General features: G+C 47.8%; 2 protein-coding genes across 2 annotated transcripts; both read right to left on the reverse strand.

The window, feature by feature from the left end:
• Positions 1 to 27339: 27339 nt before the first annotated feature.
• Positions 27340 to 38552, reverse strand: LOC119943592 (interferon-induced transmembrane protein 3-like). The gene is made up of 2 exons (XM_038764674.1): positions 38246 to 38552; positions 27340 to 27660 (listed from the first exon to the last, which is right to left on the reverse strand). Exons 1-2 carry the CDS (start codon positions 38498 to 38500, stop codon positions 27496 to 27498), a joined length of 420 nt encoding a protein of 139 aa, XP_038620602.1. The 5' UTR covers positions 38501 to 38552; the 3' UTR covers positions 27340 to 27495.
• Positions 38553 to 61813: 23261 nt separating this feature from the next.
• On the reverse strand, positions 61814 to 69756 carry LOC119944151 (interferon-induced transmembrane protein 3-like). Its single transcript, XM_038765370.1, has 2 exons — positions 69568 to 69756; positions 61814 to 61966 (listed from the first exon to the last, which is right to left on the reverse strand). Exons 1-2 carry the CDS (start codon positions 69754 to 69756, stop codon positions 61814 to 61816), a joined length of 342 nt encoding a protein of 113 aa, XP_038621298.1.
• Between the last annotated feature and the right edge of the window lie 2333 nt (positions 69757 to 72089).

Here is a 72089-nt window from a genome sequence, read left to right on the forward strand (position 1 = left end):
TGTTGCCGACTTGTACTTCCCAAGCGCTTGGTACAGTGCTCTGCACACAGTAAGCGCTCAATAAATACGATTGAATGAAACGACTCCTGTCCCACATCCTACCTCTGATGTGGAATGCCCTCCCTCCTTACATCTGCCAAACTAGCTCCCTTCCTCCCTTCAAAGCCCTACTGAGAGCTCATCTCCTCCAGGAGGCCTTCCCAGACTGAGCCCCCCACTTTCCTCTGCTCCTCCTCCCCTCCCCATCATCCCCACTCCCTCCCTCTGCTCTACCCCCTTCCCCACCCCACAGCACTTGTGTATATTTGTACATATTTTTTATTCTATTAATTTTATTAATGATGGGTATATATCTAGAATTCTATTTATCTATTTTGATGCGATTGATGCCTGTCTGCTTGTTTTGTTTTGTTGTCTGTCTCCCCCTTCTAGACCATGAGCCCATTGTTGGGTAGGGATTGTTTCTATCTGTTGCCGAATTGTACTTTCCAAGCGCTTAGTACGGTGCTCTGCACACAGTAAGCACTCAATAAATACGATTGAATGAATGAAAGGGAGGAACTGGTCGGTAAGAGTTTATTTACTGGTCGGTTAATTTAATTTAATTTAATGATGGCATTTATTAAGCACTTACCATGTGCAAAGCGCGGTTCTAAGCGCTGGGGGGGTTACAAGGTGATCGGGTTGTCCCACGGGGGGCTCACAGTCTTCATCCCCATTTTACAGATGAGGTCACTGAGGCCCGGAGAAGTTAAGTGACTTGCCCAAAGTCACACAACTGACAGTTGGTGGAGCGGGATTTGAACCCATGACCTCTGACTCCAAAGCCCAGGCTCTTTCCACTGAGCCACGCTGGTTCCTTCAGAAGCAGGGGAGCCTTCTGGGCAGAAGCCATTTTGTCTCAGCCTACAGCTCTCAAGATTAAGCAGCGTGGTGCAGTGAGTAGAGCACGGGCCTGGGAATCAGAAGATCACAGGTTCTAATAATAATAATAATAATAATGATTAAGATATTTGTTAAGTGCTCGCTATGTGCCAGCCCCTGTAGACTGTGAGCTCCCCTCTAATAATAATAATAATGATGGTATTTGTTAAGCGCTTACTATGTGCAAAGCACTGTTCTAAGCGCCGGGAGGCTACAAGGTGATCAGGTTGTCCCACGGGGGGCTCACAACCTTAATCCCCATTTTACAGATGAGGGAACTGAGGCCCAGAGAAGTGAAGTGACTTGCCCAAGGTCACACAGCTGACAATTGGCAGAACCGGGATTTGAACCCATGACCTCTGACTCCAAAGCCCAGGCTCTTTCCACTGAGCCACACTGCTTCTCTAGACTGGGAGCTCAATGTCACTGTTAATTGTTGTATTGTACTTTCCCATGCGCTTAGTACAGTGCTCTGCACATAGTAAGCACTGAATAAATTTGATTGAATGAATGAATGAATGAACTGTGCTAAGAGCTGGGGTGGATACAAGTAAATCAGGTTGGACACAGTCCCTGTCCCACATGGGGCTCACAGTCTCAATCGCCATTTTACAGATGAGGTCACAGAGGCCCAGAGAAGAGACATAATATAATAATGGCATTTTTTAAGCGCTTACTATGTGCCAAGCGCTGTTCTATCAGGTAATCAGGTTTTCCCACTTTGGGGTTCACAGTGTTAATCCCCATTTCACAGAGGTAACTGAGGTGCAGAGTAGTGAAGTGACTTGCCCAAAATCACACATCTGGTCAGTGGCAGAGGCAGGATTAGAACCCATGACCCCTGACTCCCAAGCCTGCGTTCTTGCCACCGAGCCACGTTGCTTCATGACTTGCCCTCTGTCTGCCCATCCGCCAAGCTAGCTCTCTTCCTCCCTTCAAGGCCCTACTGAGAGCTCACCTCCTCCAGGAGGCCTTCCCAGACTGAGCCCCTTCCCTCCACTCCCCCTCATCCCCCTCTCCATCCCCCCCATCTTACCTCCTTCCCTTCCCCACAGCACCTGTATAGATGTATATATGTTTGTACAGATTTATTACTCTATTTATTTATTTATTTTACTTGTACCTATCTATTCTATTTATTTTATTTTGTTAGTATGGTTGGTTTTGTTCTCTGTCTCCCCCTTTTAGACTGTGAGCCCACTGTTGGGTAAGGACTGTCTCTATATGTTGCCAACTTGTACTTCCCAAGCGCTTAGTCCAGTGCTCTGCACACAGTAAGCGCTCAATAAATACAATTGATTGATTGATTGATTGATTACCCAAAGTCACACAGCAGACAAGTGACAGTGGCTGAATTAGAACCCGTAACCTTCTGACAGGCCCGTGCTCTATCCACTCTGCCACTCTGGCTCTGCCACTGTCTGCTGTGTGACCAGGGACTGTCCCCAACCTGATTACCTTGTATCTACCCCAGCACTTAAAACAGTGCTTGGCACATAATAATCACTTAACCAATACTGTAATTATTGTAACTTTTTTTAAAAAATGGTATTTGAGAAGCAACGTGGCTCAGTGGAAAGAGCACGGGCTTTGGAGTCAGAAGTCATGGGTTCCAATTCCTGCTCCACCAACTATCAGCTGTGTGACTTTGGGCAAGTCACTTAACTTCTCTGGGCCTCAGTGACCTCATCTGGAAAATGAGGATTAAGACTGTGAGCCCCCCTGTGGGACAACTTGATCACCTTGTAACCTCCCCAGCGCTAAGAACAGTGCTTTGCACATAGTAAGTGCTTACTAAATACTATCATTATTATTATTAAATGCTTACTACATCCCAGGCACTGTACTAAGTGCCGGGGTAGATACAAGATAATTAGATGGAACACAGTCCATGTCCCATGTGGGCTCACAGTCTTAATCCCCAATTTACAGATGAGGTAACTGAGGACCAGAGAAGTGAAGTGACTGGCCCAAGGTCCCACAGCAGACGAGGGGCGGAGCTGGGATTAGAACCCAGCTCCTCTGACTCCCAGGTCTGTGGTCTTTTCACTAGGCCATGCTGTTTCTTGAAAAACTGCGCCCAGAAAATAATAATAATAATAATTGTGGTATTTTAGACTTTAGACTGTGAGCCCACTGTTGGGTAGGGACTGTCTCTATATGTTGCCAACTTGTACTTCCCAAGCGCTTAGTACAGTGCTTTGCACACAGTAAAAGCTCAATAAATACGATTGACTGATTGGTTGATTGGTATTTGTTAAGTGATTATTCTGTGCCAGGTGCTGTATTGAAGTAGCATGGCTCAGTGGAAAGAGCCCGGGCTTTGGAGTCAGAGGTCATGGTTTCAAATCCCAGCTCCGCCAATTGTCAGCTGCGTGACTTTGGGCAAGTCACTTCACTTCTCTGGGCTTCAGTTACCTCAACTGTAAAATGGGGATAATAATAGCAATAATAATGATAGCATTTATTAAGCACTTACTATGTGCAAAGCACTGTTCTAAGCACTGGGGAGGTTACAAGGTGATGATGTTGTCCCACGGGGGGCTCACAGTCTTATTCCCCATTTTACAGATGAGGGAACTGAGGCCCAGAGAAGTGAAGTGACTTGCCCAAAGTCACACAGCTGACAAGTGGCAGAGCTGGGATTTGAACCCACGACCTCTGACTCCAAAGCCCGGGCTCTTTCCACTGAGCCACGCTGCTTCACAGGGGATGAAGACTGTGAGCGCCCCGTAGGATAACCTGATCACCTTGAAACCTCCCCAGCACTTAGAACAGTGCTTTGCACATAGTAAGCGCTTAATAAATGCCATCATTATTATTACTATTATTATTACTAAGCGCTGTGGTGGATACAAGCAAATCGGGTTGGACACAGTCCCCGTCCCACAAGAGGCCCACAGTCTCAATCTCAATTTTACAGATGAGGTCACTGAGTCGCAGAGAAGTAAAGTGACTTGCCCAGGGTCACACAACAGACACGTGGAGGAGCTGGGATTAGAACCCATGACCTTCTGACTCCCGGTTCTGAGCCCCATCCATTAGGCCATGCAAACAGGACTGGTTTTGGTGGGGGCGGGAAGGGGCAGGGGGTTACGGCTCCTGTTCTTCCCTTCCCGCTCTCCAGATCCCAATCAGTAGCTCTGTAGTGAGAGTTTGATATGAAGGAGAAGCAGCTGGGGAAGCAGCGTGGCTCAGTGGGAAGAGCCCGGGCTTTGGAGTCAGAGGTCATGGGTTCAAATTCCGGCTCCGCCACTTGGCAGCTGTGTGACTTTGGGCAAGTCACTTAATAATAATAATAATAATGGCATTTATTAAGTGCTTACTATGTGCAAAGCACTGTTCTAAGCGCTGGGGAGGTTACACAGAGGGCACACAGTCTTAATCCCCATTTTACAGATGAGGGAACTGAGGCACAGAAAAGTTAAGTGACTTGCCCAACGTCACACAGCTGACAGCTGGCAGAGGCGAAATTTGAACCCATGACCTTTGACTCCAAAGCCTGGGCTCTTTCCAGTGAGCCACGCTGCTTCCCTTCTCTGGGCCTCAGTTACCTCATCTGTAAAATGGGGATTCAGACTATGAGCCCCCTGTGGGACAACCCGATTGCCTTGTAACCTCCCCAGCGCTTAGAACAGTGCTTGCACATAGTAAGCGCTTAATGAATGCAAAAAAAAAGGAGGGTCACAACTAAATCGCATTTTGGCGATTAATGATTAAACTTTCCAGGAACCGGTTCACCGCAGGGCTAATCAGGATTGTCCTGGACCAGGGACAATACTTGGCGGGAGCAAAGAGTGTGTAATGGGGAGCAGAGGAAGAAGGGAGCGGATGGATAATTGAGTCAGTTAGTCAATTGTATTTACTGAACGCTTACTGTGTGCAGAGCACTGTATTAAGCTCTTGGAAGAGGACAGTATAATAATAATTATTATTATGGCATTTGTTAAGCACTTGCTATGTGCCAGGCAGTTTTGTATTCATTCATTCATTCATTCAATCGTATTTATTGAGCGCTTACTGTGTGCAGAGCACTGTACTAAGTGCTTGGGAAGTACAAGTTGGCAACATATAGAGATGGTCCCTACCCAACAGTGGGCTCACAGTCTAGAAGGGGGAGACAGAGAACAAAACCAAACATATTAACAAAATAAAATAAATAGAATAGATATGTACAAGTAAAATAAATAAATAAATAGAGTAATAAATACGTACAAACATATATACATCTATACAGGTGTTGTGGGGAAGGGAAGGAGGTAAGGCGGGGGGGATGGGGAGGGGGAGGAGGGGGAGAGGAAGGAGGGGGCTCAGTCTGGGAAGGCCTCCTGGAGGAGGTGAGCTCTCAGTAGGGCCTTGAAGGGAGGAAGAGAGCTAGCTTGGCGGATGTGCTTTTAGACTGTGAGCCCACTGTTGGGTAGGGACTGTCTCTATATGTTGCCAGCTTGTACTTCCCAAGCGCTTAGTACAGTGCTCTGCACACAGTAAGCACTCAATAAATACGATTGATTGACTGATTGATTGATGTGCGGAGGGAGGGCATTCCAGGCCAGGGGGATGATGTGGGCCGGGGGTCGACGGCGGGACAGGCGAGAACGAGGCGTGGTGAGGAGATTAGCAGGAGAGGAGCAGAGGGTACGGGCTGGGCTGCCCGCAGTGCCTAGTGACGCATCGTAGAAATTAATTCCATGCTTCAGTGAGCAGCAGAGATCCATGAGGAAGGTGTGGGTCATCTCTCTGACCATGGCCTTGCCACCTCCTTCGGCATCCTGGATGTCCTCGGTGCTGACGTCGTGGATCCCGTTCCAGCGGTACAGCGAAGCCAGGTGGTTCAGGACTTGCCCGGTGAAGAAACGCACCTTCTGGGTCTGGGTGATGCTCTTATTATGAACCACCTTGGATCCCAGGGTGGACAGTAGGAGGTTGATGGTGGAGATTCTTTCTTCTTTCAAGCCGGTGCTGAAAATGGCCGGGATGAAGTCTTTGAGCTCCAGCACCTCCTCGATGGTGTTGTCGTCCCCGGCGATGAGGAAGGAGAGGGCGAACTGAACGTACGCCATCCAGACGTCGGGCAGGCCCTTGGTCACCAGAGCCTGGAGGGGCTTCTTGTTGAAGTTGAAATGGCTGTAGCCGTATGTACTAAGCGCTGGGGTGGATACAAGCAAATTGGGTTGGACATAGTAATAATAATAATTATGGTACTTGATATGTATGTGCCAAGCACTGTTCTAAGCACTGGGGTGGATTCAAGGTAATCAGGTTGCCCCACGTGGGGCTCACAGTCTTAATCTCCATTTTACAGATGCGGTAACTGAGGCACAGAGAAGTGAAGTGGTTTCCCCAGGGTCACTCAGCAGACAAGTGGTGGAGACAGGATTAGAACCCACGTCCTCTGGCTCCCAAGCCCGGGCTCTTTCCACTAAGCCACGCTGCTTCTCTGAATGGACACTCATTCATTCATTCAATCATATTTATTAAGCACTTACTGTGTGCAGAGCACTGTATTAAGCTCTTAGGAAAGTACAATACATTTCCTCCCCACAACGAGCTTACAGTCTCGTAGTCAAATGGTTGGAAGTTTCTGAAGCACTCAACCTAGTGGATAGAGGCTGGGCCTAGGAGGTAGAGGAACTAGGTTCATTCATTCATTCAGTCAATCAGTCAGTCATTCAGTCATTCAGTCATTACTTGTATATATTTACTATTCTATTTATTTTGTTAATGATGTGCATCTAGCTTTATTTCTATTTATTCTGATGACTTGACACCTCTCCACATGTTTTATTCTGTTGTCTGTCTTCCCCTTCTAGGCTGTGAGCTCATTGTTGGGTAGGGACTGTCTCTATATGTTGCCAAGTTGTACTTCCCAAGCGCTTAGTACAGTGCTCTGCACACAGTAAGCACTTAATAAATATGATTGAATGAATGAATGAATGAAATTCAGTTGTATTGAGTGCTTACTGTGTGCAGAGCACTGTACTAAGTGCTTGGAAAGTACAGTAGAGCAATAAAGAAAGACAATCCCTGCCCACAACGGGCTCACACTCTAGACGAGGGGAAAGACAGGCATCAAAACAAGTAAACAGGCATCAATAGCATCAACATAAATAAATAGAATTGTAGATCTATACACATCGTTAATATAAATAAATAGAATTATAAATATGTTCGTATAAACACAAGTGCTGTCACAGGTGGGGGTAGAGCAAAGGGAGCAAGTCAGGGTGGTGGGGAAGGAGAGCAGAGGATAAGAGGGTCTTAGTCTGGGAAGTCCTCCTGGAGGAGGTGTGTGAAAGGGGGAAGTGTGATTGTTTGGCAGAGTTGAGGAGGGAGGGTATTCCAGGCCAGAGGTAGGACATGGGCCAGGGGTCGGCAGTGGGACAGGTGAGAACGTTAACACCAGAGGAGTGGAGGGTGCGGGCTGGGATGTAGAAGGAGAGGAAGGAGGTGAGGTAAGAAGGGCTCAGGTGATGGAGAGATTTGAAGTTAATAGTGAGGAGTTTTTGTTTGATACAGAGGTTGATAGGCAACCACTGGAGATTTTTGAGGAGGGGGGGCAACAAGCCCAGAGCATTTCTGTAGAAAGATAGTCCAGACAGAAGAGTGAAGTATAGACTGAAGTGGGGAGAGACAGGAGTTTGGTAGATCAGAAAGGAGGTTGATGCAATAATCCAGTTGGAATAGGATGAGTGAATGTACTAAGGTGGTGATGGTTTGGATGGAGTGGAAAGGGCGGATCTTGGAGATGTTGTGAAGGTGAGACCAGCAGGTTTTGGTGACGGATTGGTTACGTGGGGTGAATGAGAGAGCGGAGTTGAGGATGACACCAAGGTTGCGGGCTTGTGAGACGGGAAGAATGGCAGTGCTGTCCACAGTGACGGGAAAATCGGAGAGTGTACAGGGTTTAGGAGGGAAGATAAGGAGACATGTTGAGTTTTAGGTGGCGGGAGGACATCCAGGTGGAGATGTCCTGAAGGCAGGAGGAGATGCGAGCCTGGAGAGAGGGGGAGAGAGCAAGGGCAGAGATGTAGATTTGGGTGTCATCCACGTAGAGGTGATAGTTGAAGCTGTGGGAGAGAATGAGTTCACCAAGGGAGTGAGTAATAATAATACTGATGGTATTTGTTAAGGGCTTACTATGTGCCAAGCACTGTTCTAAGCACTGAGTATAGATGAAGAACAGAAGGGGACCAAAATCTGACCCTTGAGGAACCCCTACAGTTAGGAGATGGGAGGGAGAGGAGGAGCCTGTGAAGGAAACTGAGAATAATCGCAGCTCTGCCACGTGTCTGCTGTGTCACCATGAACAATTCACTTAACGTCTCTGTGCTTCAATTACCTCATCTGTTAAATGAGGATTGCCACTGTGAGCCCTATGGGGGCAGGGACTGTATGCAACCTGATTATCTTGTATCTACCCCATTGCTTAGAAAAGTGCTTAGCACTTAGTAAGCACTTAAGAAATACCACAACTATTACTACATTAGTACAATCACTCATCCTATCCCGACTGGATTATTGCATCAGCATCCTTAGTGACCACCCAAACTGCTTTCTCTCCCCACTTCAGTCTATACGTCACTCTGCTTCCTGGATTATCTTTCTAGGGAAACGGTCAGGGCACGTCGCCCGCCGCCCCCCACCCCCAAATCTCCTGTGGTTGCCTATCAACCTCCATATCAAGCAAAAACTCCTCACTATTGGCTTCTAAGCTCTCCATCCCCTCACCCCCTCCTCCCTCACCTCCCTTCTGTCCTTCTCCAGCCCAGCCCACACCCTCTGCTCCCCTGCTGCTAACCTCCTCACTGGGCCTCATTCTTGCCTGTCCCGCCATCGACCCCTGGCCCATGTCCAATCTCTGTTCTGGAATGCCCTCCCTCCTCAAATCCACCAAACAATCCCACTTCCCCCCTTCAAAGCCCTACTGAAGGATCACCTCCTCCAGGAGACCTTCCCAGACTAAGCCCCCCCGTTTCCTCTGATCCCCCTCCCCTCCCCATCACCCCTACTCCCTCCCTCTGCTCAATCCCTCTCCCCGGCCACAGCGCTTGTGTCTATTTGTACATATTTATAATTCTATTTATTAATATTAATGATGTGTATATATCTATAATTCTATTTATTTATATTGATGCTACTGATGCCTGTTTACTTGTTTTGATGCCTGTCTTCCCCCCTTCTAGACTGTCAGCCTGTTGTGGGCAGGGATCGTCTCTATTTATTGTTGAATTGTACTTTCCAAGTGCTTAGTACAGTGCTGTGTACATGGTGAGCACTCACTAAATACGATTGAATGAATGAAATTAATTATTAGGAGACAACAGGGGTTGAGTTGGTGTGTAGGCAGGTAAAAATGTAAAAATCTGGGTCGTTGTCAACTGGGGATTAGGCAGTCACACCCTAATCTGTGTTCTCCATTGAGAAATCAGGTCGGACTGCAAGGAAAGGGAGGGAAGATGAAGAAAAGGAGGCCTTCCAGGAGGCCTTCCCCCTCCTCCAGGAGGCCTTCCCAGACTGAGCCCCTTCCTTCCTCTCCACCTCGTCCCCCTCTCCATCCCCCCATCTTACCTCCTTCCCTTCCCCACAGCACCTGTATATATGTATATATGTTTGTACATATTTATTACTCTATTTATTTATTTATTTTACTTGTACATATCTATTCTATTTTATTTTGTTAGTATGTTTGGTTTTGTTCTCTGTCTCCCCCTTTTAGACTGTGAGCCCACTGTTGGGTAGGGACTGTCTCTATATGTTGCCAATTTGTACTTCCCAAGCGCTTAGTACAGTGCTCTGCCCATAGTAAGCACTCAATAAATACGATTGATGATGATGGATGATGAAAAGGAAGAAAAAGCTTCTCCGCCACAGCAGAACAGAAAGGAAATGTCCGAGAGGCCTGGTGGGCAGAAGACAGTGGTTCCGATGGCCAATGACCTGGTCTGACTGAGGCTGCTCAGCGGAGAGATCTCTGTGTCCTCGGGAAGGTCTCTGCCCCAGGTCCGCACACTTGGCTCCTTTAATGCCAAACAACTCACTGTACCTCAATCACTCCTGTCTGGATGCCAACCTCTCACCCATGACCTGCCTCTAGCCTGGAATGCCTTTCCTCTTCATAAAATAATAATAATGGTATTTGTTAAGCACTTACTATGTGCAAAACACTGTTCGAAGTGCTGGGGGGCTACAAGGAAATCGGATTGTTCCACGTGGGCTCAGAGTCACAGATGAGGGAACTTAGGCACAGAGAAGCGAAGTGACTTGCCCAAGGTCACATAGCTAACAACTGGTGGAGCCAGGATTAGAACCTATGACTTCTGACTCCCAAGCCTGGGCTCTTTCCACTGAGCCTCGCTGCTTATCTGACGGACATTGGCTCTCCCCACATCGATGAAAGCACATCTCCTCCAAGTGGCTTTCCCTGACTGAGCCTTCTTTTCCTCTTCTCCCACTCCCTTCTGCATCACCCTTGGCTCGGTTTTGCCTCCTTTATTCACCCCCTCCATCAGCCCCTCCCTCATACATTTATTTATGAAATTCTAAATAAATAGAATTACAGGTCTGTAATTTATTCATTTGTATTAATGACAGTCTCCCTATTTAGACTGTAAGCTCGATGTGGGCAGGGAACATGTCTTCTGTTACAATGTACTCTCCCAAGCACTCTGTACATAGTAAGTGCTCAATAAATACAATTGATTGATTGACGATGCTGTCGATAGTGATGGGAGTTAGGAAAAGGTAACCCTTAATGCTGGCTTCCATTGCCCACTGGCTAGCTCCTCTATGCCCTCCACATTCCCCATGTCCCTTCCCTACCTTCTGCATTGTCTCAATAATAATATTAATAATAATAATTATGGCACTTGTTATTATTATTATGGTATTTGCTAAGCACTTACTATGTTCCAGGCACTGTACTAAGCGCTGGGGTGGCTACAAGAGAAGCAGCACGGCTCAGTGGAAAGAGCATGGGCTTTGGAGTTAGAGTTCATGGGTTCACATCTCGGCTCTGCCAATTAGCTGTGTGACTTTGGGCAAGTCACTTAACTTCTCTGTGCTTCAGTTACCTCATCTGTCAAAAAAAAATGGGGATTAAGACTGTGAGCCCCCCGTGGGACAACCTGATCACCTTGTAACCTCCCCAGCGCTTTGAACAGTGCTTTGTACATAGTAAGCGCTTAATAAATGTCATCATCATTATTATTATTATTACAAGCAAATCAGGTTGGACATAGTCCCTGTCCCACAGAGAGCTCACAGTCTTAATCCCCATTTTACAGATGAGGTAACTGAGGCCCAGAGAAGTCAAATAACTTGCCCAAGGCCGCACGGCAGACACGTGGCAGAGCCACGCTGAATTTGTCTGTTCGTCGTTCTATTGTCCTCTCTCAAGCGCTAGTACAGTGCCCTGCACATGGTAAGCGCTCAATAAATAGGATTGACCGACTGGACTATGTTGAGATCTTGGAGCTGGAGCCAGTTGGGCCAGAGCCTGGAAGTTTTCTGAGGGGCAGATGGAAGGGCACTGAAGGGGACTCCCAGGGCACTAAGCCAGCCTTTCCCAGTCCTGGCGGGCAGCCGTCTGGTAGCAGAAGGGTGGGAACATCCTACTGTTTCCATGGAGTAGGCAGGAAGGAAATCGGCAGGGACATAGATGACCCCAGCCCGGGGCTGGCCCCCACCCTGCCCAGGGGCAGGGCCAAGTGAACTGTAGGGAAATCCACTTCCCAACTGCTTGACTGCTTGGAAGTTGAGGAGCCGGAAGTTGGAAGTTGAGGGGGCCAGAAGGGTGCGGCAGGTTGGCACGGTGGAATGGACAGAGCCCTGATATGAGAATCAGAAGGGCAACCGTCTCTATATGTTGCCGATTTATACTTCCAAACGCTTAGTACAGTGCTCTGCCCACGGTGAGCGCTCAATAAATAAGATTGAATGAATGAATGAGTTTCAATCCTGGCTCCGCCATTTGTCCGCTCTGTGGCCTTGGACGAGTCACGTCACTTCTGTGGGCCTCAGTTACCTCAACTGTAAAATGGAGATGAAGACTGTGAGCCCCCCCATGGGACAACCTGATCACCTTGCAACCTCCCCAGCGCTTAGAACAATACTTTGCACATAGTAAGTGCTTAATAAATGCCATTATTATTATTATTATTCTTATGTCACACATCTTCTCAGATTAGAGCACAGCCCTGGGAATCAAAAGGACCTGGCTTCCAATCCCCGCTCTACCTCGTGTCTGCTGTGTGACCTTGGGTGAGTCACTTCACTTCTCTGGGCCTCAATTCCCTCATCTGTCAAATGGGGATTAAAGACCATGAGCCTCATTTGGGACATGGACTGTGTCCAACCTATTTATCTTGGATCTACCCCTGTGCTTACTACAGTGCCTGGCACTTAGTAAGCACTTAACAAATACCATTTAAAAAATACAAAAACTCAGGAAGTCCTGCTGATCCACCCCCCCGGAAAGCCTGGATTAATTGGTTACTGCTTTCGTTTGTTGGAACTTTTACAGTAAACTGGCTGTTGCAGTTGCAACTGTAACCATGGGAATGAATCATCCTGACTCTTGTGATCTTGTAACCCAGATGTACCCTACTCCAGGTGCGAAAGTCCCCAAGCCCCTGCCCTGAAGCCATGCTGCTACAAAAATATTTCAACTTCCCCCCTCGCAGCTCCCACACACACTGTTGCAACTTGGAAACCACCCTAACAACCCGTGTTTGCCTAAAACCTTAGTATTTGGCAGGGGCATGTGACTTCAAAATGGTGGGCCTAAAAAAAAAATAATAATAATAATAATAATGGCATTTATTAAGTGCGTACTATGTGCAAAGCACTGTGGGGATAATAATAATAATAATCATTAATAACTGTGGTATTTGTTAAGCGCTTACTGTGTGCCAGGCACTGTACTAAGCACTGGGGTGGATACAAGTAAATCAGGTTGGATGCAGTCCCTGTCCCATATTCATTCATTCATTCATTCAATCGTATTTATTGAGCACTTACTGGGTGCAGAGCACTGTACTAAGCCCTTGGGAAGTACAAGTTGGCAACATCTAGAAACGGTCCCTACCCAACAACGGGCTCACAGTCTAGAAGGGGGAGACAGACAACAAAACAAAACATGTGGACAGGTGTCATCAGAATAAATAGAAGTATAGCTAGATGCACATCATTAACAAAATAAATAGAATAGTAAATATGTACAAGTAAAATAAATAGAGTAATAAATTTGTACAAACATATATACAGGTGCAGTGGGGAGGGGAAGGAGGTAGGGCATGGGGGATGAGGAGGAGAGGAAAAAGAGGGCTCAGTCTGGGGCTCAGAATGGGACTCACAGTCTCAATCTCCATTTTATAAATGAGGTAACTGAGGTTCAGAGAAGTGAAGCGATTTGCCAAAGGTCACCCAGCAGACAAGTGGCAGAGCCGGGATTAGAACCCACAACCTTCTGACTCCTAAACCTGTGCTCTACCCAGCGTGGCTTGCTGCTTCTTTAAAGAAGGAACCGAGAGTGATGAGCGAGTACCTTTGGAGACCACGGGGTGCCACAGGGCGCTCACAGTCTTAATCCCCATTTTCCAGACGAAGTAACTGAGGCGCAGAGAAGTTAGATACAAGGTCATCAGGTTGTCCCCCGTGAGGCTCATAGTCTTAATCCCCATTTTACACATGAGGTAACTGAGGCTCAGAGAAGTTAAGTGACTTGCCCAAAGTCACACAGCTGATAGGTGTGAAGCTATCAGAGAAGCAGCACAGCTCAGTGGAAAGAGCACAGGCTTGGGAGTCAGAGGTCATGGGTTCTAATTCTGACTCCGCCACTTAGCTGTGTGATTTTGGGAAAGCCACTTCACTTCTCTGTGCCTCAGTTTCCTCATCTGTAAAATGGGGATTGAGACTGTGAGCCCCACATGGGACAACCTGATTTCCTTGTAGCCACACACACCCCCAGTGCTTAGAACAGTGTTTGGCACTTAGTAAGCGCTTAACAAATACCATAATTATCATTAATTATTATTATTATAAGTGGTGGAGCCGGGATTAGAACCTACATTCATTCACTCATTCAATCGTATTTATTGAGCGCTTACTGTGTGCAGAGCACTGTACTAAGCGCTTGGGAAGTACAAGTTGGCAACATATAGAGACGGTCCTACAGACCTCTGACTCTCAAGTCCGTGCTCTATGCACTAAGCCAGTCTGTAAATCAGGTTGGACACAGTCCCCGTCCCACATGGGGCTCACACTCTAACCCCCATTTTACAGATGAGGTCCCTGAGGCACAGAAAAGTTAAATGACTTGCCCAAGGTCACATAGCAGACATGCGGTGGAGCTGGGATTAGAACCCAGGTCCTTCTTACTCCCAGGCCCGGGCACTAACCACTAATCCACGCTGTTTCTCATGAGCAGCATGGACAAATATGTCCATACCTGTAAACATTCATTTATAGTAATGTCTGTCTTCCCCTCTAGACTGTAAGCTCCTTGTGGGTAGGGAATGTGTGTTCTATTGTACTCTCCCAAGCGCTTAGTACAGTGCTCTGCACACAGTAAGCACTCAATAAGTACAATTGACCGGCTGACTGACCGACTGGAGTGGTAGCCTGTTGCCCGTTGGCTGGAATGTGTCAAAGAGTCTGAGATAATAATAAAAATAATAATAATAATGGCACTTGTTAAACATTTACTATGTGCCAAGCACTGTTTTAAGCGCTAGAGGGATACATGGTAATCGGGTTGTCCCACATTGGGCTCACAGTCTTAATCCCCATTTTACAGATGAGGTAACTGAGGTCCAGAGAAGTGAAGTGACTTGCCAAGAGTCACATTGCTCACAAGCGGCTAAACGGGGATTAGAACCCAAGGTGATCAGATTGTCCCATGGGGGGGGGCCACAGTTTACAGATGAGGGAACTGAGGCCCAGAGAAGTGAAGTGGCTTGCCCAAAGTCATTTTATTTTGTTAATATGTTTTGTTTTGTTGTCTGTCTCCCCCTTCTAGACTGTGAGCCCGCTGTTGTTGGGTAGGGACCGTCTCTACATGTTGCCAACTTGTACTTCCCAAGCACTTAGTACAGTGCTCTGCACACAGTAAGCGCTCAATAAATACGATTGAATGAATGAATACAGCTGACAGTTGGCGGAGCCGGGAATTGAACCCATGACCTTTGACTCCCAAGCCTGGGCTCTTTCCACTGAGCCACGTTGCTTCAATAAGCCACAATAAGATGGCGGGTGGGCGAGCAGACTTCCTTGAATCAATCATTCAACTGTGATTATTGAGCATTTACTGTATGTAGAGCACTGTACTAAGCGCTTGGGAGAGTACATATAGCCAAGTTGGTAGATTCATTCCCTGCCCAGAAAGAGTTGAGTGTTAGTATGTTTGGTTTTGTTCTCTGTCTCCCCCTTTTAGACTGTGAGCCCACTGTTGGGTAGGGACTGTCTCTATATGTTGCCAATTTGTACTTCCCAAGCGCTTAGTACAGTGCTCTGCACATAGTAAGCGCTCAATAAATACGATTGACGATGACGACGACGAGGACGGGCTTACAGTGGAAGCTCATTATGGGCAGGGAACGTATCCACTAATTCTGCTATACTCTCCCAAGCACTCTGCACACAGCAAGAGCAGCTTGGCTTAGTGGAAAGAGCCCGGGCTTGGGAGTCAGAAGTCGTGGGTTCTAATCCTGGTTCTGCCGCTTGTCAGCTGGGTGACTTTGGGCAAGTCACTTACCTTCTCTGTGCCTCAGTTACCTCCTCTGAGCCTCAATTCCCTCATCTGTAAAATGGGGATGAAGACTGTGAGCCCCATGTGGGACAAACTGATCACCTTGTATTCCCCCCAGCGTTAGAACAGTGTTTGGCACATAATAAGCACTTAACAAATGCCATTATTATTATTATTATTATTATTATTATTATTCTCCTCTCCTTCTCCATTCCAGCCCACACACTCCTCTCCTCTGGTGCCACTTTCCTCCTCACCGGGCCTCATTCTCTCCTGTCCCGTCATCGACCCCCGGCCCACGGCCTACCTCTGGCCTGGAATGCCCTCCCTCTTCACATCAATCAATCGTATTTATTGAGCGCTTACTGTGTGCATCTTCCAAACTAGCCAACTGCCCCCCTTCAAAGCCCTACTGAGAGCTCACCTCCTCCAGGAGGCTTTCCCAGACTAAGCCCCCATTTTCCTCTGCTCCCCCTCTCCATCGCCTCTCCTCACTCCCCTTGCTCTACCCCCCTCCCCTCCCTACAGCACTTGTGTTGCCAATTTGTACTTCCCAAGCGCTTAGTACAGTGCTCTGCACATAGTAAGCGCTCAATAAATACGATTGATTGATTGATTGATTGTGTATATATGTATATATTTCTAATTCTATTTTTTATATTAATGACTGTGAGCCTGTTGTTGGGTAGGGACTGTCTCTATATGTTGCCGATTTTACTTCCCAAGCACTCAGTACAGTCTCTGCACACAGTAAGCGCTCAATAAATACGATTGAATGAATGAATGTGGATATGTCTATAATTCTATTTGTATTGATTCTATTGATGCCTATTTACTTGTTTTAATGCCTGTCTCCCCCCCTTTCAGACTGTGAGCCCGTTGTGGGTAGGGATTGTCTCTATCTGTTGCCGAATTGTACTTTCCAAGCGCTTCGTACAGTGATCTGCGCACAGGAAGCGCTCAATAAATAGGATTGAATTGAACTGAACTGGGGATTAAGACTGTGAGCCCCACCTGGGACAACCTGACAAGCTTGCACCTTCCCCAGCGCTTAGAACAGTGCTGGGCACATAGTAAGCACTTAACAAATACCGTCATAAGCACCTGTGGCACAGAGAAGCAGCTGTGGCTTAGTGGAAAGATCATGGGCTTTGGAGTCAGAGGTCATGGGTTCGAATCCCAGCTCTGCCACTTGTCAGCTGTGTGACTTTGGGCAAGTCACTTCACTTCTCTGGGCCTCAGTTCCCTCATCTGTAAAATGGGGACTAAGACTGTGAGCCCCACGTGGGACAACCTGATAACCTTGTATCTTCCCCAGCGCTTAGAACAGTGCTTTGCATATAGTAAGCGCTTAACAAATATCATTATTATTATTATTATAAGTACCATTGAATGAGTAAATACCACTATGGTTATTATTATTTTTCCATCAGCTGTTACACAGAATACACAGATTCCAGGATAGGGTGTTGTACTGCGGGCATTTCATTTTGTGGCAGAACCGCTGGATTCAATCCCACTTCCAGGACCCTTTTCTGACATGTCACTTCCTCCCTCCCTCGGTCCCAGCCCACACCACAAATCGAAGCACCTGCGGCTGGTCTCTCTTCTCCCCCCTGCAAGAAACCTCTTCCTAAAATACAATTTTCTCTTTCGAAATAGCGTACGGGATCAGAGGGAGGAAGCTCTTTGTGGGCAGGTAACATGACTCTAATTTGTTTTGTAATCTCCCAAATGCTGAGTACGATGCACTGACCCAGTGAGCCCTCAGTACGATAATAATTTCGGTATTTGTTAAATGTTTACTGCGTGCCGGGCACTGTACTAAGCGCTGGGATGGATACAAGCAAAGCGGGTTGGACACAGTCCCTGTCTCATGTGGGGCTCACAGTCTCAATCTCCATTTTACTGATGAGGTGACTGAGGCACAGAGAAGTGAAGTGATTTGCCCAAGGTCACACAGCAGACAAGTGACAGAGCCGGGATTAGAACCCATGACCTTTTGATTCCCAGGCCCATGCTCCATAAGGCTTTTCACCAATGGCCTGTTCTCCAATTTAACCCAATTTTTTATGGTATTTGTTAAGCACTTACTACACGCCAAGCACTGTTCTAAGCGCCGGGGGAATACAAGGTCATCAGGTTATCCCACGTGGGGCTCACGGTCTTCATCCTCATTTTAGTAATAATAATAATAATAATGATGGCATTTGTTAAGCACTTACTATATGCAAAGCACTGCTCTAAGCACTGGGGAGCTAGATGATGTGCATCTAGCTTTATTTCTATTTATTCTGATGACACCTGTCCACGTTTTGTTTTTATTCATTCATTCATTCAATCGTATTTATTGAGCGCTTACTGTGTGCAGAGCACTGTACTAAGCGCTTGGGAAGTCCAAGTCGGCAACATATAGAGACGGTCCCTACCCAACAGTGGGCTCACAGTCTAGAAGGGGGAGACAGAGAACAAAACAAAACATATTAACAAATTAAAATAAATAGAATAAATATGTCCAAATAAAATAAATAAATAAATAGAGTAATAAATACATGTCTGTCTCCCCCTTCTAGACTGTGAGCCCACTGTTGGGTAGGGACTGTCTCTATATGTTGCCAACTTGTACTTCCCAAGCACGTAGTACAGTGCTCTGCACACAGTAAGCGCTCAATAAATACGATTGAATGAATGAATGAATGAATACAAGATTATCAGGTTGTCAATCAATCAATCGTATTTATTGAGTGCTTACTGTGTGCAGAGCACTGTACTAAGCGCTTGGAAAGTACAAGTTGGCAACATATACAGTCCCTACCCAACAGTGGGCTCACAGTCTAAAAGGGGGAGACAGAGAACAAAACCAAACATACTAACAAAATAAAATAAATAGAATAGATATGTACAAGTAAAATAAATAAATAAATAGAGTAATAAATATGTACAAACATATGTACGTATATACAGGTGCTGTGGGGAAGGGAAGGAGGTAAGATGGGGGGATGGAGAGGGGGACGAGGGGCTCACTGTGTCCCACGTGGGGCTCACGGTCTTAATCCCCATTTTACAGATGGGGTAACTGAGGCTCAGAGAAGTTACTTGACTTGCCCAAGGTCACACAGCGGACAAGTCGCGGATCAGAATTAGAACCCACGTCCTCTGGCTCCCAAGCCGGGGCTCATTCCACTAAGCCACACTGCTTCTCTTCTCCTTCTAATAACTACTGTGGTATTTGTTCAGTAGATCCAACACAACCAGAAGAGACACAGTTCCTGACCCACACAAAACTCACTGTCTAAGGGCGGGGAGAACAGCATTTGTTAAGCGCTTGCCATGTGCAAAGCACTGTTCTGAGCGCTGGGGAGGTTGAGGTTGTCCCGCGGGGGGCTCACAGTCTTCGTCCCCATTTTGCAGATGAGGGAACTGGGGCCTGGAGAAGTGAGGTGACTTGCCCAAAGTCACACAGCTGACAAGCGGCAGAGGCGGGATTTGAACCCATGACCTCTGACTCCAGGGCCCGGGCTCTTTCCACTGAGCCACACCGCACATGGGGCTCACAGTCTTGGTCCCCATTTTGCAGATGAGGGAACTGAGGCCCAGAGAAGTGAAGTGACTTGCCCAAAGTCACACAGCTGACAAGTGGCGGAGCCGGGATTTGAACCCACGACCTCTGACTCCAAAGCCCGGGCTCTTTCCACTGATCCACGCTGCTCCTTATGTACTGAGCGCCCACCGTGTGCAGGCCACTGGGCTAAGCGCTCAGGAGGCCCAAGGCGGCCCCACAACCTGTATATATGTATATCTGTTGGTACGTAGTTATTACTCTATTTATTTACTTATTTTATTTGTACATATTTATTCTATTCATTTTATTTTGTTAAAGTGTTTTGTTTTGTTGTCTGGTCTCCCCCTTCTAGACTGTGAGCCCGCTGTTGGGTAGGGACTGTCTCTATGTGTTGCCGACTTGGACTTCCCAAGCGCTTAGTACAGTGCTCTCCACACAGTAAGCGCTCAATAAACACGACTGAATGAGTGAATGAATGAACGAGCAAACTGAAACCCAGGGAAATGAAATGACTTGCCCGAGGTCACGCAAAACAAGCAAGAGGTGGAACCTGGATTAGAATCCAGGTATCAAATTTCCAGTCCTACATTTTTCCAGGAAGCCACACTACTTCCCTGAAGGGTGCAATATGGAGTGGGATGTGGGGATTGTGTGTAGGCTGATTAAAGAGGGTGTGTGTGTGTGAGTGTGTGTGTGTTTGTGCGTGCACGTATCTGTTGTGTCATTTTTCTCGGAGAAAAATGAAAAACAATCTGAATATTTCACCTCAGCATGATTCAGCCACCACACCCCACCACCAATTAATCAATCTATAGTATTAAGTGCTTACTGTGTGCAGAGCACTGCACTAAGTGCTTGGGAGAGTGCAATACAACAGGGTTAGTAAATGTGTTCCTTTCTTGGGAGAGTGCAGTACAACAGGGCTAGTAAATGTGTTCCCTGCTCACAAAGAGGAGTCAGAGGTCAGAGTCAGAGGTCATGGGTTCAAATCCAGCTCCGCCAATTGGCAGCTGGGTGACTTTGGGAGAAGCAGCGTGGCTCAGTGGAAAGAGCACGGGCTTTGGGGTGAGGGATCATAGGTTCGAATCCCGGCTCCGCCACATGTCTGCCGTGTGACCTTGAGTAAGTCACTCAACTTCTCTGAGCCTCAGTTACCTCATCTGTAAAATGGGGATTAAGACTGTGAGCCCCACATGGGACAACCTCATTACCTTGTTTCCCCTCCCCAGTGCTTAGAACAGTGCTTTGCACAGAGTAAGTGCTTAATGAATGCCTTTATTATTATTATTATTAAGTCACTTCAGTTCTCTGTGCCTCAGTTCCCTCATCTGTAAAATGGGGATTAAGACTGTAAGCCCCCTGTGGGACAACCTGATCACCTTGTAAACTCCCCAGCGCTTAGAACAGTGCTTGGCACATAGTAAGCGCTTAATAAATGCCATCATTATTATTTTTAAAGAGTGCTTAGTACGGTGCCTGGCACATAGTAAGCGCTTAACAAATGCCATGATTGTTATTATTAAGGGTACTACAGTCTAGAGGATTTATCACCCGGCCAATTCCTGGAGAAATGAGGCCCTGAAGCCAGATCCAATAATAATAATAATGATCGTCATATTTGTTAAGCGCTTACTACGTGCCATGTACTGTACTAAGCACTGGCTGGATCCAAGATCTTCAGGTCCCATTTGGGGCTCGCAGTCTAAATAGGAGGGAGAAGAGCTATTGAATCCCAATTTTGCAGATGAGGTAACTGAGGCAGAGAAATCACAGAAGGTAAGTGGTGGAGCCGACGTTAGAATTCAGGGCCTCGGACTGGATGCGTAAATAGCCAGGGAAGGGGGTTGGCAGTGGGGGAGACACATCCGTCATTTTGCGTGTCTCCATCTTTCCCGGTGCTCTGGAAAGATGCCACAGTCCAAAACGAGTGCAGTGTGGCTCAGTGGAAAGAGCCCGGGCTTTGGAGTCACAGGTCATGGGTTCAAATCCCAGCTCTGCCAAGTGTCAGCTGTGTGACTTTGGACAAGTCACTTAACTTCTCTGTGCCTCAGTTCCCTCATCTGTAAAATGGGGATGAAGACTGTGAGCCCCCCATGGGACAACCTGATCACCTTAAGAGAAGCAGCGTGGCTCAGTGGAAACAGCCCGGGCTTTGGAGTCAGGGGTAATGGATTCAAATCCTGGCTCCGCCACTTGTCAGCTGTGTGACTTTGGGCAAGTCACTTCACTGGGCCTCAGTTCCCTCATCTGTAAAGTGGGGATTAAGACTGTGAGCCCCACGTGGGACAACCTGATCACCTTGTAACCCCCCAGTGCTTAGAACAGTGCTTTGCACATAGGAAGCGCTTAACAAATGCCATTATAGCAGTTTAAAGTCTGTCTGATTTTTCCCTACTCTCCCTAGTAACAGTTGCAACCGTTCTTCACCCTAGGTGACAGTTCCATTTCAATTTGCTTCACTGTAGGCTTCTTTCCACTTAGAAAAATCACTTCCTGACAAAGAACTGTGTCCTTTTCTAGTAGGTTAAGTAAAATTTGTGTTCTAAAATCAACTTGTACAGGGCCTGTCTTAACTCATTTAAAAAAGAAAAAGGACAAAATTCTTTGTCACATGCTTTTCCGTCTCTCTATCCCCGCCACCTTACTTCCTTCCCCTCCCCACAGCACCTGTGTATATGTTTGTACAGATTTATTACTCTATTTATTTTACTTGTACATATTTACTATTCTATTTCTTTTATTTTATTAATACGTTTTGTTTTGTTTTGTCTTCCCCTTCTAGACTGTGAGCCCACCGTTGGGTAGGGACCGTCTCTATGTTGCCAACTTGTACTTCCCAAGTGCTTAGTCCAGTGCTCTGCACACAGTAAACGCTCAATAAATACGATTGAATGAATGAATCATTATCATTATTATTGTAACCTCCCCAGCGCTTAGAACAGTGCTTTGCACATAGTAAGTGCTTAACAAATGCCATTACTATTATTATTATTATTATTATTGTAACCTCCCCAGCGTTTAGAACAGTGCTTTGCACGTAGTAAGTGCTTAACAAATGCCATTATTATTATTATTATTATTATTATTATTATTATTATTGTAACCTCCCCAGTGCTTAGAACAGTGCTTTGCACGTAGTAAGTGCTTAACAAATGCCATTGTTATTATTATTGTAACCTCCCCAGTGCTTAGAACAGTGCTTTGCACGTAGTAAGTGCTTAACAAATGCCATTATTATTATTATTGTAACCTCCCCAGTGCTTAGAACAGTGCTTTGCACATAGTAAGTGCTTAACAAATGCCATTATTATTATTATTATTATTATTGTAACCTCCCCAGCGCTTAGAGCAGTGCTTTGCACATAGTAAGCGCTTAACAAATGCCATTATTATTATTATTATTGTAACCTCCCCAGCGCTTAGAACAGTGCTTTGCACGTAGTAAGCGCTTAACAAATGCCATTATTATTATTATTATTGTAACCTCCCCAGTGCTTAGAACAGTACTTTGCATGTAGTAAGCGCTTAACAAATGCCATTATTATTATTATTATTGTAACCTCCCCAGCGCTTAGAACTGTGCTTTGCACATAGTAAGCGCTTAACAAATGCCATTATTATTATTATTGTAACCTCCCCAGTGCTTAGAACAGTGCTTTGCACGTAGTAAGTGCTTAACAAATGCCATTATTATTATTATTATTATTATTATTGTAACCTCCCCAGCGCTTAGAATAGTGCTTTGCACATAGTAAGCGCTTAACAAATGCCATTATTATTATTATTGCAACCTCCCCAGCGCTTAGAACAGAGCTTTGCACATAGTAAGCGCTTAACAAATGCCATTATTATTATTATTATTATTGTAACCTCCCCAGCGCTTAGAAAAGTGCTTTGCACGTAGTAAGTGCATAACAAATGCCATTATTATTATTATTATTGTAACCTCCCCAGCGCTTAGAACAGTGCTTTACACATAGTAAGCGCTTAACAAATGCCATTATTATTATTATTATTGTAACCTCCCCAGTGCTTAGAACAGTGCTTTGTACATAGTAAGCGCTTAACAAATGCCATTATTATTATTATTATTGTAACCTCCCCAGTGCTTAGAACAGTGCTTTGCATAGTAAGTGCTTAACAAATGCCATTACTATTATTGTTATTATTATTATTATTATTGTAACCTCCCCAGCGCTTAGAACAGTGCTTTGCACATAGTAAGCGCTTAACAAATGCCATTATTATTATTATTATTGTAACCTCCCCAGCGCTTAGAACAGTGCTTTGCACATAGGAAGCGCTTAACAAATGCCATTATTAGTATTATTATTATTATTGTAACCTGCCCAGCGCTTAGGACAGTGCTTTGCACATAGTAAGTGCTTAACAAATGCCATTATTATTATTATTGTAACCTCCCCAGCGTTTAGAACAGTGCTTTGCACGTAGTAAGTGCTTAACAAATGCCATTATTATTATTATTATTATTATTATTATATTATTATTATTGTAACCTCCCCAGCGCTAAGAACAGTGCTTTGCACGTAGTAAGTGCTTAACAAATGCCATTATTATTATTATTATTATAACCTCCCCAGAGCCTAGAACAGTGCTTTGCACGTAGTAAGTGCTTAACAAATGCCATTATTATTATTATTATTGTAACCTCCCCAGCGCTTAGAACAGTGCTTTGCACATAGTAAGCGCTTAACAAATGCCATTATTATTATTATTATTATTGTAACCTCCCCAGCGCTTAGAGCAGTGCTTTGCACATAGTAAGCGCTTAACAAATGCCATTATTATTATTATTATTGTAACCTCCTCAGCGCTTAGAACAGTGCTTTGCACGTAGTAAGCGCTTAACAAATGCCATTATTATTATTATTATTGTAACCTCCCCAGTGCTTAGAACAGTGCTTTGCACGTAGTAAGCACTTAACAAATGCCATTATTATTATTATTATTATTATTGTAACCTCCCCAGTGCTTAGAACAGTGCTTTGCACGTAGTAAGCGCTTAACAAATGCCATTATTATTATTATTATTGTAACCTCCCCAGCGCTTAGAACAGTGCTTTGCACGTAGTAAGTGCTTAACAAATACCATTATTATTATTGTTATTATTGTAACCTCCCCAGCGCTTAGAACAGTGCTTTGCACATAGTAAGCGCTTAACAAATGCCATTATTATTATTATTATTATTGTAACCTCCCCAGCGCTTAGAACAGTGCTTTGCACATAGTAAGCGCTTAACAAATGCCATTATTATTATTATTATTTTAACCTCCCCAGTGCTTAGAACAGTGCTTTGCATAGTAAGTGCTTAACAAATGCCATTATTATTATTATTATTGTAACCTCCCCAGCGCTTAGAACAGTGCTTTGCACGTAGTAAGCGCTTAACAAATGCCATTATTATTATTATTATTATTGTAACCTCCCCAGCGCTTAGAACAGTGCTTTGCACATAGTAAGCGCTTAACAAATGCCATTATTATTATTATTATTATTGTAACCTCCCCAGTGCTTAGAACAGTGCTTTGCATAGTAAGTGCTTAACAAATGCCATTATTATTATTATTATTATTATTGTATCCTCCCCAGCGCTTAGAACAGTGCTTTGCACATAGTAAGTGCTTAACAAATTCCATTATTATTATTATTATTATTATTGTAACCTCCCCGGCGCTTAGAACAGTGCTTTGCACATAGTAAGCGCTTAACAAATGCCATTATTATTATTATTATTATTGTAACCTCCCCAGCGCTTAGAAAAGTGCTTTGCACGTAGTAAGTGCATAACAAATGCCATTATTATTATTATTATTGTAACCTCCCCAGCGCTTAGGACAGTGCTTTACACATAGTAAGCGCTTAACAAATGCCATTATTATTATTATTATTGTAACCTCCCCAGCGCTTAGAACAGTGCTTTGTACATAGTAAGCGCTTAACAAATGCCATTATTATTATTATTATTGTAACCTCCCCAGCGCTTAGAACAGTGCTTTGCACGTAGTAAGTGCTTAACAAATGCCATTATTATTATTATGATTATTGTAACCTCCCCAGTGCTTAGAACAGTGCTTTGCACATAGTAAGCGCTTAACAAATGCCATTATTATTATTATTATTGTAACCTCCCCAGCGCTTAGAACAGTGCTTTGCACATAGTAAGTGCATAACAAATGCCATTATTATTATTGTAACCTCCCCAGCGCTTAGAACAGTGCTTTGCACATAGTAAGCGCTTAACAAATGCCATTATCATTATTATTATTATTATTGTAACCTCCCCAGTGCTTAGAACAGTGCTTTGCATATAGTAAGTGCTTAACAAATGCCATTATTATTATTATTGTAACCTCCCCAGCGCTTAGAACAGTGCTTTGCACGTAGTAAGCGCTTAACAAACGCCATTATTATTATTATTAGTATTGTAACCTCCCCAGCGCTTAGAACGGTGCTTTGCACATAGTAAGCGCTTAATAAATGCCATTAAAAAAAAAAAAGCAGAGACACAAACTGTTCTCTCCAACTCCACCCCCCAACCCTTCAGGCCTTGTACTTCCCAAGCGCTTAGTACAGTGCTCTGCACGCAGTAAGCGCTCAATAAATACGACTGCTGCTGCTGATGATGGGCAGATCCCAGCCCCTCAACCCCTGGGGAATGGGGCAGAAATGAGGGAAGAGGCTGGTAGAGAAAGAAAAGAAGGGTAGTTTATTAGTGTCACTGCACCCATCCCCACAGGCCACCCTGCCACCCGCACCCGTGGCCAGGGTGGCCCAGGGGGAAGGGGGACTAGGCTAGACGCCCAGCCTTCGCCTCGTTCTTCCGTGGCGTTGGTTGCGCCCACAGCTTCTGCTTCTGGAGGGTCGATCAGCGGGGTCCAGGCTCGTGGATGGACAGGAGTGGGGGGAGCGAAGCTGGGGTTCAGGGGGTGATGCTGATGTGGAAGGGGAGAGGCCATTGATTCATTCATTCATTCATTCAATCGTATTTATTGAGCTCTTACTGTGTGCAGAGCACTGTACTAAGCGCTAGCCCGGGCGGGCCCTGCTGGGGGCTAAGAGCTGGGCGGCCGCAAGGGTTGTGATGCCATGTCGACCAATAATAATCAGAATTTCTGGTATTTGTGAAGCGCTTGCACATCAGGCCAACTTGTACTTCCCAAGCGCTCCGTACAGTGCTCGGCACACAGTAAGCGCTCAATAAATACGACTGATTGATCAGGCGGGATCCCTGCCCCTCATGGGGCTCACAGTCACCATCGTTCCCCGATGAAGTAATTGAGGCCCAGAGAAACAAAGTGATTCAAGTAGGGGCTCCCATTCTATTTATTTTATTTTGTTAGTATGTTTGGTTTTGTTGTCTGTCTCCCCCTTTTAATAATAATAATAATAATAATGGCATTTATTAAGCGCTTACTATGTGCAAAGCACTGTTCTAAGCGCTGGGGAGATTACAAGGAGATCAGGTTGTCCCACGGGGGGGGCTCACAGTTTTAATCCCCATTTTACAGATGAGGGAACTGAGGCCCAGAGAAGTCAAGTGACTTGCCCAAAGTCACACAGCTGACAACTGGCGGAGCCGGGATTCGAACCCATGACCCCTGACTCCAAAGCCCGGGCTCCTTCCCCTGAGCCACGCTGCTTCCCTTTTAGACTGCGAGCCCGCTGTTGGGTAGGGACCGTCTCTAGATGTTGCCAACTTGGACTTCCCAAGCGCTTAGTCCAGTGCTCGGCACACAGTAAGCGCTCAATAAATACGATTGATTGATTGATTGATTGATTAAACCAAGGCCCTGCTAGACTGTGAGCCTGTTGTTGGGTAGGGACCGTCTCTCTGTGTCGCCAACTTGTCCTTCCCAAGCGCTCAGTCCAGTGCTCTGCACACAGGAAGCGCTCAATAAATACGATTGACTGAACATATTTATTACTCTATTTATTTATTTATTTTACTTGTACATTCCTATCCTATTTATTTTATTTTGTTGGTCTGTTTGGTTCTGTTCTCTGTCTCCCCCTTTTCGACTGTGAGCCCACTGTTGGGTAGGGCCTGTCTCTATGTGTTGCCAATTTGGACTCCCCAAGCGCTTAGTCCAGTGCTCTGCACATAGTAAGCGCTCAATAAATACGACTGATTGATTGATTTTGATCGACTGACTGAACGAACGAAGGCAAGGCCGCGCACCAGACGAGGGGTGGGACGGGGATTAGAACTCGTGACCGTCTGAGATCCCGGGTCCCGGGCTCTATCCCCTGTGGAAGTCACTAACGATGACCCCGGTGGCCACCAGCACGACGATGAGGATGAAGAAGGCCAGGCTGAGGACCAGGGCCGTGATGTTGAGGCATCTGGAGGTGGAGGCGTAGCCGTGAGCCCCGCTCACGTCCCCGAGGACTTTGCGGTCTCTCGCCTGGGGGACAATCGGAGACAGACGGTCAGCAAGGCCGGTGGACTTCGTTCAGTCGTCGTTCACTCCATCTTACTTGTTGAGCGCTCACTGTGTGCGGAGCGCTGTACCAAGCGCTTGGAAATAATAATAATAATAATAGCACTTATTAAGCGCTTACTATGTGCTCTTATCAACCCCAGCGCTTAGTACAGTGATTGGCGCGTGGCGAGCGCTTGAGATTATTATTATCTAAATCAATATATAATATCGATTTATTTATTATATATATTTATATAAATTATATCATATAAACGTTACTCTATTTGTACATATTCTCTTTATTATTTATTTATTATATATATTTATATAAATTATATAAACGTTACTCTATTTGTACATATTGATTCTCTTTATTTTATTTTGTTCGTACGTTTTGCTCTCTTGTCGATTTTGTTTTGTTAATATGTTTCGTTTTGTTCTCCGTCTCCCCCTTCTAGACTGCGAGCCCGCCGTTGGGTAGGGACCGTCTCTAGATGTTGCCAACTTGGACTTCCCAAGCGCTTAGTCCAGGGCTCTGCACGCAGTAAGCGCTCAATAAATACGATTGAATGAATGAATGAATGAATGCTATGTGCTTACTATGTGTACATAGTAATTATTATAACTATGTGTACATAGTAATTATTACTACTATGTGTACGCAGTAGTTATCATTACTATGTGTACCTAGTAATTATCATAACTACGTGTACATAGTAATTATTATAACTACGTGTACGTAGTAATTATTATTACTACGTGTACGTAGTGATTATTATAACTACGTGTACGTAGTGATTATTATTACTACATATACGCAGTGATTATTATTACTACGTGTACGTAGTGATTATTACTACGTGTACGTAGCGATTATTATTACTACATGTACGTAGTGATTATTACAACTACGTGTACGAGGGGATTATTATTACTACGTGTACGTAGTGATTATTACTACTATGTGTACATAGTGATTATTATTACTACATGTACATAGTGATTATTATTACCACGTGCACATAGTGATTATTATTACTACGTGCACGTAGTGATTATTATTACTACGTGCACGTAGTGATTATTATTACTACGTGTACGTAGTGATTATTATTACTATGTGTACGTAGTGATTATTATTACTATGTGTGTACATAGTAATAATTATTACTATGTGTACAAAGTAATTATTATAACAATGTACACACAGTAATTATTACTATGCGTACATAGTAATTATCATTACTGTGTGTATATAGTAATTATCATTACCATGTGTACATAGTAATTATCATTACCATGTGTACATAGTAATTATTATACCCACATGTACATAGTAATTATCATAACCATGTGTACATAGTAATTATTATTACTATGTGTAAATAGCAATTATTATAACTGTGTGTACATAGTAATTATTATTACTATGTGTTCATAGTAATTATTACTACTATGTGTACATAGTAATTATTACTGCTATGTGTACATAGTAATTACTACTACTATGTGCAAAGCACTGTTCTAAGCGCTGGGGAGGTTACAAGGTGATCAGGTTGTCCCACGGGAGGCTCACAGTCTTAATATGGCAATAAAGAGAGACCATCCCTGCCCACATCAGGCTTACAGTCTAGAGGAGGGGAGACAGACATCAAAGCGAGTAAACAGGCAAAAATATAAACAAGTAATAATAATAATGGTATTTGTTAAGTGCTTACTATGTGCAAAGCACTGTTCTAAGCGCTGCAGGGGGATACAAGGTAATCAGGTCATCCCACGCGGGGCTCACAATCTCAATCCCCATTTTCCAGATGAGGGAACTGAGGCCCAGAGAAGCTACGTGGCATGCTCAAAGTCACCCAGCTGACAACTGGCAGAGCTGGGATTTGAACCCATGACCTCTGACTCCAAAGCCCGGGCTCTTTCCACTGAACCACGCCTTCAGAGAGGTGGGAAGGTGGGAAGAGCGACTGGCGGATTTGAGGAGGGGGGGACAGACAAGAGAGGGGCCGGAGTGAACTGCAGGGTGGCCCCCTCCCCCTGGGATCCCCTAGAACAGTGCTTTACACATAGTAAGCGCTTCTAGACTGTGAGCCCGCTGTTGGGTAGGGACCGTCTCTATATGTTGCCAACTTGGACTTCCCAAGCGCTTAGTACAGTGCTCTGCACACAGTAAGCGCTCAATAAATGATTGAATGAATGAATGAATAAATGCCATTATTATTATTATTATTAAGAGAAGTGGCGTGGCTCAGTGGAAAAGAGCACGGGCTTTGGAGTCAGAGGTCATGGGTTCAAATCCCGGCTCTGCCAATTGTCAGCTGTGTGACTTCGGGCAAGTCACTTCACTTCTCTGTGCCTCAGTTCCCTCATCTGTAAAATGGGGATTAAGACTGTGAGCCCCCCGTGGGACAACCCAATCACCTTGTAACCTCCTCAGCACTTAGAACAGTGCTTTGCACATAGTAAGCACTTAATAAATGCCATTATTATTATTATTATTATTATTATTAAGAGAAGTGGCGTGGCTCAGTGGAAAAGAGCATGGGCTTTGGAGTCAGAGGTCATGGGTTCAAATCCCAGTTCTGTCAATTGTCAGCTGTGTGACTTCGGGCAAGTCACTTCACTCCTCCGTGCCTCAGTTCCCTCATCTGTAAAATGGGGATTAAGACTGTGAGCCCCCCGTGGGACAACCCGATCACTTTGTAACCTCCTCAGCACTTAGAACAGTGCTTTGCACATAGTAAGCGCTTAATAAATGCCATTATTATTATTATTATTAAGAGAAGCGGTGTGGCTCAGTGGAAAAGAGCACGGGCTTTGGAGTCAGAGGTCATGGGTTCAAATCCTGGCTCTGCCAATTGTCAGCTCTGTGACTTCGGGCAAGTCACTTCACTTCTCTGTGCCTCAGTTCCCTCATCTGTAAAATGGAGATTAAAACTGTGAGCCCCTCGTGGGACAACCCGATCACTTTGTAACCTCCTCAGCACTTAGAACAGTGCTTTGCACATAGTAAGCGCTTAATAAATGCCATTATTATTATTATTATTATTATTAAAGAGAAGCGGCGTGGCTCCGTGGAAAAGAGCACGGGCTTTGGAGCCAGAGGTCATGGGTTCAAATCCTGGCTTTGCCAATTGTCAGCTGTGTGACTTCGGGCAAGTCACTTCACTTCTCTGGGCCTCAGTGACCTCATCTGTAAAATGGGGGTTAAGACTGTGAGCCTCACGGGGGACAACCTGATGACCTTGCATCTAACTTCTCTGTGCCTCAGTTCCCTCATCTGTAAAATGGGGATTAAGACTCTGAGCCCCCCATGGGACAACCTGATCACCTTGTAACCTCCTCAGCGCTTAGAACAGTGCTTTGCACATAGTAAGTGTTTAATAAATGCCATTATTATTATTATTATTAAGAGAAGTGGCGTGGCTCAGTGCAAAAGAGCACGGGCTTTGGAGTCAGAGGTCATGGGTTCAAATCCCGGCTCTGCCAATTGTCAGCTGTGTGACTTCGGGCAAGTCACTTCACTTCTCTGGGCCTCAGTGACCTCATCTGTAAAATGGGGGTTAAGACTGTGAGCCTCACGGGGGACAACCTGATGACCTTGCATCTAACTTCTCTGTGCCTCAGTTCCCTCATCTGTAAAATGGGGATTAAGACTGTGAGCCCCCCGTGGGACAACCCGATCACCTTGGAACCCCCTCAGTGCTTAGAACAGTGCTTTGCACATAGTAAGCGCTGAACAAATGCCATTATTATTATTATTATCCCCTGCCTGCCCCCCGCCCCCCTTGTCCGGGAGTGGGGGAGAGGGGTGTGGATTGGAGAGTCCCACGCCGTGGGTGAGTGCTGGGCCTTGGGCCCCTGGACTCGGTGGTCCTGTTGCCCCCCAACCAAAGTTCAACTGGAAAAGTCAGTTAAATGGCCCCCGGGGGCCCAGGAGGCGGTGGCACAGCTGGACTCGGCCCACCCCTGGACCCCCAACTCTACAACCAGACACTCACACTCACACTCACACACTCTCTTCCCGGGAGGACGAGTGAGCTGTAATAATAATAATAATTTTGGTATTTGTTAAGCGCTTACTATGTGCAAAGCACTGTTCTAAGCGCTGGGGAGGATACAAGGTGATCAGGTTGTCCCATGGGGGACTCACAATCTTAAACCCCATTTTACAGACGAGGTAACTGAGGCACAGAGAAGTTAAGTGACTTGCCCAGAGTCACACAGCTGACAAGCGGCAGAGCTGGGATTTGAACCCATGACCTCTGACTCCCAAGCCCGGGCTCTTTCCACTGAGCCACGCTGTAGAGACAGACAGACAGACAGACAGACAGACAGACAGACACACACACACACACACTCTCTCTCTCTCTCTCTCTCTCTCTCTCTCTCTCTCTCTCTCTCTCTCTCTCTCTCTCTCTCTCTTTCTCTCTCTCTCTCTCTCTCTCTTCCCCCCGCCCAGCTAGGACCCCTGGGGGACATGACACTACTGTGTCTTGGCCCTACTGAGAGCTCACCTCCTCCAGGAGGCCTTCCCAGACTGAGCCCCCTCCTTCCTCTCCCCATCATTCATTCATTCAATCGTATTTATTGAGCGCTTACTGCGGGCAGAGCACTGGACTAAGCGCTTGGGAAGTCCAAGTTGGCAACATCTAGAGACGGTCCCTACCCAACAGCGGGCTCACAGTCTTGAAGGGGGAGACAACAAAACAAAACACATTAACAAATAAAATAAATAGAATACATATGTACAAATAAATAGAGTAATAAATCTGTAGAAATCAATCAATCAATCAATCATATTTATTGAGCGCTTACTGTGGGCAGAGCACTGTACTAAGCGCTTGGGAAGTACAAGTTGGCAACATAAAGAGACGGTCCCTACCCAACAGTGGGCTCACAGTCTAGAAGGGAGAGACAGAGAACAAAACAAAACATATTAACAGAATAAAATAAATAGAATATGTACAAGTAAAATAAATAGAGTAATAAATACGTACAAACATATATATATATATATATATACGGGTGCTGTGGGGAAGGGAAAGAGGTAAGGCTGAGGGATGGAGAGGGGGAGGAGGGGGAGAGGAAGGAGGGGGCTCACTCTGGGAAGGCCTCCTGGAGGAGGTGAGCTCTCAGTAGGGCCTTACCCCCATCCCCCCTGCCTTACCTCCTTCCCCTCCCCACAGCACCTGTATATATGTATATTTGTTTCTACATATTTATTTATTTATTTATTTTATTTGTACATATTTATTCTATTTATTTTATTTTGTTAATAGGTTTTGTTTTGTTGTCCGTCTCCCCCTTCTAGACTGTGAGCCCGCTGTTGGGTAGGGACTGTCTCTAGAGGTTGCCAACTTGGGCTTCCCAAGCGCTTAGCCCAGGGCTCTGCACACAGTCAGCGCTCAATAAATACGATTGAATGAAGGAATGAAAGACACGCGAGCACACACAATCACACACTCCCACTTAACAATCACACACACACTCTCTCTCTCTCTCTCTCTTCCCCGGCCCAGCTAGGACTTCCGGGGGACCGGTGGGCTCTAGACACACACACACACACACACACACACACACACACACACACACACTCTCTCTCTCTCTCTCTCTCTCTCTCTCTCTCTCTCTCTTATGGGCTCTAGACACACACACACACACACACACTTGCTCACTCACTCTCTTCCCACTGGGAGGACGAGTGAGTTGTAGACACACACACTCGCACCCTCACACTCACACACTTTCTTTCTCTTCCCCCGGCCCAGCTAGGACTCCCGGGGGACAAGTGAGCTCTAGACACACACACACACACACACACTCTCTCTCTCTCTCTCTCTCTCTCTCTCTCTCCCCCCCCCCCCCCCCCCCGGCCCAGCTAGGACTCCCGGGGGACCGGTGGGCTCTATACACACACACACACACACACACACACACACACTCTTATGGGCTCTAGACACACACACACACACTTGCTCACTCACTCTCTTCCCACTGGGAGGACGAGTGAGTTGTAGACACACACACTCGCACCCTCACACTCACACACTTTCTTTCTCTTCCCCCGGCCCAGCTAGGGCTCCCGGGGGACAAGTGAGCTCTAGACACACACACACACACACACTCTCTCTCTCTCTCTCTCTCTCTTATGGGCTCTAGACACACACACACACACACACACACTTACTCACTCACTCTCTTCCCACTGGGAGGACGAGTGAGTTGTAGACACACACACTCGCACCCTCACACTCACACACTTTCTTTCTCTTCCCCCGGCCCAGCTAGGACTCCCGGGGGACAAGTGAGCTCTAGACACACACACACACACACTCTCTCTCTCTCTCTCTCTCTCTCTCTCTCTCTCTCTCTCTCTCTCTCTCTCTCTCTCTCTCTCTCTCTCTCTCTCTCTCTCTCTCTCTCTCTCTCTCTCTCTCTCTCTTCCCCGGCCCAGCTAGGACTCCCGGGGGACCGGTGGGCTCTAGACACACACACACACACACACACACACACACACACTCTTATGGGCTCTAGACACACACACACACTTGCTCACTCACTCTCTTCCCACTGGGAGGACGAGTGAGTTGTAGACACACACACTCGCACCCTCACACTCACACACTTTCTTTCTCTTCCCCCGGCCCAGCTAGGGCTCCCGGGGGACAAGTGAGCTCTAGACACACACACACACACACTCTCTCTCTCTCTCTCTCTCTCTCTCTCTCTTATGGGCTCTAGACACACACACACACACACACACTTACTCACTCACTCTCTTCCCACTGGGAGGACGAGTGAGTTGTAGACACACACACTCACACCCTCACACTCACACACTTTCTTTCTCTTCCCCCGGCCCAGCTAGGACTCCCGGGGGACAAGTGAGCTCTAGACACACACACACACACACACACACACACACACACACACACACACACACACACTCTCTCTCTCTTATGGGCTCTAGACACACACACACAAACACACACACTTACTCACTCACTCTCTTCCCACTGGGAGGACGAGTGAGTTGTAGACACACACTCTTTCTTTCTCTTCCCCCGGCCCAGCTAGGCCTCCCGGGGCACAAGTGAGCTCTAGACACACACACACACACACACACACACACACACTCCCTCCCTCCCTCCCCCTCTCCCAGACACACACACACACACACACACACACTCTCTCCCTCTCTCCCTCCCTCCCCCCGGGTGCGCACTTTCGGTCGGTGGCTTCTGCAAACCCGCAGCCTGTTTAGATTACGGTTGAGCCAGAAGTGTGTCAATCAATCACTCAATCAATCAATCGTATTTATTGAGCGCTTACTGTGTGCAGAGCACTGGACTAAGCGCTTGGGAAGTCCAAGTAGGCAACATCTAGAGACGGTCCCTACCCAACAGTGGGCTCACAGTCTAGAAGGGGGAGAAGTGTGTCCTCGGGAGAACACACACACAAATACACACACACAACCTGCCCTCACCTACACTCACTCACCTACACACTCCCTGATGGACTCACACACACACACACACAAAAGACCACAATCACACGCACACATACACTCACCGGTGTACTCACACAAAAAACCACACACACTCATTCGTGGGTCTCACCCACCCTCGCCCCCACTTGTCCACCCTCCCTGACGGACTCAAACATACACTCACAAAACACACACACACACCCTCACACACACTCACGGATGGACTCACATAAAAATACACACATACTCACTGATGGACTCCACGCACACACACACACACACTCATTCGTGGGCCTCAACCACCCTCGCCCCCACTTGCCCAAACTCCCTGATGGACTCACACACAAAAACACACACAAAACACACAAACACACACACATATAAAAGACCACACACACTCACTGATGGACTCTTACACACACACACACATAAAAACCACGCATACTCACTGATGGACTCTTACACACACACACACCAAAACACACACACAGAGACACTCATTCATGGGTCTAATCCCCCTGCGCCCCCATTTGCCCACACTGCCTGATGGACTCACACACAAAAAAACACACAGCACACACACACACAGACACACAAACCATACACACTAACTGATGGACTCTTATACACACACACACACACACACACACTCATTCGTGGGTCTAACCCCCTCCTCCCATTTGCCCACATTCCCTGATGGACTCACACACACACATAAACACACACACACACACACACACACACACACACACACACTCATTCATGGGTTTAACCCCCCCTCCCCAGCCCCCATTTGCCCACACTCCCTGATGGACTCACACACACAAACACACACAAAACATACACATACACATACAAAAACCACACTCACTGATGGACTCTTACACACACAAACACACACACACTCATTCATGGGTCTAACACCCCCCCACCCCCGCCCCGCGCCCCTATTTGCCCACACTCCCTGGTGGACTCACACACACACACACACATAAAAAAACCACACACACTCAACTGATGGACCCACACACACACAAATGCACATACACAGACACTCATTCATGGGCCTAACACCCCCTCCCCCCCCACCCCGGCGCTCCCAGTTGCCCACACTTCCTGATGGACTCACACACACACACACACACAAAAAAAAAAACCACGCACTTCCTGATGGACTCACACACACACAAACATACAAAAACCACACACACTCACTGATGGACTCTCTCTCTCTCTCTCTCTCCCTCTCTCTCTCTCTCTCTCTCTCACACACACACACACACACACACACACACTCACTGGTGGGTCTCTCCTCTCCCCCCCCCCCCCCCCGTGCCCCCACTTGCTCACACCTACTTGGTGGACGCCCCCACTTTCAGGCTGCCCCTGGGCCCACCCGGCCCCGCGGAGACACACAAACGCACACACACACACATACTCTGGGCCTCAGTTCCCTCATCTGGAAAATGGGGATGAAAACTGTGAGCCCCACATGGGACAACCCGATTATCTTGTATCTACCCAGCGCTTAGAACAGTGCCTGACACATAGTAAGAGCTTAACAATAATAATAAGAATGATGGTATTTGTTAAGCGCTTAACTATGTGCCAGGCACTGTTCTAAGCGCTGGGGTGGATACAAGGTCATCAGGTTGTCCCATGTTCAAGCGCTTAGTACAGTGCTCTGCACACAGTAAGCGCTCAATAAATACGATTGAATGACTGGGGCTCACAGTTTTAATGAGAAGCAGCATGGCTCAGTGGAAAGAACCCGGGGTGGGGAGTCAGAGGTCATGGGTTCGAATCCTCACTCAGCCACTTGTCAGCTTTGTGACCTTGGGCAAGGCACTTCACTTCTCTGTGCCTCAGTTACCTCCTCTGTAAAATGGGGATGAAGACTGTCAGCCCCATGGGGGACAATCTGATCGTCTTGTATCCCCCCCCAACGCTTAGAACAGTGCTTGGCACATAGTAAGCGCTTAACAAATACCATCCTTATTATACAAGGAGATCAGGTTGGACACAGTCCATGTCCCACGTGGGGCTCACAGTCACAATCCCCATTTTACAGATGAGGTCGCTGAGCCCCGGAGAATAATAATAATAATAATGATGGCCATTTATTAAGTGCTTACTATGTGCAAAGCACTGTTCTAAGCGCTGGGGAGGTTACAAGGTGATCAGATTGTCCCATGGGGGGGCTCACAGTCTTCACCCCCATTTTGCAGATGAGGGAACTGAGGCCCAGAGAAGTAAAGTGACTTGCCCAAGGTCACACAGCAGACAAGTTGTGGAGCTGGGATTAGAACTCACAACCAAAACTATTATACACCCCCCCACACACCTACACAACGCCACACACCTCCTCCCCCGTGAGAGGGGTGGGGGTGGGGCCCAGGAGAAGCAGCGTGACTCAGTGGAAAGAGCACGGGCTTTGGAGTCAGAGGTCATGGGTTCAAATCCCGACTCCACCAAGTGTCAGCCGTATGACTTTGGGGAAGTCACTTCACTTCTCTGGGCCTCAGTTCCCTCATCTGTAAAATGGGGATTAAAACTGTGAGCCCCCCGTGGGACAACCTGATCACCTTTCATTCATTCAGTCGTATTTATGGATCAATCAATCAATCAATCGTATTTATTGAGCGCTTACTGTGTGCAGAGCACTGTACTAAGCGCTTGGGAAGTACAAGCTGGCAACATATAGAGACGGTCCCTACCCAACAGTGGGCTCACAGTCTAGAAGAGCACTTACTGTGTGCAGAGCACTGTACTAAGCGCTTGGGAAGTACAAGCTGGCAACACATAGAGACAGTCCCTACCCAACAGTGGGCTCACAGTCTAGAAGAGCGCTTACGGTGTGCAGAGCACTGTACTAAGCGCTTGGGAAGTACAAGTTGGCAACCTATGGAGACGGTCCCTACCCAACAGCGGGCTCACAGTCCAGAAGGGGGACCTTGTAACCTCCTCAGCGCTTGGAACAGTGCTTCGCACGTAGTAAGCGCTTAGTAAATACCATCATTATTACTATAATTACCCAGCCAGCCCCGCAGAGTTGGGGGTCAGGGGTCCCACCTTCACGGAGAAGATGAAGGCGACGAAGCCGAGGCAGCAGATGTTCATGTAGAGCGTGTTGAAGAGGGACCAGGTCAGGTAGTCGGGGGGCGGGGGGCTGAAGGCCTGGACGTTGAGGACCGTGGTCCCACGGGGGTCAGGCCTGCTCCCGTCGCTCAGTACAGCGATCTCGTGCTCGTCCCGCAGCATCTCGTAGCGGGGCGGGAATGAGGGGCCGACGTTAGGGCCCACGAAAGGCAGGCCCGAGCTGCTCATCGTCCGGCCACTAAGTGTGGCCCAGGGCCCGGTGGGACGGGACGGGATGGGACACGGGACGGGATGGGACACGGGATGGGATGGGACGGGACAGGAAAGAACCACCCTCCGGGAGGCGGAGGCTTTAGCCAAGTTTCTTTTTCCCAGCTGCAGAAACTCTAGAGAGGCAGGAGAGATCTGGCCAGAGAAAAAGAAAGTCCACCCCACATGCCTCACTGCCCGGGTTGGGGGCGGCCTTTCCCCCATCTGTTGAGAAGCAGCATGACTTTAATAGTAATAATAATGGTATTTGTTAAGTGTTTAATAATAATGATAATAATAGCATTTACTAAGTGCTTACTATGTGAGACTGGCACGGCGGGAGGGCGGGCGAGGCTTCCTGTGACAGGGAACGTCTCCCACTGTTGGGTAGGGACTGTCTCTATATGTTGCCAACTTGGACTTCCCAAGCGCTTAGTACAGTGCTCTGCACACAGTAAGCGCTCAATAAATACGATTGATTGATTAATACTAATAATAATGATGATGATGTTTGTTCCTCCCTTCAAGGCCCTACTGAGAGCTCACCTCCTCCAGGAGGCCTTCCCAGACTCAGCCCCTTCCTTCCTCTCCCCCTCTCCATCACCCCACCTTACCTCCTTCCCTTCCCCACAGCACCTGTATATATGTATATATGTTTGTACATATTTATTACTCTATTTATCTTACTTGTACATATCTATTCTATTTATTTTACTTTGTTAGTATGTTTGGTTTTGTTCTCCGTCTCCCCCTTCTAGACTGTGAGCCCGCTGTTGGGTAGGGACTGTCTCTATATGTTGCCGACTTGTATTTCCCAAGCACTTAGTACAGTGCTCTGCACACAGTAAGCGCTCAATAAATATGATTGATTGATTGATTGCAAAGCACTGTTCTAAGTGCCGGAGAGGTTACGAGGTGATCAGGTTGTCCCACGGGACACTCACAGTTTCAATCCCCATTTTACAGATGAGGTAGCTGAGGCACAGAGAAGTGCCCAAAGTCACCCAGCTGACAATTGGCAGAGCCGGAATTTGAACCCATGACCTCTGACTCCAAAGCCTGGGCTCTTTACACTGAGCCACGCTGCTTCTCATCATCATCATCATCATCAATCGTATTTATTGAGCCCTTACTATGTGCAGAGCACTGCACTAAGCGCTTGGGAAGTACAAATTGGCAACATATAGAGACAGTCCCTACCCAACAGTGGGCTCACAGTCTAAAAGGGGGAGACAGAGAACAAAACCAAACATACTAACAAAATAAAATAAATCTTCTCAGTGCTTAGAACAGTGCTTACTATGTGTCAAGCACTGTTCTAAGCGCTGGGGGGATACAAGGTAATCGGGTTGTCCCACGTGAGGCTCACAGCCTTCCTCCCCATTTGACAGATGAGGGAACTGAGGCCCGGAAAAGTAAGTGACTTGCCCAAAGTCACACGGCTGACGAGTGGTGGAGTCGGGATTAGAATCCACTCCCTCTGACACCCAAACCCGGGCTCTTTCCACTGAGCCACGCTGCTTCTCAGCGTGGAAAGCCTTAGCGGAAAGAACCCAGAGGATGTGGATTCCAATTTTGGCTCCAGCACTTGTCTGCTGTGTGACCTTGGGCCAGTCGCTTCCCTTCTCTGGGCCCCAGTTACCTTGTCTGGAAAATGGAGATTAAGACTGGGAGCCCCACGTGGGTAATAACCTGATTACCTTGCATCTACCCCAGTGTTTAGAACAGTGCTTGGCACATAGCACTTAACCAATGCCATAATTAATATTCTTATTAATGGTATTATATATTATAATTACAATGTATAATATATAATACAACATGATATAATGCAATATATAATAAAATATGGTGCAATATAATATAAGATCAGATCAGATCAGATAATAATTTATTACCTATTAATAATAATATTATATTTTGTTCCATAATAATGATTATTATTAGGAGGGGGGACAGAAAAGCTCTGGACACTCCCCCCCTCCCCTCCTGGCCTTTTCTTCAAGGAGCCCGTGGGGGACGGGGGTCCGGGTGTCTGCTGCCCCCTCCCCTTTCCCTCCTGGACCCTTTCCCCCCCCCCCCCCCCCCCCCCCCGCCTTACCTCCTTCCCTTCCCCACAGCACCTGTATATATGTATATATGTTTGTACATATTTATTACTCTATTTATTTATTTTGCTTGTACATATCTATTCTATTTATTTTATTTTGTTAATATGTTTGGTTTCGTTCTCTGTCTCCCCCTTCTAGACTGTGAGCCCACTGTTGGGTCGGGGCCGTCTCTATATGTTGCCAATTTGTACTTCCCAAGCGCTTAGTACAGTGCTCTGCACACAGTAAGCGCTCAATAAATACGATTGATTGATTGATTTCCCCGGGGAGCCCATGGGGACCCCGGAACTAGGGTTGGCCCAGGGAACAGGATGTCTGCTCCCCCCTCCCTGTGCACCTAGCTTGCTAAGTTTCTTTTTCCCCGTCTTTAGAAACTTAGAGGGCAGAAAAAGACCCAGAGAAAAGAGAAAACCAGAAGCAGCGTGGCTCAGTGGAAAGAGCCCGGGCTTTGGAGTCAGAGGTCACGGGTTCCAATGCCGCTTCTGCCACTTGTCAGCTGTGTGACTTTGGGCAAGTCACTTTACTTCTCTGGGCCTCAGTTCCCTCATCTATAAAATGGGGATGAAGACCGTGAGCCCCCTGTGGGACAACCTGATCACCTTGTCACCTCCCCAGCTCTTAGAACAGTGCTTTGCACATAGTAAGTGCTTAATAAATGCCATTATTATTATTATTATTATTATTCTCTGGGCCTCAGTTCCCTCATCTGTAAATTGGGGGTTAAGACTGTGAGCCCCCAGTGGGACAACTTGATCACCTTGTCACCTCCCCAGCGCTTAGAACAGTGCTTTGCACATAGTAAGTGCTTAATAAATGCCATTATTATTATTATTATTATTATTATTCTCTGGGCCTCAGTTCCCTCATCTGTAAATTGGGGGTTAAGACTGTGAGCCCCCAGTGGGACAACCTGATCACCTTGTCACCTCCCCAGCGCTTAGAACAGTGCTTTGCACATAGTAAGTGCTTAATAAATGCCATCATTATTATTATTATTTTTATTCTCTGGGCCTCAGTTCCCTCATCTGTAAATTGGGGGTTAAGACTGTGAGCCGCCAGTGGGACAACCTGATCACCTTGTCACCTCCCCAGCGCTTAGAACAGTGCTTTGCACATAGTAAGTGCTTAATAAATGCCATCATTATTATTATTATTATTCTCTGGGCCTCAGTTCCCTCATCTGTAAATTGGGGGTTAAGACTGTGAGCCCCCAGTGGGACAACCTGATCACCTTGTCACCTCCCCAGTGCTTAGAACAGTGCTTTGCACATAGTAAGTGCTTAATAAATGCCATTATTATTATTATTATTATAAGGCAGGTGGGGGGGCAGGATCTGCTGCCCTCCTCCTTGGCCCCTTTCCTCCCCGTAGACTGTAAGCTCCTTGTGGGCAGGGAATGTGTCTGTTTATTGTTGTATTGTCCTCTCCCAAACCCTTAATTCATTCATTCATTCACTCAATCGTATTTATTGAGCGCTTACTGTGTGCACAGTACTGTACTAAGGGCTTGGGAAGTACAAGTTGGCAACATACAGAGACGGTTCCTACCCAACAGCAGGCTCACAGTCTAGAAGGGGGAGACAGACAACACAAGACATATGAACAAAATAAAATAAATAGAATAAATATGTACAAATAAAATAAATAAATAAAAAGAGTAATAAATGCGTACAAACATATATGCATATATACAGGTGCCGTGGGGAGGGGAAGGAGGTAAGGTGGGGGGCATTGGGGGGGGGGGAAGGAAGGAGGGGGCTCAGTGTGGGAAGGCCTCCTGGAGGAGGTGAGCTCTCAGTAGGGCTTTGAAGGGAGGAAGAGAGCTACCTTGGCGGATGTGTGGAGGAAGGGCATTCCAGGCCAGGGGGAGGACGTGGGCCAGGGATCGACGGCAGGACAGGCGACAACGCGGCACGGTGAGGAGGTTAGTGGCAGAGGAACGGAGGGTGCGGGCTGGGCTGGAGAAGGAGAAAAGGGAGGTGAGGTAGGAGGAGGCGAGGGGATGGAGAGCTTTGAAGCCGAGGGTGAGGAGTTTTTGCCTGACGCATAGGTTGATTGGTAGCCACTGGAGATTTTTGAGGAGGGGAGTAACATGCCCAGAGCATTTCTGGACAAAGACGATCCGGGCAGTGGCATGAAGTATGGATTGAAGTGGGGAGAGACAAGAGGATGGGAGATCAGAGAGGAGGCTGATGCAGTAATCCAGATGGGATAGGATGAGAGATTGTGCAGGGTAGCGGTTTGGATGGAGAGGAAAGGGCGGATCTTGGTGATGTTGCAGAGGTGAGACCGGCAGGTTTTGGTGACAGATTGGATGTGAGGGGTGAACGAGAGAGCGGAGTCGAGTCTGACACCAAGGTTGCAGGCTTGTGAGACGGGAAGGATGGTAGTGTCATCAACAGTGATGGGAAAGTCAGGGAGAGGGCAGGGTTTGGGAGGGAAGACAAGGAGTTCAGTCTTGGACATGTTGAGTTTTAGATGGCGGACAGACAACCAGGTGGAGATGTCCTGAAGGCAGGAGGAGATGCGAGCCTGGAGGGAGGGAGAGAGAGCAGGGGCAGAGATGGAGATCTGGGTGTCATCAGCGTAGAGATGATAGTTGAAGCCGTGGGAGCGAATGAGTTCACCGAGGGAGTGAGTGTAGTTCAAGAACAGAAGGGGACCAAGAACAGACCCTTGAGGAACCCCTACAGTAAGGGGATGGGAGGGGGAGGAGGAGCCTGCTAAAGAGACTGAGAATGAACGGCCGGAGAGAGAAGAGGAGAACCAGGAGAGGACAGAGTCTGTGAAGCCAAGGTTGGATAGCGTGTTGAGGAGAAGGGGGTGGGCCACAGTGTCGAAGGCCTCTGAGAGGTCAAGGAGGATTAGGATAGAGTATGAGCCGTTGGATTTCGCAAGCAGGAGGTCATTGGTGACCTTTGAGAAGGCAGTTTCCGTGGAATGTAGGGGTTGGACACCAGATTGGAGGGCGTTGAGGAGAGAGTTGGCGTTGAGGAATTCGAGGCAGTGCATGTAGACTGTAGTACTTTGTACAAAGTCAGTGCTCAGTAAATACAGTTGAACTGAATGAATGAATGAGACCATTTGCGGGGAGGGGGAGTCCAGACCTCTCCTACCCCTTCCCCCTCCTCCCCTGGCCTTTTCTTCGAGGAGGTTGGGGGGCTTGGGGGGGTTCCACACCTCTGCTGCCCCCTCCCTCTCCATTCCTGGGCCCTTTCCCCTGGGAGTCCATGGGGGTCTCCAGAACCAGGGTCCTCCCCAGGGAGCTGGGGGCATCTGGGGGGGTGAGAAAGGGGCATGCTGGAGCCCCAGAGTCCAGCCTGTGGGAACCCATTCATTCATTCATTCATTCATCCAATTGTATTTATTGAGTGCTTACTCTGTGCAGAACACTGTACCAAGCGCTTGGGAAGTACAAGTTGGCAACATATAGAGACGGTCCCTACCCAACAACGGGCTCACAGTCTAGAAGAGGGAGACAGACAACAAAACAAAACATGTGGACAGGTGTCAAGTCGTCAGAACAAATAGAAATAAAGCTAGATGCACATCATTAACAAAATAAATAGAATAGTAAGTATGTACAAGTAAAATAGAGTGATAAATCTGTACAAACATATATACAGGTGCTGTGGGGAGGGGAAGGAGGTAGGGTGGGGGGATGGGGAGGAGGAGAGGAAAAAGGGGGCTCACTCTGGGAAGGCCTCTTGGAGGAGGTGAGCTCTCAGTAGGGCTTTGAAGGGAGGAAGAGAGCTAGCTTGGTGGATGGGTGGAGGGAAGGCATTCCAGGCCAGGGGGAGGATGTGGCCAACCTCCCCATGGCCAACCCGAGCCTGACTCCGGCTCTGCCTAGGCTGAGGCCCAAATTCACCCCTGGAGCCCTCCTGGTCCTGGCTGTCTGCCCCAACAAAGCCCAAGGAACACCACCACACTGTTCGCCCACCTAACTGGGCAACCAATCAGTCCATCCATCCGTAGTATGGACTGAACGCCTACTGTGTGCAGAGCACCACACTCAGAACTTGGGAGAGTTCAATAAAGTCTGTAGTAGATATGATCCATGCCCTCACAGGGCTTATAATTTGGTGGGAGACAAACACTGAAATAAAATCAATAACAGATAGGCAGGAAGAGAGAGTGAATCAAGCAAAAACTCCTCACCCTGGGCTTCAAGGCTGTCCATCACCTCGCCCCCTCCTACCTCCCCTCCCTTTTCTCTTTCTCCAGCCCAGCCCACACCCTCCACTCCTCTGCCGCCGCTCACCTCCTCACTGGGCCTCATTCTTGCCGTCGACCCCCAGCCCACATCCTTCCCCTGGCCCTGAATGCCCTCCCTCCACACATCCGCCGCGCTAGCTCTCTTCCTCCCTTCAAAGCCCTACTGAGAGCTCACCTTCTCCAGGAGGCCTTGCCAGACTGAGCCCCCTTTTCCCTCTCCTCCTCGCCATCCCCCCCCACTGCCCTACTTCCTTCCCCTCCCCACAGTACTTGTATATATATTTGTTCAGATTTATTATTAATAATAAAAATAATGATGGCATTTATTAAGCGCTTACTAAGTGCAAAGCACTGTTCCAAGCTCTGGGGAGGTTACAAGGTGATCAGGTTGTCCCACATGGGACTCACACTCTTAATCCTCATTTTACAGATGGGGTAACTGAGGCGCAGAGAAGTTAAGTGACTTGCCCAAAGTCACACAGCTGACAATTGGCGGAGCTGGGATTTGAACCCCTGACCTCTGACTCCAAAGCCCATGCTCTTTCCTCTGAGCCATGCTTGTACATATCTACTATTCTATTTATTTTGTTAATGATGTGCATATAGCTTTAATTCTATTTGTTCTGAGGATTTTGACACCCGTCTACATGTTTTGCTTGATACCTGTCTACATATTTTGCTTTGACACCTGTCTACATGTTTTGTTTTGTTGTCTGTCCCCCACCTTCTAGACTGTGAGCCCGTTGTTGGGTAGGTACCGTATCTAGATGTTTCCGACTTGTACTTCCCAAGCGCTTAGTACAGTGCTCTGCACACAATAAGCGCTCAATAAATACGATTGAATTGAATGAATGAATGAATTGATTCCCACCGGCCTGGCAGGGCCCTCCCCAAGCCCCTCAAGGGTGCTGGGCCAGCACAGACCTTGGGTTCACTGGCCCCTTGGGCCCATGGAGGCCTGAGAGGGTGTCCAGGGGTGATGCAGCAGGGACAACCGTCCTAGTGGGGTTCAAAGAGCAGGCCGGCCTCGAACCCTCGGCCCGTGGATAGTAGCCGGGCCCAAACAGGAAGAGCAGTTTGTCGGGTGGGCCATGGAGGGTAGGGGGCTAGTGTGGCATTGTGTGAATCTGGTTCCAACCCAAACCAGAAGGGACACTGGCTTTGGGAGTGTCCCCCATACAGTTGATCGCTGAGAAGCAGCGTGGCTCAATGGAAAGAGCACAGGCTTTGGAGTCAGAGGTTATGGGTTCAAATCCCACTCCACCAATTGTCAGCTGCGTGACTTTGGGCAAGTCATTTAATAATAACAATAATAATGGCATTTATTAAGCGCTTACTATGTGCAAAGCACTGTCCTAAGCGCTGGGGAGGTTACAGGGTGATCAGGTTGTCCCTCGGGGGCCTCACAGTCTTAATCCCTATTTTACAGATGAGGTAACTGAGGCTCAGAGAAGTTAAGTGGCTTGCCCAAGGTCACACAGCAGACACGTGGCAGAGCCGGGATTCGAACCCATGACCTCTGACTCCAGAGCCCGGGCTCTTTCCACTGAGCCACGCTGCTTCTCTAACTTCTCTGAGCCTCAGTTACCTCATCTGTAAAATGGGGATTAAGACTGTGATCTCCCCGTGGGACAACCTGATCACCTTGTAACCTCCCCAGCACTTAGAACAGTGCTTTGCACGTAGTAAGTGCTTAATAAATGCCATTATTATTATTATTATTATTATTATTATTATTATTATTAATTAGGCCTGAACTCCAGTCAGCTACCAGGTCCTGAGCCTGGACCCAGAATTTCAGAGTTCTGGGGGTTGGTTTGACTCTCCTGAGGTCATCTCATTTTTTCTATTGCCTTTGGGCAGGACACTTTCCCCTCGACTCCCCTTTGGCCACGGCCACGCCTAACCTGTCCCAAGCCAGAAAGGAAGCAGCGTGGCCTAATAATAATGATGGCATTTGTTAAGCGCTTACTACGTGTGAAGCACTGTTCTAAGCGCTGGATGGATGGAGCACGGGCCTGGGTGTCAGAAGGATCTGGTTTCTAATCCCGGGTCCGCGACTTATCTGCTGGGCGATCTTGGGCAAGCCACTTCACTTCTCTGTGCCTCAGTTCTCTCATCTGTGAAACAGGACTAAGACTGTGACCCATGTGGGACTTGGACTGTTTCCAAATTCATTCATTCATTCATTCAATCATATTTATTGAGCGCTTACTGTGTGCAGAGCACTGTATTAAGTGCTTGGGAAGCACAAGTTGGCAACATATAGAGATGGTCCCTACCCAACAGTGGGCTCACAGTCTTTAATTAGCTTGTATCTACCCTGGTACTTAGAACAATGCCTGGCACACAGGAAGCAGTTAACAAGTACCATTAATTTTAAAAAAAACCAACAGCAAAAAAACCTCTAACCCACTAAGTCCTCATTTCCGCTTCTCCCATTTCCTTCTGCATCACACTTGCAATTGGATTTGCATTTTTTATTCATCCTTCCCTCATCCCCCAACACTTATGTCCATATCCGTCATTAATTTATTTATAACAGTCTCCCACTCTAGACTGTAAACTCGTTGTGGGTAGGGAACTTGTCTATCAACTCTGTTATATTGTGCTCTCCCAAGTACTTGGTACCTTGTTGTGCACAGTAAGCACTCAATAAATACAATTAATTCCCTTATTGACCCCCATGCCCATCACCCTCGCCAGTTGTTCCAGACATTTAACTCCCTCCTCAGGCCCGCTGTCCCCCTGTCTTCCCCATCCCTTGCCCCCCAGTGAGCTGGCCATCTATTTTAATAAGAAAATTAACACTATCAGGTTGAACTCCCTAAAATCGCCTCTGCCCCTCCTCAGTCCCTCCCCCTTCCGGCCCCCTCTTCAACTTTCTCATCCTTCCGCACAGTATCTCCCGAGGAGATCTGTCTCCTCTCAAATGCCACCCCCTCCACAAGCACATCGTACCCCATTCCTTCGCACCTTGTAAAAACTCTCGCCCCCTCCCTCTTTTCCTCCCTAACAGCCATCTTCAACCATTCACTCTCCAATGGCTGCTTCACCCCTACTTTCAAAACATGTCCAAGTCTCCCCCATCCTGAAAAAACCCTAACTTGACCCCATGGCTCCCTCTGGTTATCACCCCATCTCCCTCCTGCCCTTCCTCTCCAAACTCCTTGAGCGAATCGTCTATGGCCGTGGTCTCAAGTTCCTCTCCTCCAATTCGCTCCTGGACCCCCTCCAATCTGGCTTCCGTCCCCTTCGCTCCACAGAAACCACCCTCTCAAATGTCACCCATGATCTCCTTCTCGCCAAATCCCATGGCTTCTACTCCATCCTCATCCTCCTAGACCTCTCAGCTGCCTTCGACACTGTGGCCCACCCCCTTCTCCTGGAAATGTTACCCAACCTTGGCTTCACTGACTTTGCGCTCTCCTGGTTCTCCTCTTATCTCTCCGGCTGTTCATTCCCAGTTTCCTTCTAAGGCTCCTCCTCTCCCTCCCACCCCCACCCCCTCTAGGTTCACTTGTCGGTCCCCTTCTATTCTCCGTCTACACTCATTCCCTTGGAGAATTTGTTTATTCATTCAATCATATTTATTGAGTGCTTACTGTGTGCAGGACACTGTACTCAGCACTTGGAAAGTACAATTTGGCAACAGATAGAGACAATCCCTACCCAACAACGGGCTCACAGTCTAGAAGGGGGAGACAGACAACAAAACAAAACAAGTAGACAGGCAGGATGGAGAACTCATTCGCTCCCACGGTTTCAACTACCATCTCTATGCAGATGATACCCTAATTTACATCTCCTCCCCTGATCTCTCTCCCTCTCTCCAGGCTCGCATCTCCTCCTGCCTTCAAGACACCTCTACTTGGATGTCCTCCCGTCACCTCAAACTTAATGTGTCCAAAACAGAGCTCCTTATCTTCCCACCCAAACCCTGTCCTCTCCCTGACTTCCCCTTCACTTTAGACGGTACCACCATCCTTCCCGTCTCACAAGCCCATAATCTTGGCCTTATTCTTGACTCCTCTCTCTCATTCAACCCACATATTCAATCCTTCACAAGATCCTGTCGGTCCCACCTTCACAACATCACAAAAACCTTCCGTTTCCTCTCCATCCAAATGGCTACCACTTTAGTACAATCACTCATCCTATCCCACTTAGATTTTACTACATCAGCTTCCTTGCTGACCTCCCAACCTCCTGTCTCTCCCCATTCCAGTCATTCATTCATTCAATCGTATTTATTAAGCACTTCCTGTGTGCAGAGCACTGTACTGAGCACTTGGAAAGTGCAATTCAGCAATAAAAAGAGACAATCCCTGCCCACATTGGGCTTACAGTCTGAAAGGGGGGAGACAGACATCAAAACAAGTAAACAGGCATCAATATAAATAAATAGAATTATAGATTACATGTACATCAGAACAAGTAAGCAGGTGTAGACATAAATAAATAGAATTATAGATATATCATCATCATCATCAATCGTATTTATTGAGCGCTTACTATGTGCAGAGCACTGTACTAAGCGCTTGGGAAGTACAAATTGGCAACATATAGAGACAGTCCCTACCCAACAGTGGGCTCACAGTCTAAAAGATATATACATATATACATAAGTGCTGTGGGGCAGGGGGAAGAAGGGAAGCGAGTCGAGGTGACATGGATGGGAGGGGGAGCTGAGGAAAAGGGGGCTTAGTCTGGGAAGGCCTCTTGGAGGAGGTGAGCCTTCCGTAGGGATTTGAAGGGGGGAAGAGAGCTAGTTTGGCGGATATGTGGAGGGAAGGCATTCCAGGCCAGAGGTAGGATGTGGACCAGGGGTCGACGGTGGGACAGACCATACTTCACTCCACTGTCCGGATCATCTTTCTACAGAAACATTCAGGACATGTTAGCCCCCTCTCTTCAGAACTGATTTGTACTTCCCAAGCACTTAGTACAATGCTCTGCACACAGTAAGCACTCAATAAACGTGATTGAATGAATGGATGAAATCTCCAGTGGTTGCCCATCCACCTCTGTATCAAACAAAACTCCTCATCATTGGCTTTAGAGCCCTCCATCACTTTGCCCCCTCCTACCTCACCTCGCTTCTCTCCTTCTATAACCCAGACCGAACATTTCACTCTTCTAGTGCTAATCTTCTCACTGGGCCCACGTCCTGCCTCTGGCCTGGATGATGATGATGATGATGATGGCATTTATTAAGCGCTTACTATGTGCAAAGCACTGTTCTAAGCGCTGGGAAGGTTACAAGGTGATCAGGTTGTCCCACGGGGGCCTCACAGTCTTAATCCCCGTTTTCCAGACGAGGTAACTGAGGCCCAGAGAAGTTAAGTGACTTGCCCAAAGTCACACAGCTGACAATTGGCGGAGCCGGGATTTGAACCCATGACCTCTGACTCCAAAGCCCGGGCTCTTTCTGCTGAGCCATGCTGCTTAATTCCTGGAATGCCCTCCCTCTTCAAATCTGTCAGACAATAACTCTCCCCCTTTCAAATCCTTATCGAAAGGCCCATCTCCTCCAAGAGGCCCGCCCAGACTAAGCCCCCCTTTTCTTCATCTCCCACTCCCTTCTGCATCACCCTGACTTGCTCCCTCTTCTCTTCCCCCTCCTCTCATTCACTCAGTCGTGTTTATTCAATTCGATCCTCTCCCCGCTCCACTGTACTTACGCATATTTCTGTAATTTTATTTATTTGTATAGATGTGTGTCTCCCCCCTTCTAGTCTGTGAGCTCATTGTGGGCGGGGAATGTCACTGTATATTGTTGTATGGTACTTTCCCAAGCACTTTGTACAGTGCTCTGCACACAGTAAGCGCTCAATAAATACGATTGAATGATAGAATGAATGATCCCCCTTTTAGACTGTGAGCCCACTGTTGGGTAGGGATTGTCTCTATATGTTGCCAACTTGAACTTCCCAAGCGCTTAGTACAGTGCTCTGCACACAGTACGCGCTCAATAAATACGATTGAATGATAGAATGAATGATCCCCCTTTTAGACTGTGAGCCCACTGTTGGGTAGGGATTGTCTCTATATGTTGCCAACTTGTACTTCCCAAGCGCTTAGTACAGTGCTCTGCACACAGTAAGCGCTCAATAAATGCGATTGAATGATAGAATGAATGATCCCTGTCCTCAAGGAGCTTACAATTTAGTAGGCTCCCTCAGAAGAGTGAAACTGTCAGTGGTATTAGCTCCTCTCAGCAAAGTTCCTAAACTTGGACCATTCCATCCCTAGAAGAGCCCAATCAGCTTGGCCTAGTGGCACGAGCAAAGACTTGGGAGTCAGAGGATGTGGGTTCTAATCCTGGCTCCACCAATCGTCTGCTGAATGCCTTGTCTAACTTTTCTTGTCTTCAGAGAAGCAGTGTGGCTCAGTGGAAAGAGCCCAGGCTTGGGAGTCAGAGGCCATGGGTTCTAATCCCAGCTCCGCCACTTGTCAGATGTGTGACTTTGGGCAAGTCACTTCACCTCTCTGGGCCTCAGTTCCCTCATCTGTAAAATGGGGATTAAGACTGTGAGCCCCATGTGGGCCAACCTGATCACCTTGTATCCCCCCCCCCCCAGCGCTTAGAACAGTACTTTGCACATAGTAAGCGCCTAACAAATACCATCATTATTATTATTATTAAGAGCAAAGACTTGGGAGTCAGAAGATGTGGGTTCTAATCCTGGCTCCACCAATCGTCTGCTGTATGCCTTGTCTAACTTTCCTTGTCTTCAGAGAAGCAGCATGGCTCAGTGGAAGGAGCACGGGCTTTGGAGTCAGAGGTCATGGGTACAAATCCTGGGCCCCCCAATTGTCAACCGTGTGACTTTGGGCAAGTCACTTCACTTCTCTGGGCCCCAGTGATCTAATCTGTGAAATGGGGATTAAGACTGTGAGCTCCCCAGGGGACAACCTGATCACTTTGTAACCTCCCCAGCGCTTAGAACAGTGCTTTACACATAGTAAGTGCTTAATAAATGCCATTATTATTATTATTCTCTGTGCCTCAGTTACCTCATCTTTAAAATGGGGATTGAGACTGTGAGCCCCATGTGGGACAAGGACCGTGTCCAACCTGATTACCTTGTATCTACCCCGGTGTTTAGAACACTGCTTTGCGCGTAGTAAGTGCTTAACGAATGCCATAATTATTATCTGTTTCCCTCTCCAGGACCTTGCTATCTGTCTCCCCCTTCTAGACTGTGAGCCCGTTGTGGGGTAGGGACCGTCTCTATATATTGCCGACTTGTACTTTCCAAGCGCTTAGTACAATCCTCTGCACACAGTAAGCGCTCAATAAATACGATTGAATAATGAATGAATGAATGAATGAATGAATACAGTTCCCCATATCCCAGGAGGACAAGGACGATTCCCAAACCTATATCTCCAGCCCTGAACTTTCTCCATATCTGCAGTCTCGTATTTCCTCCTGATTTTGGTCCATATTTCCCCACTCCTCAAGAAACCCCCGTGGTTACCAACTCCACATCTAATAGCAGCTCTTTACCATTGGCTTTGAAGCCCTCAATCACCTTGCTTCGTTCTACTACACCTTCCTGACTTTCTACTACAATCCAGCTCACCCACTTCACTCCTCTGACGTCAACCTCCTGGATTTCATCCATCTCCCCTCCAACCTCTCACCCACACCCTACCTCTGACTTGGGACTCCTTCCGCCCTTCGTAACCGACAGACACCACTCTGCCCATTTTCAAGGCCTTATTTATACAATCAAACGCGGGTATTCATTCATTCATTCAGTCATATTTATTGAGTGCTTAGTGTGTGCAGAGCACTGTACTAAGCGCTTGGGAAGTACAAGTCGGCAACATCTAGAGATGGTCCCTACCTAACAACAGGCTCACAGTCTAGAAGGGGGAAACAGACAACAAAACAAATCATGTAGACAGGTGTCAAAATCGTCAGAACAAATAGAATTATAGCTATATGCACATCATTGTCAGAATAAATAGAATAGTACAAATGTACAAGTAAAATAAATAGAGTAGTAAATCTGTACAAATATATACAAGTGCTGTGGGGAGAGGAAGGAGGTAGGGCCGGGGGGATGGGGAGGAGGAGAGGAAAAAGGGGGCTCAGTCTGGGAAGGCCTCCTGGAGGAGGTGAGCTCTCGGTAGGGCTTTGAAGGGAGGAAGAGAGCTAGCTTGGCAGACGTGTGGAGGGAGGGCATTCCAGGCCAGGGGTAGGACGTGGGCCGGGGGTCGAAGGCGGGATGGGCGAGAATGAGGCCCAGTGAGGAGGTGAGCAGCAACAGAGGAGCGGAGGGTGCGGGCTGGGCTGGAGGAAAGAAGGGACGGGAGGTAGGAGGGGGCAAGGGGATGGACAGCCTTGAAGTCGAGAGTGAGAAGTTTTTGCTTGATTCGTGCTTAGGGCTTCAAGGCCCTACTGAGAGCTCACCTCCTCCAGGAGGCCTTCCCAGACTGAGCCCCTTCCTTCCTCTCCCCCTCGTCCCCCTCTCCATCCCCCATTTTACCTCCCTCCCTTCCCCACAGCACCTGTATATATGTATATATGTTTGTACATATTTTTTTTACTCTATTTATTTAATTTATTTGTACATATCTATTCTATTTATTTTATTTTGTTAGTATGTTTGGTTTTGTTCTCTGTCTCCCCCCTTTTAGACTGTGAGCCCACTGTTGGGTAGGGACTGTCTCTATATGTTACCAATTTGTACTTCCCAAGCGCTTAGTACAGTGCTCTGCACATAGTAAGCGCTCAATAAATACGATTGATGATGATGATGATGATGATGATGATTCGTAGGTTGACAGGCAGCCACTGGAGATTTTTGAGGAGGGGAGTAACATGCCCATCTACTGAGCGTGTATTTTGCTCACAGCAGTGTTCTAAGCACTTGGGAGAGTACAGTATAACAATATACCAGATATTCTTATTAAAACACCATCTCCATTCATTCAATCGCATTTATTGAGCGCTTACTGTGTGCAGAGCACTGTACAATGGCTCCCGCTTCAAAGCCTTATGAAAGACCCATCTCCTCCAAGAGGTCTTCCCTGATTAAGCCCTCATTTCCTCTACTTCCTTCTGCATCGCCCTTGCACTTAGATTTGTACCCCTTATTCATCCCACCTCCAGCCCCACAGCAATTTTGTCCATATCTATAATTTATTCATATTATTCATTACCAATGTCCGTCTCCCAGTCTGCACCATCTCCTTTTGGGCAGGGAATGTATCTACCGACTCTGTTATATCGTGCTCTCCCAAGAGCTTAGGATAGTGCCCTGCACACAGAAAGTGCTCAATAAATATGATTGATTGATTGGTTCAAGGAAATTTTCTCTGCTGGGCTTCTTCATGCTTCAGCTGAGGAGATGAGCTCACTCACCTTGACTTCAAGGCTGCACACTAGTTTTCTCCATTTTACAAACCTGTTTCCTTCAATCAATCAATCTTTCAATCATCAATCAATCAATGATATTTATTGAGCAATCACTCCATCAATCAATGATATTTATGGAGCACTTACTGTGTGCAGAGCACTGTTCTAAGCCCTTGAGAAAGTAGAAGGCTGGGAGTCCGAAAGTCGTGGGTTCTAATCCCAGCTTCGGCACTTGTCTGTTGTGTGACCACTATATGTTGCCAACTTGTACTTCCCAAGCGCTTAGTACAGTGCTCTGCACACAGTAAGCATTCAATAAACATGATTGAATGAATGAATGACGAGATGGGCCTTCCGTAAGGTTTTGAAGCAGGGGTCGGGGAAGGGGGTGGGGGGTGAGTAATTGTGGGATTAGAGGAGGGAGGGCATTCCAGGCCAGAGGCAGGACAGGGTTAGTGGTCGGCGGCAGGACAGGCAGGATGGAGGTAAACTACTGTTGGGTAGGGACCGTCTCTATATGTTGCCAACTTGGACTTCCCAAGCGCTTAGTACAGTGCTCTGCACCCATTAAGCGCTCAATAAATACGATTGAATGAATGAATGGAGGCATAGTGAGAAGGTCAGCCCTAGAGAAGCAAAGTGGGCGGGCTGGGTTGTAGGAGAGAAGTGAGGTGAAGCAGAAGGGGTCAAGGTGGTGGAGGGCTTTGAAGCCATTGGTGAGGAGTTTTTGTTTGATGCGGAGGTGGATGGGCAACAGCCAGAGTTTTTTGAGGAGTGGGGTGACGTGTCCTGAACGCTTTTGTAGAAAAACGATCAGGGCGGCAGAGTGAAGTATGGACTGCAGTGGGGAGAGACAGGAGGCCGAGAGGTCGGCAAGGAGGCTGATGCAGTAATCTAGAAGCAGAGTGGCTCAGTGGAAAGAGCCCGGCCTTTGGAGTCAGAAGTCACGGGTTCAAATACCGGCCCGCCAATTGTCAGCTGTGTGACTTTGGGCAAGTCACTTCACTTCTCTGTGCCTCAGTTCCCTCATCTGGAAAATGGGGATTAAGACTGTGAGCCCCCCATGGGACAACTTGATCACCTTGTATCCTCCCCAGCGCTTAGAACAGTGCTTGGCACATAGTAAGCGCTTAATAAATGCCATCATAATAATAATATAATAATAATAGGTAAGATAGGATGAGTGATTGTATTAATGAGGTAGCAATTTGAATGGAGAGGAAAGGGCAGATTTTAGCGATGTTGTGAAGGTGGGACTGACAGGATTTAGTGATGGATTGAATATGTGGGTCGAATGAGAGAGAGGAGTCAAGAATAACACCAGGGTTATTGGCCTTGTGAGACAGGAAGGATAGTGGTGCGGTCTACAGTGATGGAAAAGTCAGGGGGAGGACAGGGTTTGAGTGGGAAGGGAAGGAGTTCTGTTTTGGAATGTTAAGCTTGAGGTGACGGGAGGACATCCGACCAGCGATTAGAACCCAGGTCCTCTGATTCTCAGACCCAGGCTTTTTCCACTAGGCCACATGGCTTCTCCAAAAGGGAATATGAGTTGTTCTCCGCTTTTTTCCGCTCTCCTCTCTGGATAAGGGGAGATTTCAATCCTTTTATCCTTTGTTTTTCCTCCAGTTCCTGGTTTCCTGTGAACTTGGGTCTCCGTTGACTGGGCCCAGGTATGCGGGGAGGCTGGCCAAGGGTGATGGGTTCATGGCTGCAAGCTGGGATTGGGGAAAGGAGGGTGGAGGAGGAGGCCTGTGTTGTGGGCCCAGGATGATGTGAATGACCCCCCCCACACACACACACCGGGGCTCCAGAATGTGTTAGGAGGGAAGGTGGCGGGCGGGGGGGGGGGGGGTGAGAAGACAGCTAAATAATAATAATAATGATGATGGTATTTGTTAAGCACTTACTATGTACAAAGAGAGAATGAGAACCCATTTCCTCATGTTGGAATATAAGGGGGGAAAAGAGGAGGGGTGGTAAAGGAGGAAAAGAGGGGGCCGAAGGGGAACCAAGTGACGGGAGGGAGGAGAGGGGTAGCAGAGAATGAGGGGTGGGAATAGGAGAGGCTTGAGGGGGGAGGGAAGGGTGGGGGTGGGGGGCATGAGGGGTGGGGATTTGGGGAGGATCCATTCTGACCTCCCAATCTCCTGCCTCTCCCCGCTCTGGTCCGTATTTCACATCCTGCCCTGATTATCTTTGTACAGAAATGCTCTGGGCATGTCACTCCCCTCCTCAAAAATAATAATAATGATAGCATTTATTAAGTGCTTACTATGTGCAAAGCACTGTTCTAAGCTCCAGTGGTTGCCTGTCAACCTACGAATCAAGCAAAAACTCCTCACTCTCGGCGTCTAGGCTGTCCATCCCCTCGCCCCCTCCTACCTCACCTCCCTTCTCTCCTTCTCCAGCCCAGCCCGCACCCTCCGCTCCTCTGCCTGCCGCTAACCTCCTCACCGGGCCTCCTTCTCACCTGTCCCACTGTTGACCCCCTGCCCACGTCCTTTCCCTGGCCCGGAATGCCCTCCCTCCACACATCCGCCAAACTAGCTCTCTTCCTCCCTTCAAAGCCCTACTGAAAGCTCACCTCCTCCAGGAGGCCTTCCCACACTGAGCCCTCCTTTTTCCTCTGCCCCTCCTCCCCTCCCCATCACCCCCATTCCCTCTTGCCCTTCCCCCTCCCCTTCCCACAGCACTTATGTATATTTGCACATATTTATTACTCTATTTTATTAATGATGTGTATATATCTCTGTTGTCCGCCAGCAAACTTGGTATGATTGACTCCATCTTGTGCATACCAACAGTAACCCTCCATTTTGTGCAGAACGAAAGCACTCCAGTGTGTGTAAAGCTACATTAACCAAAGTGTCTTCTCTCTGTCTGGGATGTCCCCATCCTGTGCCGATGGTTATCTCCCGATAGCATCCTGATAACAAGGATTTTGACATTAACCAAACCATGACAAACAAAGGGTTGTAATTTAACTCAGGATCTAGGAATGCCGAGGTTTCACGTGAGGCACATATGTGGGAATTTTATGTGTAGCTCGGATCTGGAACCAAATAAAAGAGGAAGAAGCAGCTGGGATCGGGGCTGCTTGCCTCTCGAACCTCTCTCGGGAGGTGAACGGGTGGGTAGTCAACCTTCCTACCTTTCCTGCTCTATCTGAACTCACGTCTCCGAGCCATTTTTCCTATCTGCGTCACCACCTTGGGTTCTCGAACCCTGTGGCCGACTTACACCAGTTAACCTATTTTGCACCCTATTTTTTGATTACATCTATAATTCTATTTATCTATTCTGATGCTATTGATGACTGTCTACTTGTTTTGTTTTGTTCCCTGTCTCCCCCACCACCACCACCACCACCTTCTAGACTGTGAGCCCGTTGTTGGGTAGTGTTATCGACAAATAGGGGGCAAAAATAAGTTAAGCGGCGTAAATCGGCCACAGGGTTCAAGAACCCAAAGCGGTGACGCAGATAGGAAAAATGGCTCGGAGACATGAGTTCAGATACAGCAGTAGAGGTAGGAAAGCTGACTGCTCACCTCCTGAGAGGTAAGCAGCGTGGCTCAGTGGAAAGAGCCCGGGTTTTGGAGTCAGAGGTCATGGGTTCAAATCCTAGCTCTGCCAATTGTCAGCTGTGTGACTTAGGGCAAGTCACTTAACTTCTCTGTGCCTCAGTTACCTCATCTGTAAAAGGGGGATTAAGACTGTGAGCCCCATGTGGGACAACCTGATCACCTTGTATCCCCCCAGTGCTTAGAACAGTGCTTTGCACAGAGTAAGTGCTTAACAAATACCATTATTATTAGTGACGAAGAGCCTCGATCCCAGACGCTTCTTCCCTTTTTTTTGGTTCCCCATCGGAGCTACACAAAGGATTCCCGCACACTTTGGCACCCTGTTAACAGGAGATGTTAGCAGGAGACATCGCCCACTCAGGATGGGGTGGTCTCAGACAGGGCCTAGCTGCTTTGATCAGTGTCAGCCCTCCTCGATTACAGGATCTTCCGCGAGGCCGGCGCCTATTCCTCACGTTTCCTGTTGTTCATTCAATCGTATTTATTGAGCGCTTAATGTGTGTGCTCTGCACACAGTAAGTGCTCAATAAATACGATTGATTGATTGATTGATTGATTCAGGGCACTGTACTAAGCGCTTGGGAAGTACAAGTTGGCAACATATAGAGATGCCTTGCATACAATGGAGTCGGTTACGCTAAGCCTTTAGGGAAAATGCAGTCAATGCCGCTTCTGCTGGAGTACACAGCTAGGGTGGACAACAGTAGGGACCATCTCTATAGGTTGCCGACTTGTACTTTCCAAGCGCTTAGTACAGTGCTCTGCACACAGTAAGCGTTCAATAAATACGATTGAATGAATGAATGAGGAAGGGAGAGCTAGGGGTGGGAGGAAATGAGGGGAGGGGCGTCGGGAGGGTCTTGAGGCTGGGTCAAATTGGGAAACGAGGCTTCCCGGATCCAGGGAAATTCCCTGGTTTTTCCTCCTCCCCTCTTCCCGGACTTCCCCGCCCCTCGTCCCCACCCCAGCCAACAAGCCAAGTTTCCATTGCGGGAGCTCGGGGAGGCAGCAAGCGCAAAACACAAAAAATGGAAACATAGAAACACACACTCACACCCCACAAACGCACGCTCAGAGACACAGACACGCATTCAAACACACCCAGAGCCACAAACAGAAACACACAAACACCGAGTGGACAGAGCGCGGAACTGGGAGTCAGAAAGTCGTGGGTTCTAATCCCGACTCCCCCAGGCTGTGTGACCTTGGGAAAGTCACTTCACTTCTCTGGGCCTCAGTTACCTCATCTGTAAAATGGGGATTGAGGCTGTGAGCCCCTTGTGGTACAGGCACTGTGTCCCACCCAATTTGCTTTTACTCACCCCAGCACTGAGTACAGTGCCTGGCACAGAGTAAGCGCTTAACAAATACCATGATTATTATTGTTATTATTATATTACACATACAGACACCACAGAAATATCATACATTCAATCAATTGTATTTGTTGAGTGCTTCCTGTGTTCAAAGAACTGTACTAAGCGCTTGGGAGAGTACAATACAATAATAAAGAGACCCAGTCCCTGCCCGTGACAAGCTAGGGGATGAGCTTACAATCCACCAGTGGTATTTATTGAGCGCTTACTTTATGCAAAGCACTGTACTAAACTCTTGGGAGAGGATAATACAACAGAATTGGTAGACGGGTGTTTCTTTTTTAATGTTTTTTTTAGCGCTTACTATGTTCCAGGCACTGCTCTAAATGCTGGGTCCCTCCTCACAAGGAGCTTACAGTCTAGCATCTTTGGATGCACTTAGACACACATACACACACACACTCCCAGGCACCGACAGATAATAATAATAATAATAATGGCATTTGTTAAGCGCTTACCATGTACAAAGCCCTGTTCTAAGCGCTGGGGAGGATATAAGGTGATCAGATTGTCCCACGTGGGGCTCGCAGTCTTCATCCCTCCTTCCTCTCCCCCTCCTCCCCCTTCCCATCCCCCCACCTTACCTCCTTCCCCTCCCCACAGCACCTGTATATATGTATATATGTGTGTACGTATTTATTACTCTATTTATTTTATTTGTACATATTTGCTCTGTGTATTTTATTTTGTTAATATGTTTTGTTTTGTTGTCTGTCTCCCCCTTCTAGACTGTGAGCCCGCTGTTGGGTAGGGACCGTCTCTATATGTTGCCAACTTGTACTTCCCAAGCGCTTAGTACAGTGCTCTGCACACAGTAAGCGCTCAATAAATACGATTGAATGAATGAAAGAATGAATCCCCATTTTACAGATGAGGTAACGAGGCACAGAGAAGTGAAGTGACTTGCCCAAAGCCACACAGCTGACAATTGGCGGAGCCGGGATTTGAACCCATGACCTCTGGCTCTCAAGCCCGTGCTCTTTCCACTGAGCCACGCTGCCACAAGTATACAAAAACAGAGTGGTACATACCACTTAGTAGCATACACAGAAGTGCACGGCGGCATCCACGCACGTCCACACATGCCTACACATACCCACACACTCGCTCACCTGGTAGCTGGGCCACCCAGGACTCCTGTGCCCCGGGATCCCGTGTCAGTCAGCCCTGCGAGCCCCCTGCCCACCCTCCCCGCGAGCCCTCGGGGTCGCCCACCAGCCTCTCCCCTCTCCCCTGGGTCCATCCGTCCTTCTGTCCATCCATGGCTGCGATGTCGAGACCGAGTGGGGCCCATCCCTGAAGGAGGTTTTTTTTTTTTGATGGTACTTGTTAAGCGCTTACTATGTGCAAAGCACTGTTCTAAGCACTGGGGGATACAAGGTGATCAGGTTGTCCCACGTGGGGCTCACAGTCTTAATCCCCATTTTACAGATGAGGGAACTGAGGCGCAGAGAAGTGAAGTGACTTGCCCAAAGTCACACAAGCTGACAATTGACGGAGCCGGGATTTGAACCCATGACCTCTGACTCCAAAGCCCGTGCTCTTTCCACTGAGCCATGCTGCTTCTCTATAACACAAGGGGGGGATCCCCATGTTTTCTTGGGGATCCCCCCCCAAACCCTGCCACCACCCCTGAAATGCCCCCACCCACCAGTGCCCCTTCAAGCCCCCAAAGAGGGGCCAACGAGTCCTCCCAAAGCCCAGTGAATCGGGGCCCAACGCTAATGATAATAATGATATTTGTTAAGCGCTTACTGTGTTCCAGGCACTGTACTAAGCGCTGGGGTGGATAAAAGCAAATCATGGTGAACTCAGTCCGTGTCCCACATGGGGCTCACAGTCTTAATCCCCATTTTACAGGTGAGGTAACCGAGGCCCAGAAAAGTGTGGTGATTTGCCTAAGGTCACACAGCAGACAAGCGGCGGACCCATGACGCATGACCTTCCGATCCCAGGCCCATGCTCTATCCAAGTGCTGCTGCTGCTAACTCTACCCGCCCTCCCACCAGGTCCCCCGGCTAAGGGGGTGGTGGTGGGCAGCGGGAGGCAGGAGGAGGGGGTGCCGCCCCTCTAATCAAAGATGACCTTCTGCTGTCCCCAACAGCCCCCGGAAAAGCGGCCCTTTGATTGAGACCTCTTTCCCTGGGGTCGGGGGGGGCTGGTGGGGGTAGGGGGGAGTCAGAGAAATTGGATGGGGCTCCTCAGATCATAAATGAACCCCTTTTGTCTGCTAGGAAGACTAGGATGGAATGGTAAACTTGAGGGGTGGAAGTTATAGGAGAATCAAAGGCTGTTTAATGGTTTTGGAATTCTCACAGGATTGGGGTGGGGGCTGGTTCTGGGGGGAGGTAACTTGTCATCAGGGTCCGCTGTGCCGAAGGGCAGGAGAAGGGGAGAGGGAGGAAGTGGGAGAGAGCCCAAATTCCCAAATCTCCCCATTTCAGCAACAGGAGGAGAGTTGGGATGTGGGTGGGCAGAGCTAGGGGTGACCGGTGGGGCTTGGGACTGTGAGGGACACCAGATGAAAGGGGAGGGTGATGAGCAGAGTTGGAGGGAACTCGCTGGGTTTCAGCCCAGAGCTTGTATCTGGGGGGGCGCGGCGGCAGGAAACTGGGGGGCGGAGGGGTTCATCTGGCAGATAAGACGATCCCCACCGTGATGACAATGCAGATGAAGATGGAGAAGAAGCAGGCGGCCACGGCGATGATGTTCAGGCACTTGGCGGTTTGGCTGTAATCCTTGGCTCCCACCAGGTCTCCCATCACCTTTCGATCCCTCGCCTAAGAGACAGCGGAAACAAAAACCCACAGAGGGAGTGGAAAAGAGAGAGAGCTAGCTTCCTCAGGAAGACAGGCCAAGAGCGGGCACCAGAAACGGTGAGATACCAGGGAGGGGCCGGCTGGGGCCGACACCGCCTCTTGGCTCCTTCAAGCCCACGGCAGACATCCAAACTGCTACTACATTGATACAATCACTTATCCTATCCCATCTTGATTACTATCAGTCTCTTTTCTGACCTCCCAGCCTCCTGTCTCTCTCCACTCCAGTCCACACTTCACTCTGCTGCCCGGATCATTTTTCTACAACAATGTTGGGGACATATCTCCCCAATCCTCAAAATACACCAGTGGTTGCCCATCCACCTCCTCATCAAACAAAAACTCCTACCGATTGGCTTCAAAGCCGTCCATCACCTCACCCCCTCCTACCTCACCTCCCGGCTCTCCTCCTCCAACCCAGCCCTCACACTTTGCTCCTCTAATGCTAACCTTCTCACCGTTCCTCGAGGTCGTCTATCTCTCTGCCTACCCCTCACCCTCATCCTATTTCTGGCCCAGAACGCCCTCCCTCCTCAAATCTGACAGACATCTCCTCCAAGAGGCCTTCCAGACTAAGCCTTCCTTTCTTCTCCCATTCCCTTCTGCCTCACCCTGACTTGCTCCCTTTATTCACCGCCCCCAGCCCCACAGCATTTAAAATAATAATAACAGTGATGGAATTTGCTAAGTGCTTACTATGTGCAAAGCACTGTTCTAAGCGCTGGGGGGATACAAGGTGATCAGGTTGTCCCATGCGGGGCTCACAGTCTTAATCCCCATTTTACAGATGTGGTAACTGAGGCACAGATAAGTTAAGTGGCTTGCCCAAGGTCACACAGCTGACAAGTGGCGGAGCCGGGATTTGAACCCATGACCTCCGACTCCCAAGCCCGCACTCTTTCCACTGAGCCACGCTGCTTCAAGTGGCTCAGCATAAGTGCTGAGCCACTTATGTCCAATACTGTCATTTCTTTATTTATGTAAATGTCTGTCTCCCCTTCTAGATTGTAAGCCCACTGTGGGCAGGGAATGTGTCAGTTTATTGCTGTGTTGTACTCTCCCAAGCGCTTAATACAGTCTCTGCACGCAGTATGCGCTCAATAAATACGATTGAATGAATGAATGGAAAGCATGGATCTGGGGATTAGAGAACCTGGATTCTCATTCTGGCTCCACCACTTGCCTGCCATGTGACCTTGGACAAGTCACTTCATTCATTCATTCATTCATTCATTCAATTGTATTTATTGAGCGCTTACTGTGTGCAGAGCACTGTACTAAGCACTTGGGAAGTACAAGTTGGCTCCATATAGAGATGGTCCCTACCCAGCAACGGGCTCTGTGCCTCTGTTTCTTCAACTGTAAAGTAGGGATTCAATGACAATAATTATAATTATAATGATATTTGTTAAGCACTTACTATGTGTTGGGCACTGTACTGAGCGCTGGGATGGATACAAGCAAATTGGGTTGGACACAGTCCCTGTCCCATTATAGGGCTCAAAGTCTTCACCCCCATTTTACAGACGAGGTAACTGAGGTACAGAGAAGTGAAGTGGCTACACAGCAGACAAGTGGTAGAGCCAGAATTAGAACCCATGGACCTTCCCAGGCCCATGCTCTATTCATTCGATCGTATTTATTGAGCGCTTACTGTGTGCAGAGCACTGTACTAAGCGCTTGGGAAGTACAAGTTGGCAACATATAGAGACAGTCCCTACCCAACAGTGGGCTCACAGTCTAGAAGGGGGAGACAGAGAACAAAACAAAGCATATTAACAAAATAAAATAAATAGAATAAATATGTACAAATAAATAGAGTAATAAATACGTACAAACATATACATATACACAGGTGCTGTGGGGAGGGGAAGGAGGTAAGGCAGGAGGGATGGAGAGGGAGTGGCGGGGGAGAGGAAGGAGGGGGCTCAGTCTGGGAAGGCCTCCTGGAGGAGGTGAGCTCTCAGTAGGACCTTGGCGGATGTGGGGAGGGAGGGCATTCCAGGCCCGGGGGATGACGTGGGCCGGGGGTCGACGGCGGGACAGGCGAGAACGAAGCACGATGAGGAGATTAGAGGCAGAGGAGCAGAGGGTGCGGGCTTGGCTGGAGAAACAGAGAAGGGAGGTGAGATAGGAAGGGGTGAGGTGATGGACAGCCTTGAAGCCAAGGGTGAGGAGTTTTTGCCTGATGTGTAGGTTGACTGGTAGCCACAGGAGATTTTTGAGGAGGGGAGTAACATGCCCAGAGCGTTTCTGGACAAAGATGATCCGGGCAGCAGCGTATAGTATGGATTGAAGTGGGGAGAGACAGGAGGATGGGAGATCAGGGAGGAGGCTGATACAGTAATCCAGATGGGATAGGATGAGAGCTTGAACAAGCAGGGTAGCGGTTTGGATGGAGAGGAAAGGGCGGATCTTGGCGATCTTGCGCGGGTGAGACCGACAGGTTTTGGTGACGGATTGGATGTGAGGGGTGAACGAGAGAGCAGAGTCGAGGATGACACCAAGGTTGTGGGCTTGTGAGACAGGAAGGATGGTAGTGCCGTCAACAGTGATGGGAAAGTCAGGGAGAGGGCAGGGTTTGGGAGGGAAGACAAGGAGTTCAGTCTTGGACATGTTGAATTTTAGGTGGCGGGCAGACATCCAGGTGGAGATGTTCTGAAGGCAGGAGGAGATATGAGCCTGGAGGGAGGGAGAGAGAGCAGGGGCAGAGATGTAGATTTGGGTGTCATCAGCGTAGAGATGATAGTTGCAGCTGTGGGAGCGAATGAGTTCACCAAGGGAGTGAGTGTAGATAGAGAACAGAAGGGGACCAAAAACTGACCCTTGAGGAACCCCTACAGTAAGGGGATGGGAGGGGGAGGAGGAGCCCGCAAAAGGGACTGAGAATGAATGGCCAGAGAGATGAGGAGAACCAGGAGAGGACAGAGTCTGTGAAGCCAAGGTTGGATAGAGTGTTGAGGAGAAGGGGGTGGTCCACAGTGTAGAAGGCAGCTGAGAGGTCGAGGAGGATTAGGATAGAGTATGAGCTGTTGGATTTGGCAAGCAGTAGGTCCTTGGTGTCCTTTGAGTGTATTGTAGTATTGTGGTGTACAACTACTTGTAAACTACTTGTAAACCTGGAATTTTGTTTACCCAATCAACAGAATTGTACTCCCTCAAGTGCTAGTGCATTTTTCTGCACATGGTTAGTACTTAATAAATAATAATATAATAATAACGGCATTTGTTAAGCACTTACTATGTGCAAAGCACTGTTCTAAGCACTGGGGAGGTTACAGTCATCAGGTTGTCCCATGGGAGGCTCACAGTCTTAATCCCCATTTTACAGATAAAGGAACTGAGGCCCAGAGAAGTAAAGTGACTTGCCCAAAGTCACACAGCTGACAAGTGGCAGGGCCGGGATTTGAACCCACGACCTCTGACTCTCAAACCCGGGCTCTTTCCACTAAGCCACGCTGCTTCCCCAGTAAATGGACTTAGGTTGATTACTTGGGGTGTTTTTCTGATGTGACTAGTGTGATGTCCATTATTCAGGGAGGACCTCCTGGAGGAGGTGGAGTTTTTGAAGAAGTTTAAAATAATAATAATAACAATAAAAATAATAATGATGGCATTTGTTAAGCACTTACTATGTAATAATAGTAATAATGATGGTATTTGTTAAGCGCTTAAGATGTGTCAAGCACTGTTCCAAGCGCTGGGGTAGATACAGACTAATCAGGTTGGACACAGGCGCTGTCCCTCATGGGGCTCACAGTCTCAATCCCCACTTTACAGATGAGGTAACTGAGGCACAGAGAAGTTAAGTGACTTTCATTCATTCAATCGTATTTATTGAGCGCTTACTGTGTGCAGAGCACTGTACTAAGCGCTTGGGAAGTACAAGTTGACAACATATAGAGACGGTCCCTACCCAACAGCGGGCTCACAGAAGGGGGATACAGACAACAAAGCAAAACATATTAACAAAATAAAATAAATAGAATAGTAAATGTGTGCTAGTAAAATAAATAGAGTAATAAATATGTATTGCCCGAGGTCACACAGCAATCAAGTGACAGAGCCGGGATTAGATCCCAGGTCTTCTGTACGCCATGCTGCCTCTTCTGGGGGAGTCCCCAGAAGACCTCTGGGTCATGGGTTCGAATCCCAGCTCCACCAATTGTCAGCTGTGTGACTTTGGGCAAGTCACTTCACTTCTCTGGGCCTCAGTTACCTCATCTGTAAAATGGGGATTAAGACTGTGAGCCCCCCGTGGGACAACCTGATCACCTTGTAACCTCCCCAGCGCTTAGAACAGTGCTTTGCACATAGTAAGTGCTTAATAAATGCCATTATTATTATTATTATTATTATTATTACTATCTCTGGGGTTCATAGGATCCTGTGGAGGGAGCGGGGGCTGTGACCACCCCCACAGTCTAAGGGGTAGAGCTGGCGATGGTAGTCTTGTCTCTTCCAGTGTTTAGAACAGTGCTTGGCACATAGTAAGTGCTTAACAAATGCTATTATTATTATTATTATTATTATTATTATTATTATTATTATTATTATAGTGTTCAGGCTCAGTGCTCCCCTGACTTCTCTGAGGGGTTGGGGCAAGGGAATAGTGTGGCATAGACTTTTGGCCTCCTCCCCTTCCCATAGTGCAGTGGAGCCTTTGGGGACTAGCTAATTATATATGTATAGATGTATATGTATGTGTATATATGTTTGTACATATTTATTACTCTATTCATTTATTTTATTTATACATATTTATTCTATTTATGTTATTTTGTTAATGTGTTTTGTTTTGTTGTCTGTCTCCCCCTTCTAGACTGTGAGCTCAATGTTGGGTAGGGACCGTCTCTAGATGTTGCCAACTTGTACGTCCCAAGCACTTAGTACAGTGCTCTGCACACAGTAAGCGCTCAATAAATAGGACTGAACGAGTTGTCTACACGCGCTGCCTAGAATTCCTCAACAACAACTCTCTCCTCAACCCCCTCCAGTCTGGCTTCCGTCCCCTTCATTCCACGGAAACTGCGCTCTCAAAGGTCACCAATGACCTCCTGCTTGCCAAATCCAACGGCTCATACTCTGTCCTAATCCTCCTCGACCTCTCAGCTGCCTTTGACACTGTGGACCACCCCCTTCTCCTCAACACGTTATCTGACCTTGGCTTCACAGACTCCGTCCTCTCCTGGTTCTCCTCTTATCTCTCCGGTCGTTCTTTCTCAGTCTCTTTTGCAGGCTCCTCCTCCCCCTCCCATCCTCTTACTGTGGGGGTTCCCCAAGGTTCAGTGCTTGGTCCACTTCTGTTCTCAATATACACTCACTCCCTTGGTGACCTCATTCGCTCCCACGGCTTCAACTATCATCTCTACGCTGATGACACCCAGATCTCCATCTCTGCCCCTGCTCTCTCCCCCTCCCTCCAGGCTCGCATCTCCTCCTGCCTTCAGGACATCTCCATCTGGATGTCCGCCCGCCACCTAAAGCTCAACATGTCGAAGACTGAGCTCCTTGTCTTCCCTCCCAAACCTTGTCCTCTCCCTGACTTTCCCATCTCTGTTGACGGCACTACCATCCTTCCCGTCTCACAAGCCCGCAACCTTGGTGTCATCCTCGACTCCGCTCTCTCATTCACCCCTCACATCCAAGCCGTCACCAAAACCTGCCGGTCTCAACTCCGCAACATTGCCAAGATCCGCCCTTTCCTCTCCATCCAAACCGCTACCCTGCTAATTCAAGCTCTCATCCTACCCCGTCTGGACTACTGCACTAGCCTTCTCTCTGATCTCCCATCCTCGTGTCTCTCTCCACTTCAATCCATACTTCATGCTGCTGCCCGGATTATCTTTGTCCAGAAACGCTCTGGACATATTACTCCCCTCCTCAAAAACCTCCAATGGCTACCGATCAATCTGCGCATCAGGCAGAAACTCCTCACCCTGGGCTTCAAGGCTGTCCATCCATCACCTCGCCCCCTCCTACCTCACCTCCCTTCTCTCCTTCTACTGCCCAGCCCGCACCCTCCGCTCCTCCACCACTAATCTCCTCACTGTACCTCGCTCTCGCCTGTCCAGCCATTGACCCCCGGCCCACGTCATCCCCCGGGCCTGGAATGCCCTCCCTCTGCCCATCCGCCAAGCTAGCTCTCTTCCTCCCTTCAAGGCCCTGCTGAGAGCTCACCTCCTCCAGGCGGCCTTCCCAGACTGAGCCCCTTCTTTCCTCTCCCCCTCGTCCCCCTCTCCATCCCCCGTCTTACCTCCTTCCCTTCCCCACAGCACCTGTATATATGTATATATGGTTGTACATATGTATTACTCTACTTGTTTATTTATTTATTTATTTTACTTGTACATTTCTATCCTACTTATTTTATTTTGTTGGTATGTTTGGTTCTGTTCTCTGTCTCCCCCTTTTAGACTGTGAGCCCACTGTTGGGTAGGGGCTGTCTCTATGTGATGCCAATTTGTACTTCCCAAGCGCTTAGTACAGTGCTCTGCACATAGTAAGCGTTCAATAAATACGATTGATTGATTGATTGATTGATTGAATGAATGAATGAATGAATGAATGAATTAGGGTACACCCGGGAAGGGGGTTCCAGTGGCTGCCCCGTCTGCCCTGCCACCCCGTCACGGCCCTGGGTCAGAGGACACTATAGGGGCTGGTGTGGGGCCATGGACAGAAATTGGACTGCGGTCAGGGATGACCACAATGGGATATGGAAACCACTTCCTCATCTTTGTGTTCGGAAGGACTTCACAATTGGAGGCCATGGTGGGGGTTGGGCTGGCCTGGCCCCATGGAGGTTGAGCCTGGGGCGGGGGCTGAGACCGTCCTAGGGTGCAGGTGCCAACCTAATAATAATAATGGTATTTGTTAAGCACTTACTTTGTGCCAGGTACTGTTCTAAGCACTGGGGAGAATAATAATAATAATAACATTATTATGGTATTTGTGCGTGGCTCAGTGGAAAGAGCCCGGGCTTCGGAGTCAGAGGTCGTGGGTTCAAATCCCGGCTCCGCCATTTGTCAGCTGTGTGACTTTGGGCAGGTCACTTCATTTCTCTGGGCCTCAGTTCCCTCATTTGTAAAATGGGGATTAAGACTGTGAGCCCCCCATGGGGCAACCTGATCACCTTGTAACCTCCCCAGTGCTTATAACAGTGCTTTGCACATAGTAAGCACTTAATAAACGCCATTATTATTATTATTATGTGCCAGACACTGTTCTAAGCGCCGGGGAGATACAAGATAATTGGGTTGGACACAGTCCCTATCCTGCACAGGTCTCACCGCCTTAATCCCCATTTTACAGATGAGGGAACTGAAGCCCAGAAAAGTGAAGTGACTTGCTCAAGTTCACACAGCAGACAAGTGGCGGAGCCAGGATTAGAACCCATGACTTTCTGACTCCCAAGCCCGGGCTCTAGCCTCTATGTCGTCCTGCTTCTCTGGGGCAGGCATCCCCGGTCTGGCTCGGGGACAGGGATGCAGTGATTGCCCCCTACGCCTTCCTCGCGCCCCCGCTCCCCACCACTGCCCATCCCGCCGCGGGGGTCCCACCTTCACGGAGAAAATGAAGGCAATGAGGCCGAGGCAGCAGAAGTTCAGGTAGAGGGTGTTGAAGAAGGACCAGACCAGGTAATCTCGGGGCTGAAAGGAGCTGACGGCCGTGGGGATGGAGATGACCGTCGAGGGGCCCGGCCCAGGCGGGGGCCCGGAGACAGGCCTGGAGTAGTCGGGGCTGTCCATGGCCGGGAGCGGGCTTGGAGATCGGCGACTGGAAGGCCAGTGGCAGAAGCAATGGAGAATCAGAGGGAAAGAGGAAGGGCCAGAGGGAAAGGGGCAGAACGAACAGCCCCCTAAAACCCATCCGGCTCCTCCTGCCTCCTCTTGCTTCACCCAGCAACTTCAGTCCCGACAAACCGGGGAGGGGAGAGTCAAAGAGAATCGGTAGGCCTACAGGGAGCTTACCACCTATCAGGGGAGAGGCTCTTTAGATAAATAATAAGTGGGGGAAGAAATAAAAGCAGTGCTTGGCACCTAGTAAGCGCTTAACAAATACCATCATCATTATTATTATTATTACATAAACATAGGTGCTGCAGGGAAGGGGGAGGGGGTCAGAGGGACAGCAAGACAACCGTAGGCCCGAGTGGCAATTGGGAAATTGGGTGAAGAAATGAGAGGTGAATTGGGTAAGGCAATGTGGTCCGGTGGAAAGAGCACTGTCTGTTTGCTGTAACCTTGGGAAAGTTACCTGGCTTCTCTGTGCCTCAATTAGGCTGAGAACCCGGGCCTGGGAGTTAGAAGGACCCGAGTTCTTATCCCGGCTCCGCCACTTGTCTGCTGTGTGACCCTGGGGGAGTCTCACTTCACTTCTCGGGGCCTCAGTTCCCTCACCTGTAAAATGGAGAGTAAGACTGTGAGCCCCATGTGGGACAGGGACTGTGTCCAACCTGACTAGTTTGGATATACCCCAGCACTTAGAACGGTGCTTAATACATAGTAAGAGCTTAACAAACACCATCATCACCAACAGTCAAGCAATCCCCGTGGGACAACCTGATCCTCTTGTAACCTCCCCAGCGCTTAGAACAGTGCTTTGCACATAGTAAGCACTTAACAAATGGCATTATTATTATTATTACTCATATTTTTTGAGCATTTACTGTATGCAGAGACTGTACTAATTTCTTGGGAGAGTACAATGTAACAGAGTTGGTAGGTACATTTCCTGCACTCCACAACCTCATCTGGAAAATGGGGATTGAGACTGTGAGCCCCACTTGGGACAGGGTTCGGGTCCAACCAGATTATCTTGTATCCAGCACTTAATATAATGCCTGGCATATAGTAAACTCTTAACAAATGTACCTTTTTTTTAAAAAAAAAGAGTGCAATTTGGGTTGTAGTGGGAGAAGAGAGTAGACGGGTGAGAGGGAGAGAGTTGGAGGAGGAATCTGGAAGCTAAGAAGGTTTAGGAGGGAAAGTAGGGAGTTCTGTTTCAGACATGTTGAATGAAAGGAGCCCGTGGGGCTGCCTCCAAGACAGAAGGAGGTTTCAGCAGAAAAAGGAAAGAGCTAGAGAGGTGGATTGGGTAGCTAAACAACCATGAATAATAATAATAATAATCCTGGTATTTGTTAAGCACTTACTATGTACCAGGCACTGTACTAAGCACTGGGTTGGAGACAAGGAAATTGGGCTGGACTCCCTGCCCCACGTGGGGCTCACAGTCTCAGTCCCCATTTTACAGATGAGGTTACTGAGGCCCAGAGAATAATAATAATAGTAATTATGGTATTTCTTAGGCACTTGCTATGTGCCAGGCACTGTGCTTAGTTGGATACAAGCAACTCAGGTTGGACACAGTCCCTTGTCCCACGTGGGTCTGACAGTCTCAATCCCCATTTTCCAGATGAGGTAACTGAGGCACAGAAAAGTGAAATGACTTCCCCAGGGTCACACAGCAGACAAGTGGCAGAGGCAGGATTCGAACCCATGACCTTCTGGGTCCCAGGCCTGTGCTCTAATAGGGGATGGGAGGGGAGGAGAATGTGTTCCCGTAACAGAATCGAACTCGGGGACGGGGTCAAGCTGGAGAAGGAGGAACTGAGGTTGGGGTAGATGCAGGATCATCAGGTTGGATGCAGTCCCCATCCCACCTGTGGCTCACAGACTTCATCTCCATTTTACAGATGAGGTGAATGAGGCACAGAGAAGTGAAGTGACCTACCCAAGGTCATGCAGCAGACATGTGGTAAAGCTAGGATTAGAACCCAGGTCCGCTGACTCCAGTTCCAGGCTCTTTCCACTGGATCGCACTGCTACTCAGTCTTTGAGAGTGAAACCAATTGCAATTATCCGATGATTTTCTCACCATCAGGACCAAGCTAGCCCTGCTCCCTAGCCCTGCCTATCCCCCAAAGGCTCTGACTCACCCGTGGCCAAGTCCAATCCCCCACGTTTGGTGACCGGTCTCAGGGATGGCCAGTCTCCACATCCATCAAGCAATGAAACAATCAATGGCATTTATTGAGCACTTAGTCAATCGTATTTACTGAGCACTTACTGTGTGCAGA

Source organism: Tachyglossus aculeatus, chromosome 22 (genome assembly GCF_015852505.1).
Source record: "Tachyglossus aculeatus isolate mTacAcu1 chromosome 22, mTacAcu1.pri, whole genome shotgun sequence".
Taxonomy (NCBI): domain Eukaryota; kingdom Metazoa; phylum Chordata; class Mammalia; order Monotremata; family Tachyglossidae; genus Tachyglossus; species Tachyglossus aculeatus.

What these genes read in the sequence shown, in the direction of transcription:
- LOC119943592 (XM_038764674.1), bottom strand. Translation starts at nt 38,500, where the DNA reads ATGAGCAGCTCGGGCCTGCCTTTCGTGGGCCCTAACGTCGGCCCCTCA. An exon ending in CCTTCATCTTCTCCGTGAAG is followed by an intron (nt 27,661 to 38,245) that starts GTGGGACCCCTG and finishes ATTGTCCCCCAG; the next exon opens with GCGAGAGACCGCAAAGTCCT.
- LOC119944151 (XM_038765370.1), bottom strand. Translation starts at nt 69,756, where the DNA reads ATGGACAGCCCCGACTACTCCAGGCCTGTCTCCGGGCCCCCGCCTGGG. An exon ending in CCTTCATTTTCTCCGTGAAG is followed by an intron (nt 61,967 to 69,567) that starts GTGGGACCCCCG and finishes GCTGTCTCTTAG; the next exon opens with GCGAGGGATCGAAAGGTGAT.